Source organism: Neoarius graeffei, chromosome 22 (assembly GCF_027579695.1).
Source record: "Neoarius graeffei isolate fNeoGra1 chromosome 22, fNeoGra1.pri, whole genome shotgun sequence".
Classification (NCBI taxonomy): domain Eukaryota; kingdom Metazoa; phylum Chordata; class Actinopteri; order Siluriformes; family Ariidae; genus Neoarius; species Neoarius graeffei.
The window spans coordinates 2,959,309-3,031,397 of record NC_083590.1 but is presented as its reverse complement, the minus strand read 5'-3'; the positions used below and the strand labels follow the sequence as shown (position 1 = coordinate 3,031,397).

The 72,089-nt window shown below is 42.6% G+C and overlaps 1 protein-coding gene across 1 annotated transcript; it reads right to left on the bottom strand.

Annotated features, from left to right (window-relative positions):
• Positions 1–20,324: 20,324 nt before the first annotated feature.
• On the bottom strand, positions 20,325–42,881 carry LOC132870534 (structural maintenance of chromosomes protein 2-like). Its single transcript, XM_060904208.1, has 6 exons — positions 42,820–42,881; positions 32,377–32,427; positions 31,381–31,989; positions 24,541–25,290; positions 22,978–23,610; positions 20,325–22,676 (listed from the first exon to the last, which is right to left on the bottom strand). Exons 1-6 carry the CDS (start codon positions 42,857–42,859, stop codon positions 20,788–20,790), a joined length of 3,972 nt encoding a protein of 1,323 aa, XP_060760191.1. The 5' UTR covers positions 42,860–42,881; the 3' UTR covers positions 20,325–20,787.
• Positions 42,882–72,089: the final 29,208 nt, after the last annotated feature.

Here is a 72,089-nt window from a genome sequence, read left to right as displayed (position 1 = left end):
TTGCCAAGAGCGACTGTATGAGGGAGGGAAAAGCTTTGGGTGGACAGTCAGGGATTGGGTTATGAATATGGGATTAAGTGGCTTTAATATCTGCCCTACAGTATCATATTCTACAGTTCCCCCTTGGACCTTTGAGGAAGCTAAAGTAGACCTGGGGCTACTTGAAGAAAGGCAGGAGTGTGAGGTGGACAAGTGGAGAGTTGATGGGTACAGTCATGAACATTACAGCAAGAGTATGTTCATATATACAGATGCCTCAAAGGGTCCTGATAAAAGGGTGGGAGTGGCGTATGTGGTACCCGAGCTGGGGTTGGCCATTAAAAAGAGAATAACTGATGACCTGGCTGTGTATACAACAGAGCTGGTAGCCATATGGTTTGCCCTGCTCTGGATAGAGGGTAATGGGGATAGGCACAGGCAAGTGGCATCTGACTCTAGCTCTGCTCTTGTGAGTATTCAGAACTCACATTCCACATCCAGGAACGACATTCTTCTTGACATTTTACAGTTGACAAGTGTGTTAATGAAGGCAGGTTTTAAACTTTCCTTTTTATGGGTTCCAGCTCATGTAGGGGTGGAGGGGAACGAGTTGGCTGACAAATATGCCAAAAGAGCGGCAAGTAGGAACAATATAGATACTAATATACAGTATAGTAAGGCTGAAGTCAAAAGCATCATTAAGGCCAGAGTACATGGGAGATGGCAGCACCTTTGAGAGAATGGGTCTTCTGGGAGGCATCTTTTTAACATTCAGCCTGAAATACATAGAGCTATTGGTTCACTTAATGCAAGACAGGAGGAAGTGGTATTGGCCAGGCTGAGAATTGAGCACTCCCATCTTGACAGTACTCTCTATTATGAGTAGGCATGCTGATGGTAACTGCGAGTATTGTGCATCACAAAGCCCAGAGACTGGAGAGCATGTTCTTATTCATTGTCAAAAATACTATCAAGAGAGACAGAATTTTATTGCTCAAGTCGAGGCCAATAATACACCCTTTAATGTCAGAAATATCTTATAAAGAAGTAATGGGAAAATTTTATCTTATTTGTCTACTTTTTTGAAAAACACAGGATTATCAAAGGCGGCACGGTGTGTAGTGGTTAGCGCTGTCGCCTCACAGCAAGAAGGTCCTGGGTTCGAGCCCCGGGGCCGGCGAGGGCCTTTCTGTGCGGAGTTTGCATGTTCTCCCCGTGTCCGTGTGGGTTTTCTCCGGGTGATCCGGTTTCCCCCACAGTCCAAAGGCATGCAGGTTAGGTTAACTGGTGACTCTAAATTGACCGTAGGTGTGAATGTGAGTGTGAATGGTTGTCTGTGTCTATGTGTCAGCCCTGTGATGACCTGGCGACTTGTCCAGGGTGTACCCCGCCTTTCACCCGTAGTCAGCTGGGATAGGCTCCAGCTTGCCTGCGACCCTGTAGAAGGATAAAGCGGCTAGAGATAATGAGATGAGATGAGATATTTTAATTTCGGATCCGAAATACCTGCCTGTGTCCGAGTTTATGAGCTGTATCTGTTAGCTAATGCTAATGCTAATAACCGCCTTGGGCTTGTCTAGCCTCTCCAGCACAGCGTGCGCCGGGCAGTGTTTCATCTGTCATAGCAACGGCGCATGCGCGCTCTCTCTAAGTGCCTCGCGCCTGGACGCACTGAGGTAAAATAAATGCTAATCGGCTAACAAGCTAAACCGGCCTCATGCGGTGCTAAATAATGTGTAAAGAGTTTATTACCACAGGGTTTTACACAGGTTTGGGATTTAAAAACAGGCTCCATCCCAAAACACGAGCTATGTATAATACTGTATTAAAATAATAATACTGCGCCACTGCAGTGTTTTCTCACAGAGGGTTTGATGAATCCCTGCTGGAGTAAATCATCTGAAACCATTAAAAAGTCTCTCCTAATGAGTTAATGTGCTCCTGGTGGTTTAATCGAATGTTGTTCCTTATTATTGTATTCTGATGTCAGTAATCCACCCCTGATGGCTCGAATGGTTTCTGGTGGCGTTGATAGTAATGGGAACCTTCAGGGATCAAAGGAAATCCTAATGGAACCATTAAACCTGTTCCCATTAAACCTGTTCCCATTAAAGCAGAACTGAAGTCAGTTTTAAACTTGCTTTATTTCTTAATTAACGTGTTTTCATTTTTAGTAATCTTATATCGTGACTCGGCAATTAATTGCAATTAAATATTATACTTATCGGCCTATTCAGTTTTTAGCTATGTTGAATTTAAGAAGAAGCCTTTATTAGTCACATGCACACTTCAAGCACAGTGAGATTCATCCTCTGCATTTAACCCATCTGAAGCAGCGAACACGCGCACGCACCCAGAGCAGTGGGCAGCCACACCACAGCGCCCGAGTACACTATACTATAAGTACTATACTATAAGTACTATACTATAAGTATATAGTGTACTTATATAGAGAATAAGCATGTGACTCCCGAATGGCTCCATATTGGACATATATAATGTACTACATAGGTGGTAGAAGTCAATATTTCATAAATTTCTAGGGCAGTTATATCACAAATATGGATGTGACACCAAAACAGGTCAGTACTAAATATACAGTGTACTTCAAAGGGTGCATTTAAATAAAAAATAGAATGATAAACCCAAAATGACCCCCTATTGGATATATATTGCACTATCTAGGGAGTGGAAGTCATTATTTCATAAACTACGTAGTGTACTTATATAGCGAATAAGCATGTGACTCCCAAATGGCTCTGTATTGGATGCTCCGTGCACTTTATAGGGTGTAGAAGTTATTGCATACACCTTCACTTATATCGGGAATATAGAGCTGAACCCCAAAGAGCTCCCCAGTGGATATACAGTATCGGGAACAAAATAGGGAACGGACATCATAATCCAATCCATATTCCAATCCATTTCATACCCTGTGAACGTGCACTTGTATAGAAAGTAAGGAGCTGAACACAAATGGTAGCTTGTTGGACATATAGTGCACTACACAGCAGTGTTTCCCACAGAAATTTTGGAGACTATGGGGGTAGCCCATGGGGGGGGGGGGGGGCATGACGTGCGTGGCGCACATGTCCAGCTGAATTGCAGGGGTGCGCGGGTGGTTGTTGGGAGCGTGGCGCGCGTGTCCAGTTGAATTGCAGGGGTGCGCGGGGGTTGTTTAGCCTACTAATACTACTAAACTAAGACTAACAAAGAACAAATTTGTTGATATTGGTTATGCACCTTGTATTTGATTTTAGCATGTTGCTACAGAGGGCAGTCCTACAAGAAGAACATATTACAGATAGCAACCAAACCAAACATCCTACAATACTTCACACCCTGAACTCCTACAAAAAGTCCTACAAAACAAGGACTTCTAGCTCTGCTGTATGTCAAAAGTGACCCTGACAAATGCCTGCCCTATTTACAAAGACCACACCCTGCACTTGTGCATTTGATTTTTCTTGGCTTTGAGAAAAAGAGTTCGAGTGCCCTTTCATAATTTATGTCTTCTGGTTGTGGCCCGTTAATGGAAATCCTCAAGCAGGCGGCCAGGTGCTGTCCTTGCAGTCTGTTCCGAAGGTCTGTTTTGACCTAAAATGGCAAACAACTTGTTACTACAATGAGTCATGTGATTGTAGAGCTCACTCTGAAATATTTAATTAAGTGAAAGTGAGATTGAACTGAGGTGGGATTTGAGCATAAAAACAATGGGTAAATGTAAATTGAAATTCACATCACTGGTTTGCCTGCAGATGTCCTTACCCTGTTCATTGTGGAAAAAGTCTCTTTCACAATTCACGCTCGACACCGGCACAACAAGGGCAATCGCTGCCGAGTGGCTGAGTAATGGGTTTATCTGCCCCCATTCATCGCACTCACTTGCGAGGAGTGTTCTACCAATTTGACATCCTGACAAAGACAGCAAGCAGTTGATGCTAGGCCGACCTCAGTCACTACCTCTTCATCCTGAGGTGAATTTTGATCCCTCTTTTTGAAATAATTCAAAATGCTCATGATCTGAATTAACAAAACAAATTTAGCATCAGTTTAATAAGGATCGGAGATTTTCTGTTCCAGCTGTAGCATCTACAATAAGGCTGACATCGTCACCTGACATTCACCGCGTTGCATTAAGGCCTACGTTAGTGGAGAAACGCTCTTCATCAGTAAATTTGAAAACGAGCAAATTCGAGTCAAGAAGTTAATTTAATTAAGTAGGTAACTAACATTACATTCCCTTAATTATGTGGCCTAATAGCTTCACCTTTAGACGGTAGCCTATTAGAAAAGGCTAAAAATAATTTAATGTCTTCCATCTGACCAGTAACAAATCGCGTTAAGGCTACTAGCACTAATTCTCAAAAGTGGCATCGAAGTTTGCTCTCTGTTAGAATAGACTACATTTCCCTTTTAACATGTACATGCAGACCAAGATTAGTTTATCACTGCTGTCACTTCACGTCTCCATCACTTGGATAGACTGCACACATACAATGTCAAGCGGGAAGCACTTCGCCGGTGAATTTGGAAACGACCTGATCCTGGTAGGATGATAAAGTTAATTTGACGAATTAGATAACTACATAGAGCTCACTAATATTGCCTCAAAATAGCCTACTGTTGCCTTACAGAAAAGGTAGGTTTGCCAGTACGAAATGGACAAAGTAATTTTACTGAAACAATACACTTAACATCATCCATCAATCAGTCCCCCCAGGATTTCGCGGGCCTGTTTTGTGATTGTTGCGGGCTAAAATGTCTGACATTGCGGGGGGTTCCAAAAAATTGCGATGAAAGTTGCGGTGTTTTTTAGGTTTTTGTTGCGATTACATTGCAGGAGGAAGTGAAGGTTACGAGAAATTGTTGCAATTTTCTCTTTTTGTGATTAAAATTGAGCACCCACGTGCAATGAACCGGTGCTACAGGTGCTCTAGCCCCTGCCCCTTTTCTGTTTGCTGTCCAAAGTGCCCTTTTCATAGGGACTGTTTTGTTGTTTTTTTTTTTTTTTTTTAATATTTGTAAAAGATAAGTTAGCTCCAACATCAATATTCTCTACAATTTGACAATAATATATGAAATTATAGATTTATAAAATAACGTTTTTCTATGTAAATGCGGGCATCAATCCGTGACGCCATGCATTCAGTGCGCCTCCGTGCAGAAAGCGCATGCAGGCGGGTGGCAGTGGGAGACAGTGCGAGGAACGGCATGGTGAGGTCACACTGAAAGTCTCCTTTCATTTCTTATCTGGACATGCTGCAATATTGTGCAGCTTAGAACACAACAGTAAATGCGTAGGGTTGTTTATCATTTAATGAAGCCGCCTAGGCTATATTTAAACCGTTTGCTCCATCCATTTCATTAAAGGGATAGTTCGGGATTTTTGACATGAATCTGTATGGCATCCCCATCAACAGTGTCGTGCAAACACACTGACTTACCCCTGACAGCATCCTGTGAGTCCAGTTCTTGTCCGGTTTTGGTCCAGACGAAAGTAGTCCGGCAAGTTTGTTGGGGTCACGAAAGTAAAACGTTTTTCGTCTCAAAACAGTATGTGTTCAAAAGAGTGATATATTTGCATCACAAAACCATTGTCAAATAAAAAGTCAGACCTCAAAATCGCTTGGCACTATTTTCTCTCCCTTCTTATCACTGCGCGCTGCCGCCAGGTGACAGCCACGGCTGTTTCATTCATTGTTTACTAGTGATGGGAATTTCGGCTCTTTTGGCTCTTCTTACTATAAGGAGCCGGCTCTTTTGGAAGATTTTTTATAATTATTTCTCATGACTTGTACATGGCGGCACGGTGGTGTAGTGGTTAGCGCTGTCGCCTCACAGCAAGAAGGTCCTGGGTTCGAGCCCCGGGGCCGGCGAGGGCCTTTCTGTGTGGAGTTTGCATGTTCTCCCCGTGTCCGCGTGGGTTTCCTCCGGGTGCTCCGGTTTCCCCCACAGTCCAAAGACATGCAGGTTAGGTTAACTGGTGACTCTAAATTGACCGTAGGTGTGAATGTGAGTGTGAATGGTTGTCTGTGTCTATGTGTCAGCCCTGTGATGACCTGGCGACTTGTCCAGGGTGTACCCCGCCTTTCGCCCATAGTCAGCTGGGATAGGCTCCAGCTTGCCTGCGACCCTGTAGAAGGATAAAGCGGCTAGAGATAATGAGATGAGATGAGACTTGTACATTCACATCGAGTACACATATCAATGCAAATTAACACGAAGGGATTTACTAGACCAATTTATATCTGGAACTATTTTCAGCCACAGCACAGGCAAAGCACCGCTGCAAGCGCAAAGACACCCCGCAGCGCCTGAAAATGGGTGCGCACCGCCTGAAAACCCGTTTTCAGGCGCTGCACGGTGTCTTTGCGCCTTCCTTTTCCTACCTATTCCTTTAATTGCTGCAATTAATTAGTTAATTCTGATTCTATTTCTCCTCTCAGTTATAATCTGTCCTGCTTTTGAAAAGATCCTCTCTGGGGGGACAGATGCTGCCACTATACACATGCTCCGTGCCATCACGTGTGTAAGCCATGGATAGAGTGCAGCCTTGGTCTCCCACCAGCTTAGTGGGTCTGCGTTTTGCTGTCACCTGGCGGCAGCGCGCAGTGATAAGAAGGGAGAGAAAATAGTGCCAAGCGATTTCGAGGTCTGACTTTTTATTTGACAATGGTTTTGTGATGCAAATATATCACTCTTTTGAACACATACTGTTTTGAGACGAAAAACGTTTTACTTTCGTGACCCCAACAAACTTGCCGGACTACTTTCGTCTGGACCAAAACTGGACAAGAACTGGACTCACAGGATGCTGTCAGGGGTAAGTCAGTGTGTTTGCACGACACTATTGATGGGGATGCCATACAGATTCATGTCAAAAATCCCGAACTATCCCTTTAACGTGGCAGATTCGGAAACTTTAGTTTGAACGACGGCATTAATAACATATTCTAGCAGCTTCGAAAACTTACTACATGGGAAGTGTTGCGTGCTTTGCAACACCTCACTGAACAAAACAACTGGCAAACACGGAAAAGTCCAGAAGAAGCACTAGCATCTGTCAGGAAGCTTTGTGAGTTTTATGAGATTGAGGAAGAGGAGAAATTACTGACGGAACTTAAAGTCTTTCACTCCTCCTACTCTTGCCTCCCCAGTGTGGCATCCATGCTTTCTGTGCTCCAGGAGAACAATGCCGACTTGGTTTTTCCAGAGCTGGCTGGGCTGCTGAAAATATATGGAACACTTCCTGTGTCAACTGCAACGGTAGAGCGTTCCTTTTCAAAGTTACAGCTAGTGAAGACAAAACTCCGCAGCCTTTGTCATGAAGAAAGGCTGTCAGCCCTCCTTCTGCTGGCAATTGAGAAAGATATCCATATTGAATACAGTGTTGTCATAGACATTTTCAAGAACATGGCAAACCGAAGACTGCTGCTTTGAAGAATACTGCAGCATTTAGATGGATCTCACACACACACACACACACACACACACACACACACACAGAATGTTCAGTTGCAATTGAAATTTAGTTTTGAATAAAGTTAACTTGTGTGAAAAATTTGTTCCAAGTGCCCTTTTTTGAATGTTGAGCCCCTGCCCCTCCAAAGGTCTTTGCACGGCCCTGAAATTGAGTGATATGTTAAATTTTAAGTTATTACTGAAAAACTATTGATAAAAAAAAAACCAGACACTGAGAAATGGTCCTATAAACAACTTTACCAATATAAAAGATTACCAGGACTACAAAAATGCAGAAAAATAGGCTTTACTTATCCAAATGCACCTGTTGGTTCAAAAGTTAAAGTGCAGAGAACCTCACAGCACAACATGAAGTTACCTTAAAATATAATATAAATGCCTCAGCTTTCATGTAAGAAAAAAAACTATTAATACTAGTACTGTGTGCAGGCAGTCTCTCCTGAAGACTAAATTAAACAATAATTATAAACTAATAAAATAAATGGCTCAGGCTTCATAGAAGAAAAAAAAAACAATTTGAACAGAATCTCACAGTATGATGCTGAAACTGCCTAAACCAGAGACTCAGATTGTTTTGCAGGTCAAGGGGCCCGCAGGGCCCCTCCTGGGAAAAAACAGGGGCCCATTTCTACAATGGGGGGCCCAGTGATTATCCTTCAGTTGAAGCGAACCTAGTGAGCGAAGCAAGCCCAATGAACAGCTGGGGCAGCCCAGGGGCTGTTTTTTTCTTCTCAATTCTGTTTTTTTTTTTGGTATTAAGAGCCATATGAAGCAATGTAGATGACAAAAATCAATGCTTCAACCAAATATATTGAGATATTGTTTAATCAGTGGCAATATTTTGGAATTCAACCACAGGCCACTATATATCACATCTATATTATCTCCTCCTTGTAAATTATAGCACAAGAATGGGTTTGTTTTTTGCATGCTGTGACGGTCTAATTCTGCTTGTCTCTAATCATCTCTACTTCTAATTTCAGAGAATCAGATGGGATGCTGAATCTTCAATCTTGGGTTCAAATTCAGGCTATGAAGTTTGAAAATTAATAATGTCTGATACTAATGACACAACAGTTGTAAATCTAGTACGACTAATTACCTTGGGTATCAGGGGTATCAGTTTTGTTTAGGTGAATGTACTCTCTTTCTGCCGAAGAATGACAAAATAGATGTATTTTTCTTTTTTTTCTTATCCATGTTTTTTTGTTTCTTTCGAATATTCGTACATAGACCATAAGATGCCACCTAGCGAAAGACTTGGATCAGGTTTTACTCGCTTGGGACGCTACAAACGGGGCGGCATAAATACATGAACGGGTCCGACGTATATTCAATATGGCGGCGGTCAAAACAAATTCATCTGATGCTGAAATCTGTTGAATATCCAGATAATTATGTTGGAAGTTGCATATTTGTGCAAGATTTTCAATATTGAGACCATGAAGTCAAGTAATACCAGTGTAGGAAATTCATGGAAAATATCAGCCAGACCACAGGGCAGGCAACTCTGAAAAGTTGCCTGCCCTGCTCAAAAGTTGCCTGCCCCAATTTCAACTATAATCCACCATAATTTCACATAATTTTCGAAAAATTGTAAAAGAGTCAATGCATGTAATGTTGTAGTTCAAAATGCAGCAGCAAGAGTCCTTACTAGAACTAGAAAATATGACCACATCACACCTGTCTTATCCACACTGCATTGGCTCCCAATCAAATTTCGTATTGATTATAAAATACTACTATTGACCTTTAAAGCACTAAATGGTCTCGCACCACAGTACCTGAGTGAACTTCTGCTCCTTTATGACCCGCCACGCCTACTTAGATCAAAAGGTGCAGGCTATCTGCTGGTACCTCGTATAGTGAAGGCTACATCAGGGGGCAGAGCCTTTTCTTACAAAGCCCCACTGTTATGGAACAGCCTTCCAAGTAATGTTCGGGAATCAGACACAGTCTCAGCATTTAAGTCTAGGCTGAAAACATATCTGTTTAGTCAAGCCTTTTGTTAATGGTGTTTATGAGGTAAAGGAGTAGATCTGGAGGGTCCTCAGACATAGAGTGTTTTGGTAAACTGGGATGTATGGATGCTGTCAGTCCCCACTCGCTTGCTCACTCGAGTTTGTTGATGGTGTAGTGGCTGCTGCTTTATGTCCCGGGGCTCCCTCATGCCTGTGTTACCTTCTGGCTCTCTCCTTTTAGTTATGCTGTCATAGTTAGTTGCCGGAGTCCCTGCTTGTACTCGGTGCAATATGTATACTGTTCCTACTTATTCAGATGACATTGGGCATACCTAACCACCTGTGTTTTCTTTCCCTCCCCCCCCACCCCAAATCTGTCCCTCTGAGTTACATGGAGTCAACAGGAAATCTTTTGGTGGAGAGGGTGGAGACCTCGACTGGCTATCGTAGCCTGCAGGGAATCGGCCGTCAGACTTCTGTCGTATGTCCCAGACCTGGTGAAATGTAACTGAATTGTCTTGGCCAGCCCTAAGGGTCCCATCTGCATCTCATCATTGCTGAGGAGTGTGCTCCCATCACCCAATCAAGCATCCAGCCAGAGCAGGTCATGATATATTTTACCATATTAACATGCCATTGTTGTGTGTTATGCCTGATGTAAAGACTCTCGTCTCTGCGAGCCTACCACACAGATTTAATACTTGTCATTTTTAGGGCATACCTAACAACGTGTTTTCTTTCTCTCTCTCTCCCCCCCCAATCTGTCCCTCTGAGTTACATGTTGATCCTGGGATTGAGATGCTGGCCTCATCTGCCCCTCGGACCTGCTTGATCCATCCTGGTGCCCTGTGTCTGGTGGGAGTTTTATCGCACCGCTCCTGTGAAGAACGGCCCCATGAGGACAGTTGAGGGTTATGCCTGTTAAAACTGTTAATATTATAGTCAGGCTGTCTGTTGTTGCCCAAATGAGGATGGGTTCCCTTTTGAGTCTGGTTCCTCTCGAGGTTTCTTCCTCATGTCGTCTGAGGGAGTTTTTCCTTGCCACCATCGCCACAGGCTTCATCATTGGGGATAGATTAGGGATAAAATTAGCTCATGTTTTAAGTCATTCAAATTCTGTAAAGCTGCTTTGCGACAATGTTTATTGTTAAAAGCGCTATACAAATAAATTTGATTTGATTTGATTTGTATCATGCATGTAATTTCATATATTCAATTTAGTTTTATGATTTATTACTGGTGTTTATGTATATAAATATAGAGTGGTGCTTGAAAGTTTGTGAACCCTTTAGAATTTTCTATATTTCTGCAAAAATAAGATCTAAAACATCATCAGACTTTCACACAAGTCCTAAAAGTAGATAAAGAGAACCCAGTTAAACAAAAGAGACAAAAATATTATACTTGGTCATTTGTTTATTGAGGAAAATGATCCAATATTACAGATCTGTGACTGGCAAAAGTATGTGAACCTTTGCTTTCAGTATCTGTTGTGACCCCCTTGTGCAGCAATAACTGCAACTCAACGTTTGTGGTAACTGTTGATCAGTCCTGCACACTGGCTTGGAGGAATTTTAGCCCATTCCTCCATACAGAACAGCTTCAACTCTGGGATGTTGGTGGGTTTCCTCACATGAACTGCTCGCTTCAGGTCCTTCCACAACATTTCGATCAGATTAAGGTCAGGACTTTGACTTGGCCATTCCAAATCATTCATGTTATTTTTCTTTAACCATTCTTTGGTAGAACGACTTGTGTGCTTAGGGTTGTTGTCTTGCTGCATGACCCACCTTCTCTTGAGATTCAGTTCATGGACAGATGTCCTGACATTTTCCTTTAGAATTTGCTGGTATAATTCAGAATTAATTGTTCCATCACTGATAGCAAGCTGTCCTGGGCCAGATGCAGCAAAACAAACCCAAACCATGATACTACCACCACCATGTTTCACAGATGTGATAGGGTTCTTATGCTGGAATGCAGTGTTTTCCTTTCTCCAAACATAACGCTTCTCATTTAAACCAAAAAGTTCTATTTTGGTCTCATATGTCCACAAAACATTCCTCCAATAGCCTTCTGGCTTGTCCACATGATCTTTAGCAAACTGAAGATGAGCAGCAATGTTCTTTTTGGAGAGCAGTGGCTTTTTCCTTGCAGCCCTGCCATGCACACCATTATTGTTCAGTGTTCTCTAATAGTGGGCTCATGAACATTAACATTAGCCAATGTGAGAGAGGCCTTCAGTTGCTTAGAAGTTACCCTGGGGTCCTTTGTGACCTTGCCAACTATTCCACGCCTTGCTCTTGGAGTGATCTTGAATTTCCTCCATTTGTACACAATCTGTCTGACTGTGGATTGGTGGAATCCAAACTCTTTAGAGATGGTTTTGTAACCTTTTCTAGCCTGCTGAGCATCAACAACGCTTTTTCTGAGGTCCTCAGAAATCTCCTTTGTTTGTGCCATGACACACTTCCACAAACATGTGTTGTGAAGATCAGACTTTGATAGATCCCTGTTCTTTAAATAAAACAGGGTGCCCACTCACACCTGATTGTCATCCCATTGATTGAAAACACCTGACTCTGATTTCACCTTCAAATTAACTGCTAATCCTAGAGGTTCACATACTTTTGCCACTCACAGATATATAATATTGGATCATTTTCCTCAATAAATAAATGACCAAGTATAATATTTTTGTCTCATTTGTTTATCTGGATTCTCTTTATCTACTTTTAGGACTTGTGTGAAAATCTGATGATGTTTTAGGTCATATGTATGCAGAAATACAGAAAATTCAAAAGGTTTCACAAACTTTCAAGCACCACTGTATATGTGACCTATGTTGCTTGAGATCAGCCAGACCATCATGCATCAGATTGATAGAACCAGTGACAAAAGCTCCATTGGCATATTTCCTAAGTCTGTCTGGGGGTTTTCGTTTAGACAAGGGCCCATATGCAGCTCTACACACCTTACAGTAGATAGTTTGTTTGTTGTCATCGGATACCAGCCAGTCAAACTCTTGCTTCCAACTGTCCACAACAGTTCTCCTTCTCTTATCTTTATCATATTTTTGTTGTGCTTTCTTTCTCTCTTTAGTTTGTTTTTGTTTTTGAGAGGTCTTTGGTTCAGGTGGTTTTATCTCAAGATAGTCATACAACATTTTCAGATATTTGGAACAATTAACAATCAATTTTATGTGATATTTTGACAAAACTCATGTGATAGGACGCTGGTTTTCAAAGTCGCAGACATAGATGTGACTTGGGGAGACTTGGGGTGGATTTCACTGAGCTGTGTGTATCGAGCTCTCTGATTGGCTGAACCTCTGAAGCAACAGCCAATCAGAGCGCTCGTTTCATTTCTAAGTGAAAACAATATGGCCACGCCCGCGTCGGTAAACAAACCAACAGAATCTAGTAAAAATGTCTTGAAAAGTCCTTCAATATGATGAAATATCGAGAGAACGATGAACCCCCTCAAAGAGGGACCGCCCATGGGGCGGCAACTTATAAATTCATTCCGCCCTTGCTGCAAAATGACCGCGATGGGCGGTGGGGCGGGCACCCATTTCCTACACTGGTAATACGCCACGAAACATTCCAAATAGGGTATAAAATGCTCACGTCCATATTGGCCCCTGCCCCTCTCAACAATGCGTTCATTATTCAAAATAGTGTGTCTTAGACACGGGCGCGCCAACAATCTGAGTCTCTGCTAAACAATGGAAAATAAAATACCATTTTGGCAAAAATGTTGGCATCCATTAATTTCTTGTATTAAGTAAAAAAAAATGTAAAGTGCACACAGTCCTTCACTGTAAACATAACACACTTTCAGTAAAATAATTTAAGCCTATATAAACACTGACTCGCACATGCAGTGTTGCCAGATACTGCTGACGTTTTCCAGCCCAAAATATGTTCAAAACCCGCCAAAATGCACTTAAAACCACCCAATCTGGCAACACTGCACACATGCTGCTTCTCTTGAATGTAAACACGGAAGTAAGGCGAAAGGTAGTTTGTCGACGTCACCTCAAGACGACGCCAATGATTGGTCAAATTTGCGGGAAAGTTGCGGTGATTGGATATAATTGCAACACCGCCCTGAATTCGCAGGGATTGGTTGAATTTGCGAATCGCAACATAGAGAAATCCTGGTGGGTCTGATCAATGCGCTCTCCATACGCCTATAAAGCACAATAGCGTAGCCTAAATGTCACCTTCTCAATCGTGTCAAAGGCTACATAAAGTTGTATAAACTTACTTTAACACATAGATGCAGGCAGGATGTAGCTTATCAGAGTTGTCTCCTCACACTGTCTCAGCTAGGCAACGCACGCAATGTCAGGCTGGGTGCGTCAGTGTCGCCGTGCATGCGGGTGCAGACTGAGACTATGGCGGCCCAAATTAGACTATGGCGGGCCACCATAGTCTCGTCAATGTATGGGAAAAACTGCACAGGGTGTAAAACACATTATATGTATAAAGCTACCTAGGAAAGAGGGATCAGATCCCTGAATAGCTGTTCGCATAGGTGTAGATCCAATTATTTTGGCCCAATCCCAATCCTTTCCCTGTACTGGTAGCCATGTTGGATGTTACATTGTGTTCAGTTTGCAAAACATTCTGGGAATTTTCTTCTCCCATTCCGTTTGGAGTCTGGATCCAGATATGCCCCATTTGGAGAGTGAGATGCCTACTACCCTTCGATCCTCAAAAGAAATGGGGCACCCTAGCCAAGGCGGTAGCACACAAAATGGAGGGGTCAGGCCAGGTGGTAGGATTAAGGGGGGAATTGGGATTAGGCCTTGATATATTGTGTTGTGCACTTATATACATAAGTAATGAGCTGAACCTCAAAACATTTCCTATTGGACACATAGTGCACTACACATGGTGTACAGTAGAAGTCATTATGTCATACCCTTTGTCGAGTAGTGAACCAAATCACTAATGACCCTGTACTGAATATACAGTTTCGAGCACGACATCTACACACTTCTTCTTTGATATAGTGTATAGTGTAATGATCTGGAGAATAGGAAGCTGAACTGATGGGCACATACATCGTGCACTATATAAGATCAATATCTCATTCCCTATATAGTGCACTTGTATTCAAATCCCCTCGACAGCACAACTCCACTTAGTGTTCACAGAACAAGATGAGAATGGGATCTGTTTATTAAAAAAATAACAATAACCCTGAACATAATGGAGTTAGACGAACAGCAATCACCCCACATATAACAACAACAATAATACATGATATTAACTTTGTGCATAAACACTAGTAATGCTTGAGAAGACACACAAAGGAACATTTAATCAGTTGATGAGCTTACATAAGCAAACTGTACAAGGAATAGCTAGTGTTGCCAGACAAAATGAACCTCGCCCGGTAGCACTTATGATGAATATGAAGGAAGATATCGCAAAAAAAGAAAAACAAAATTGACCTTTTTGGTGACCTTGACCTTGATTTTGACCTTGTGTGTGAACATACTTGGCCAATAAACTAGGTTCTGATTCTCATTCTCATTCGTACACTGTACTGCTCTCAGCCAATCAGAACACACCGTACTGCTCCCAGCCAATCAGAACACACCGTACTGCTCTCAGCCAATCAGAACACATCTGAATGAATATGAAGGACGATATCACGAAAAAAAAGATTTTGACTTTTTTGGTGACCTTGACCAGATGACCCTCAAAATGTTGGAGGTTCTGTTTGAGACCAATGCCCATCTATCCTGAAAGTTTCATAAAGATTGGTCCAGCTGTTTTCCTACAATATCATTAACAAAACAAAGAAACCTCACCAAAAGCAATACCTCGCCCCCTGGTGGACTCTGTCCCAGGTGAGGTGGTAATAATAATCTCATCTCATTATCTGTAGCCGCTTTATCCTTCTACCGGGTCACAGGCAAGCTGGAGCCTATCCCAGCTGACTATGGGTGAAAGGCGGGGTACACCCTGGACAAGTCGCCAGGTCATCACAGGGCTGACACATAGACACAGACAACCATTCACACTCACATTCACACCTACGGTCAATTTAGAGTCACCAGTTAACCTAACCTGCATGTCTTTGGACTGTGGGGGAAACCGGAGCACCCGGAGGAAACCCACGCAGACATGGGGAGAACATGCAAACTCCACACAGAAAGGCCCTCGCTGGCCACGGGGCTCGAACCCAGAACCTTCTTGCTGTGAGGCGACAGCGCTAACCACTACACCACCGTGCCGCCGTAATAATAATAATAATAATAATAATAATAATAATAGGCGGCACGGTGGTGTAGTGGTTAGCGCTGTCGCCTCACAGCAAGAAGGTCCTGGGTTCGAGCCCCGTGGCCGGCGGGGGCCTTTCTGTGCGGAGTTTGCATGTTCTCCCCGTGTCCGCGTGGGTTTCCTCCAGGTGCTCCGGTTTCCCCCACAGTCCAAAGACATGCAGGTTAGGTTAACTGGTGACTCTAAATTGACCGTAGGTGTGAATGTGAGTGTGAATGGTTGTCTGTGTCTATGTGTCAGCCCTGTGATGACCTGGCGACTTGTCCAGGGTGTACCCCGCCTTTCGCCCGTAGTCAGCTGGGATAGGCTCCAGCTTGCCTGCGACCCTGTAGAAGGATAAAGCGGCTACAGATGATGAGATGAGATGAATAATAATAATAAAGTGACTGACAAGCAGTAAAGAGGAAAGCAGAGTGAAAGACAAAAGAAAACAGATGAGTCTTTAAAGACATGCTGGCTGTGTGAAGAAAATTACTGAACACTAAAGCTATGATGGAGAGACAAATGCGGAAAGTGAAGTAGAAGTTGTAGGAGGATGGAGAAGGTCAGAAAAATAGAAGGGAGAAAAATTACTGAGGGCTTTAAGTTGAAGTTAATTTTTTAATTTATTTTTTTTTATAGGGAACCAAAGTTTTGGAATACAGTTATAACGAGATTGTGGCAGTGAGGGCGTGGCCGAGCGTCAGCTGTTAACAGCAAGGAGTCAGGCTGAACCAACAGGGGACATGTAATAAACATGTAACACCTGCATCTAATTACTGGCTGTTTATTAATGTGTCTCTGTGTGTCTTTCAGATGGCCAGTAATGAAATCATTCATAACATTTTAAATGTGATGACATTATCAAATTTGGAGATTTGAATATGAATAATTTTAAAATGTATAAAATTAATATTTATAATACACTGTGTGCACAATTATTAGGCAAGTGAGTACTCTGACCCTACCATTATTTCTATGCATGTTTTCCAACCGCAAGCTAGATACACTTGAATGCTAATTGGATTTAAGCATTCTCAGGTGGTATTTATTTGTGTAATGAGGGAGGGTGTGACCTAAAGTAATTAATACCCTATATTAAGGTGTGCATAATTATTAGGCAGCTTCTTTATCTCAGGCAAAATGGGCCAAAAAAGAGATTTAACAGACACTGAAAAGACAAAAATTGTAAAATGCCTATCAGAGGGATGCAGCACTCTTGAAATAGCTAAGCTATAGAAATGTGAGCACAAAACAATCAAACGTTTTGTTGCAAATAGTCAACAGGGTCGCAAAAAATGTGTGGAGAAGAAAAGACACAAATTAACCGCAAAAGACTTGAGAAGGATTAAACATGAAGCTACCAGGAACCCATTATCCTCCAGTGCCACAATATTCTAGAACTGCAACCGACCTGGAGTGTCCAGAAGGACAAGGTGTTCGGTGCTCAGAGACATGGCCAAGGTAAGTAAGGCTGAAACACGACCACCACTAAACAAGACTCACAAGTTGAAATGTCAAGATTGGGCCAAGAAATATCTGAAGACAGATTTTCCAAAGGTTTTATGGACGGATGAAATGAGAGTGACTCTGGATAGACCAGATGGATGGGCCCATAGCTGGATAACTAATGGACACAGGGCACTTTGACTCAGACACCAGCAAGGTGGTGGAGGGGTAATGGCATGGGCTGCTATTATTAAGGATGAGCTAGTTTGACCATTTCAGGTTGAAGATGGACTTAACATCAACTTCCAAACCTACTGCCAGTTTCTAAAAGATACATTCTTCAAGCAGTGGTATGGGAAGAAGTCTGCATCATTCAAGAAGGCCATGATTGTTATGCAGAACAATGCACCATCACATGCACCCAAGTACTCCACTGCTTGGCGAGCCCACAAAGGCCTTAAAGATGACAAAGTAATGACATGGCCCCCTTCCTCACCTGACTTAAACCCTATTGAGTACTTGTGGCCCCTTCTTAAGCATGAGATTTACAGCGAGGGAAGACAATACACCACTCTGAATAGCATTTGGGAGGCTGTGGTTGCTCCTGCACAAAAAGTTGATCGTCAACCAATTAAAAAACTAACAGACTGGATGGAAGGCTCATGGCAGTTATTGAAAAGAAGGGTGGCTATATTGGTCACTAAATATTTTTGAAATGCTAGAAGTGTTTATTTGTTAATTCTGAGTTGTTTATTTGTTACACTGAAAATTAAAATAAACAAGTGAGATGGGAAACTTTAAGCTTTTCATTTAGTTGCATAATAATTCTGCACACTAAATGTTGCCTAATAATTGTGCACACTTATATATTCCCCTGAGAAGGCCTAAACTCCCCTTTCCTTTGTTAATCATTCTGGTTTTAGGTTTATTAACAATTTGGATTGACTGAGAGCACTGTATTTGTTCAATGATAAAATTAATCATCAGGAATACAACTTGCCTAATAATTGTGCACACAGTGTAATAGTAAGCATAGCAATGAAAAATGCTTATTTCAAAGATTACAGCACTTTGTTTACATACATAATTTGCAATTATTTTATCTGTGACAAACAAGAACAAGAACCGAGCTGAAAGTATTGTGCGAGTCGCTATTTAAGATATTTCAGTATAGAGGGGACCATGAAGATTGGTCCAGCTGTTTTCCTGTAGTATCATTAACAAAAAACAAAAACAAAGAAACATACAAACAAACAAACAAACATACATACAAACAAACAAACAAACAAACAAACCCCACTGAAAACAATGCCTCGCCCCCTGGTGGACTCCGCCCCGGGGAGGTAATAAAACTCTTCCACTGCATTTAAAGGCAGTTTGTTGTTCTATGGACATGGAGCACACTGCAGAGCAACTACACTTCTGTAAATGTTGTATAATAACCAAATAATATTTGTTTATGCATTCAGCTGGTTGCTTTTAAATACAAACATTTCTGCAAATTGCAGTTAAATATCCGTTTTCTCCACTGATATACACGATCAGTGGTAACAATCTGTGTTTCTCTCTGTGCTGTGAATTTCTTGTTAGTGATGTTGGTATCTGTGAATTGGTCTGTTACAGCAGTGAAGAGTGCGTGAACTCCATATTAATGCACACAACAAACACAACTACAACCCCGATTCCAAAAAAGTTGGGACAAAGTACAAATTGTAAATAAAAACGGAATGCAATGATGTGGAAGTTTCAAAATTCCATATTTTATTCAGAATAGAACATAGATGACATATCAAATGTTTAAACTGAGAAAATGTATCATTTAAAGAGAAAAATTAGGTGATTTTAAATTTCATGACAACAACACATCTCAAAAAAGTTGGGACAAGGCCATGTTTACCACTGTGAGACATCCCCTTTTCTCTTTACAACAGTCTGTAAACGTCTGGGGACTGAGGAGACAAGTTGCTCAAGTTTAGGGATGGGAATGTTAACCCATTCTTGTCTAATGTAGGATTCTAGTTGCTCAACTGTCTTAGGTCTTTTTTGTCGTATCTTCCGTTTTATGATGCGCCAAATGTTTTCTATGGGTGAAAGATCTGGACTGCAGGCTGGCCAGTTCAGTACCCGGACCCTTCTTCTACGCAGCCATGATGCTGTAATTGATGCAGTATGTGGTTTGGCATTGTCATGTTGGAAAATGCAAGGTCTTCCCTGAAAGAGACGTCGTCTGGATGGGAGCATATGTTGCTCTAGAACCTGGATATACCTTTCAGCATTGATGGCGTCTTTCCAGATGTGTAAGCTGCCCATGCCACACGCACTAATGCAACCCCATACCATCAGAGATGCAGGCTTCTGAACTGAGCGCTGATAACAACTTGGGTCGTCCTTCTCCTCTTTAGTCCGAATGACACGGCGTCCCTGATTTCCATAAAGAACTTCACATTTTGATTCGTCTGACCACAGAACAGTTTTCCACTTTGCCACAGTCCATTTTAAATGAGCCTTGGCCCAGAGAAGACGTCTGCGCTTCTGGATCATGTTTAGATACAGCTTCTTCTTTGAACTATAGAGTTTTAGCTGGCAACGGCGGATGGCACGGTGAATTGTGTTCACAGATAATGTTCTCTGGAAATATTCCTGAGCCCATTTTGTGATTTCCAATACAGAAGCATGCCTGTATGTGATGCAGTGCCGTCTAAGGGCCCGAAGATCACGGGCACCCAGTATGGTTTCCCGGCCTTGACCCTTACGCACAAAGATTCTTCCAGATTCTCTGAATCTTTTGATGATATTATGCACTGTAGATGATGATATGTTCAAACTCTTTGCAATTTTACACTGTCGAACTCCTTTCTGATATTGCTCCACTATTTGTCGGCGCAGAATTAGGGGGATTGGTGATCCTCTTCCCATCTTTACTTCTGAGAGCTGCTGCCACTCCAAGATGCTCTTTTTATACCCAGTCATGTTAATGACCTATTGCCAATTGACCTAATGAGTTGCAATTTGGTCCTCCAGCTGTTCCTTTTTTGTACCTTTAACTTTTCCAGCCTCTTATTGCCCCTGTCCCAACTTTTTTGAGATGTGTTGCTGTCATGAAATTTCAAATGAGCCAATATTTGGCATGAAATTTCAAAATGTCTCACTTTCGACATTTGATATGTTGTCTATGTTCTATTGTGAATACAATATCAGTTTTTGAGATTTGTAAATTATTGCATTCTGTTTTTATTTACAATTTGTACTTTGTCCCAACTTTTTTGGAATCGGGGTCGTATATTACAGTATATTCAGGGACTTTTGTCCATGTCGTGCACCTCTGATTGATTAATGGTCCATTTGGAGGTAAAATAAAGGAATATGGAGTGTAACTGTGTCGTTGTGCTTCAGATTTAAACCCCAGTAGATCAGTAACCGCAGAAACAAAAATAAGATATTTATATTAAAAAATACAGAATCTAATTTTATGTTATAAAAAAAACACAATGTAATTAAAATAGAGGCAAACCGACCTGAAACAAAGCATAATGCTGTTGATATAAATCACATGTTAATCTACTGATAAACTGATATTAACTAAAAAATGTGGATTAAAAAACATCAAGTCTGAATGAATTTCAAACAAGCTTTCATTCATCTTTCTTTTTTTCTTTCTTACTGGAACAAGCATTAACAATTCGATCCACAACTCTGCCTGGTGTTGTTCTTTCTGACTCGACGTGTGCACGGCCCGCTTCAAACCCTTCATGCTTTGCCTCTTTAACTTTTTCATCAAGTTGAGTTTTAAATTCTTCCTCTGCCTGTTTCCTGGCTGCTGCTTCTGTCTGTGCTTTCTGGGTCTCCAGTTCTTTCTTGTGTTGCTCTGTAATGAAGGCAAGATTTCTCTCCTCCTCTTCCTTGTGTTTTCTTTCTTCTTCTTCTTTCTCCTTTCTGAAATCTTCCTGTTGTTTCTGTAGTTTTTCCTCCATTTCCTTTTTGAGTTCTTCCGCCTTTTCCTTTCTTTCTCTCTCATCTTTTTCTCTTTGTGCCTTTAGCTGTTCCTCCATATTTCTGATCTTTTCATTGAAATCATTTTCTATTCTTTTCTTTTCTTGTTCTTCTTTCTCTTTTCTTTCCTTCTCTCTTAAATCTCTCTCCTCCTTTTCTTTCTGTCTTTCCCACTCATATTGCTTCTGCTTCCTAATCTGCTCTAAACTCCACTTATCCTTAGCAGCAATTCTTTCCTCCCAGACCTTCTGCTCTTTGTTTCTCTTCTCCTCCTCCTCTCTCATCCTCTGCTCCCACTCTCGTTGCTGAGATAACTGAAGATCCCGTAGTTCCTTCTTTTTACTTTCCTCTGCATCCTTTATCTTTTCTTCTAAATCCTTTCTTCTCCTGTCTTCTTCTGCTGCCTTCTGTTCATACTCCTGTAGTAGTTTCTTTAATTCATTTGCTTTTTGAATTTTCATCTCTTCTATTTCTTTTTGAAACTTCTCATTCTCCGCTCTCTGTTTCTCCTTCCACTCTTGTTCTCTCTTCCTCCTTTCCTCCTCCTCCTGATCTCTCCGTTTCTGATCTTCCTGCCTTTGACTCTCCCACTGTTTCCTGTTCTCCTCTCTCTCTCTGTTTATTTGTTGCATCCATTCCTTCATCTTCATGTCATCGTCTTCTTTTCTCTTCTGAAAGTCCTCTCTTACCTGTTGTTCCCTTTTTTCCATATCTCTTTTTATTTGCTCTTCTCTCTGTTTAAATTCTACCTCTTTTTTTCTCTCCTCTGCCTTTTGTCTTTCTTTTTGTTCCTGCATCTCTCTCTTCATGTCCTCCATTTCAGCTTCATGTTTAGTCTTCAGTTCTTCTTTCTCTCTCTCTATCTGCTCCTCTCTCTCTTTCAGTATTCTCTCCTTTTCTTCTTCTAGAGCTTCCTCGACCTCCTGGAACATCTGATTAGTGTAGCAGCCTCCTCCATTCACCTTCACCATTGAGTCGATTTTATCCAGGAGCTCTGACACCTGAGTGTTGCTGGATTTATCACGGTTGTTGAACACCTGATATCGTTTACCACAGGCTGACAGAAGTTTGTTTAATTCTCGCCCAGCAGTTTTCATATACTGCTCAAATGGCTGTTCATTAAGTTGATCACCCCAGGTGAAGAGTATGATGGTGTATGTGTTCGATTTTATACCAAAAGTGTCCTCGATGAATTTCACTGCCTCTCTCTCCTCCGGTGTGAAGCGTCCGATTCTCAGCACCAGCAGGAACACGTGAGGACCAGGTGCTGCCATCGATATGCACTTAACAATCTCTCTCTTGGTTTCTTCATTATTGATATTTGTATCAAACAGTCCTGGAGTGTCGATCACAGTAATCCGTCTCCCACCGAGCTCTACTGTCTCTTTCTGACACGCAGTGGTAACTGACTGAAATGACATCATTTCTTTAAATACGTTTTTCCCCAGAATGGTGTTTCCTGATGCGCTCTTCCCAACTCCTGTCTTCCCCAACAGCACAATTCTGAGAGCGTCAGGGCTTTTTGATAAATCTGTACAAATGAAAAAAAAAATAATAATCTTTAAAAGAGACAGACATGAATAAAGCTGCTCGAGTTATTATAAAATAATGTCATGGGTTTTGTCCTTATTTTATCTCATCTGAACTGTCAAAAAGTAAAATTACATCTGCAAATTTAATTCCTTTTGACATGCTAATGATGATGCTGTACAACAAAATGTTTATTTATAAACAGTTTCTGATAAATGCAAGTAACAGCTGTCCTTTTCCTTCTGAGAAAAGCAAACAGACTGATAAATACTCAGATTATTTTAAATTGATAATCACTTTACCTTCTGTTTGAGTCCTCCTCTTGAGTTCAGTCACTTGTTGTTGCAGATTTTCAATTTCTCTTTTGTACCGCAGCTGTGTTTCAACCTGGGCATCATTGTACATGGCCATCGTGTACGGACGATTGTTGTTGTTTTTAAGAAGATCTTCAACACAGATAAACAGATCATCTGCTTTTGTTTTGCTGCTGTAGAATCTATATTGTCCTCCATGTGTCTTTATCACAGACTGAAGAGTCTGATCTATCTGTTCCTTCTGCGACTGCTGGTTGATGAGGAATATGACATGGTCATTAATTCTGGAGCTGAAGACCCTCTGAATCATCTTTATTTCTGCTTTATCTTCATCACTGAGACCTCCAGGAACCATGATAAAGAAAGCATGGACTCCAGGATCACAGACAGAGACACAGTGTCGAGTCAGACGCATCACTTCCTGTTCTGAGAGCCGAGTGTTGGAGAGAGCGGGCATCTCCACCAGCTTTATCAGGTATCCAGACACTTTTCCCTTCCTTACCACACACTTGGAGCTGGACTCTGACTGGAACAGTGAGAACTTTTTACCCAATAATATTTTAGACACGGAGGCCGTTAATGCTTCCATTCCCAGGAGCACTAGGTTCAAATGTTTTAATTCTACAATTAAAACAAACAAACAAACAAACAAACAAATTAATTGTGTTGACAATTACAATATTACAACAGCATCAGGAACTGTTCATTTAGCGACAGAATGATGGACCTGTCAGTGCACGCTCAAAGGTAAACCTGTAGATGGCAGTAATGCAACACTGTGGATGCCAGCTGTCGTAAAACCCAAAAGAAGAAGAAGAAGGTAAACCTGCGCATGCGCACACGGACTTCCTCTGTCTGCTTGACTGCGCCAAGCGAGCGATTTCATGCACATTATTTGCTTTAATCCCCTCAAACTAAATAACTTCCCAGACACAGAATGGCCTGATATTTTGTGAGATATTACAGAAATAAACAGATATCACAATCACCACATTTCAGACAGAACTAAATTTCACAGATTTTATGAAATCGAAAGGCCGTCTCGCTTTAAAAGTGCTACACAAATAAACTTCACTTGACTTGAATGCTAGAAAGAGAGCAAGCAGAATTCTACAGTCTTAACCTGAGTGCAGAATGTGCTTTAGTTTATAATGAGCTTATAATTTCATTACTCATTTCCTGAGGTGAAAGATGTGTTTTAAAAAACACAGATTAAAAAGAGCCTTTGATCAGTGATTGGTCAATGGGAACCATGTCGATCAGTGATTGACCAATGAGTGTACTGTTGATCAGCAATTGGTCATTGGGAATACTGGAAATGAGCAATCACTAATCACTAACATGTGCTCAAAAAGTCACTAGATTTATCACTAGGCCTGATCACCAGGGTCCTCAATTCCTCCACACTGGAGTGTGAGCAGTCAGTAATTTGTAAGTTGACTGGATCATAAGCTAAAAGTTTCCTGTTACCATGTTACCTTTTATGAATTTACTGGAAAATACTGGAATACTGAAAAAAGGATAATTTGTAATTGTGTGGTGGGTACTTACTACGGTGTTCCTTCTTTATCAAACTGGATTCAACTTGTTTATGTTTACCAAATGCGGGTTGTGTGCGTGCACGACCAAACAGTCCTCGCTTTTTTGGTTTAGTATGCTCTCCCAGTGTTACTGTTTCTTGATTTTCCAGTTGACCTCTGAATTGCTCAGATGGTTTTTGGCCTACTGTAGAGTCAGCTTCTTCATATACCTCACAGATAAGGTTTCCTTTATTCACCTTGACCATCTCTTCCATCTTCTTCACAAGATCATCCTGGCTGCATTCACTGAAATTTAAATGTCTGTAATTACATTCAGCAATGATCTCCTGTATGACAGTTTCCTGATCTTGATCTACACTGGTGCCGATTTCTATGTTCTTTGTCGTTAGCACCATGGTGTAATTATGAGCCTCCTCAGACAGATATGAAAGAATGCGATCCACTCTTCTTTTGTCTGCTTCAGTGAAATATTCTGGCTGTACAATTAGCATGATCACATGAGGTCCAGGAGCCGACAGAGACACACACTCTTTAATACACTGTGTGAGCTGATGACTCGAGAGGGTTTGTTGAAAAAGATGAGGTGCATTGACGATGGTGATGGATCTTCCCTTCACATGTCCCCTAACTCTCCCACATTGAAGTGATACTGAATGTCGAGACCCTTCAGTCTCAAACGCAGTTGTGCCCAGGATGCAGTTTCCCACACTGCCGGTGTTGGAGAGACTTTTTCCCAACAGAATAATTCTCAGATCAGACACTGCAAAAGAAGAAACACATTTAAAGCTACAGTGCATCTACTGGGTGTAATCCAATACCATTATCTTTATTTGTATCTGTTTCATGCTAAAAATGTTCATATTTGGATTTAAACTGAAAGTGGGTGTAGTCTAAACCAGAAGGTTTTTATGAGAACCCCATTACTCTGCCCTGGAAACACTGAAAATCGGGGGGGGACAAAGCAGAACTTCTGGAAGAAGAATCCATTTTAGTCACAAATTATAACAACTTTTTAAAATATATTTATTTAATTTATTACAGTTAGGTCCATATATATTTGGACACTGACACAAATTTTGTTTTTTTTTACCTGTTTACTGAAACATATTCAAGTTATAGTTATATAATGGACATGGACATAAAGTCCAGACTTTCAGCTTTCATTTGAGGGTATCTCATCTCATCTCATTATCTCTAGCCGCTTTATCCTTCTACAGGGTCGCAGGCAAGCTGGAGCCTATCCCAGCTGACTACGGGCGAAAGGCGGGGTTCACCCTGGACAAGTCGCCAGGTCATCACAGGGCTGACACATAGACACAGACAACCATTCACACTCACATTCACACCTACACTCAATTTAGAGTCACCAGTTAACCTAACCTGCATGTCTTTGGACTGTGGGGGAAACCGGAGCACCCGGAGGAAACCCACGCGGACACGGGGAGAACATGCAAACTCCACACAGAAAGGCCCTCGCCGGCCCCGGGGCTCGAACCCAGGACCTTCTTGCTGTGAGGCGACAGCGCTAACCACTACACCACCGTACCGCCCTCATTTGAGGGTATCCACATTAAAATTGGATGAAGGGTTTAGGAGTTTCAGCTCCTTAACATGTAACACCCTGTTTTTAAAGGGACCAAAAGTAATTGGACAATTGACTCAAAGGCTATTTCATGGGCAGGTGCGGGCAATTCCTTCGTTATGTCATTCTCAATTAAGCAGATAAAAGGCCTGGAGTTGATTTAAGGTGTGGTGCTTGCATTTGGATGATTTTGCTGTGAAGAAAACATGTGGTCAGAGGAGCTCTCCATGCAGGTGAAACAAGCCATCCATAAGCTGCGAAAACAGAAAAAACCCATCTGAGAAATTGCTACAATATTAGGAGTGGCAAAATCTATAGTTTGGTACATCCTGAGAAAGAAAGAAAGCACTGGTGAACTCATCAATGCAAAAAGACCTGGATGCCCACAGAAGACAACAGTGGTGGATGATCACAGAATAATTTCCGTGGTGAAGAGAAACCCCTTCACAACAGCCAACCAAGTGAACAACACTCTCCAGGAGGTAGGCATATCAATATCCAAATCTACCATAAAGAGAAGACTGCATGAAAGTAAATACAGAGGGTTCACTGCACGGTGCAAGCCACTCATAAGCCTCAAGAATAAAAAGGCTAGATTGGACTTTGCTAAAAAACATCTAAAAAAGCCAGCACAGTTCTGGAAGAACATTCTTTGGACAGATGAAACCAAGATCAACCTCTACCAGAATGATGGAAAGAAAAAAGTATGGCGAAGGCGTGGTACAGCTCATGATCCAAAGCATACCACATCATCTGTAAAACACGGCGGAGGCAGTGTGATGGCTTGGGCATGCATGGCTGCCAGTGGCACAGGGTCACTAGTGTTTATTGATGATGTGACACAGGACAGAAGCAACTGGATGAATTCTGAGGTATTCAGAGACATACTGTGTGCTCAAATCCAGCCAAATGCAGCCAAACTGATTGGTTGGCGTTTCATAATACAGATGGACAATGACCCAAAACATAAAGCCAAAGCAACCCAGGAGTTTATTAAAGCAAAGAAGTGGAATATTCTTGAATGGCCAAGTCAGTCACCTGATCTCAACCCAATTGAGCAGCATTTCACTTGTTAAAGACTAAACTTCAGACAGAAAGGCCCACAAACAAACAGCAACTGAAAACCGCTGCAGTAAAGGCCTGGCAGAGCATTAAAAAGGAGGAAACGCAGCGTCTGGTGATGTCCATGAGTTCAAGACTTCAGGCAGTCATTGCCAACAAAGGGTTTTCAACCAAGTATTAGAAATGAACATTTTATTTACAATTATTTAATTTGTCCAATTACTTTTGAGCCCCTGAAATGAAGGGATTGTGTTTAAAAAATGCTTTAGTTCCTCACATTTTTATGCAATCATTTTGTTCAACCCACTGAATTAAAGCTGAAAGTCTGAACTTCAACTGCATCTGAATTGTTTTGTTCACAATTCATTGTGGTAATGTACAGAACCCAAATTAGAAAAATGTTGTCTCTGTCCAAATATTTATGGACCTAACTGTATATAACTTTTAACTGTTTAACTTTTCAACCAGTTATTAATAATAATAATAATAATAATAATAATAATAATAATAATAATAATAATAAACTATTAATACATATTGTAACTGTTTCAAAATGACAAGGACTTTCCCAAATGAAGAAACTTACAGTTGACAATAATAGCCATCTAATAATATGTTATCAGATTTACATAAGGCGTTTGTTTGTTTGTTTGTTTGTTTGTTAGATTCCATAAATGCCAGAAATTTCTAGCCCTGTGATGACCTGGCGACTTGTCCAGGGTGTACCCCGCCTTTCACCCGTAGTCAGCTGGGATAGGCTCCAGCTTGCCTGCGACCCTGTAGAACAGGATAAAGTGGCTACAGATAATGAGATGAGATTTTTATCAGACACTTCTATAAATCTGGAGCAGACCCATTGCAACAAGGTAGGCAGACTTGGCAATTGCCTAGGGCCCCAGCCCTCGAAGGGCCCCCGCTGCCGAATGACTGGTTATATATTCAATAGCAATGACAACTTTTTGAGCGCGGCAGCGCGGCGCCTAATGACACTTGTTGAAATACCCTAGTTCCAAGGGGGGCCCCCTAATGCACAACAGCGCCTCCCTACATGCTTTGGCCGAAAAGTGCAATGACAGTCTGTTGTCAACCCCTCAATGCCCATCTCCGTCCAGTCAAGTGGTTGCAGAGCTCCGCGGCAAAAAAACCACAAAATCAAATATGAAGTGAAATTACCACTCAGGGAGCCAGAAGAGAAAGAAGAAAAGGGAAGAGGAAGACAGAAAAAAACAAGACAAATAAGTGGTAAGTGAGAATGTACACACTCATTAATACCAAGCGGGTCGACAAGCAAATTTGGTAGCTAGCTTACGTTAATGGTAGTTATCTCATGGTAGTTATCTCAGCTCTGAAGCTTATTAAGAACTATATGAGGTCCGCCATGGGCCAAGAGAGGTTCTCCAGACTGGCACTGATGTCAATTGAATGTGATGTCCGCAAGTCTTTGGACATGGAGGGTATTGTGGCTGCCTTTGCTGAAGCCAAAGCCCGCAAGCAGCAGTTTCAGACATTTTGCCCATGATTCTAGTTGTGTATTCTTAAATGTTTATGTGTTTTTCTATACCTTTTGCACTTTTCTGTGTGTGCTGGTTCTTATTAAGATTCTTATTCATGTTTGTAATCATTTAATCACCATTTGAAGTTATTTCTACTTGTGTATATACTGTAAATATTTAGTGTTGTGTTATTTGCACATTTTATATTACTTTGTCTTATTTTCATATTTTATATATATATATATATATATATATATATATATATATATATATATATTGTATATATATATATATATATATATATATATATATATATATATATATATTGTATATATATATATATATATATATATATATATATATATATATATATATATATATAAGGATAAAGCGGCTAGAGATAATGAGATGAGATATGTGTGTGTGTGTGTGTGTGTGTGTGTGTGTGTGTGTATTTTGTCTATTCTTGTGTTTAATTGGGTTTGATAATTATTTATAATAATGTAAAGAGTTCATTTATTAAGTAAAAATCGTAAGAATGATTACAATATGTGTGATGTTTATTTATTAAGTCTTCAGTGGGTAGGCAGCCATAAGGCCTTTCGTCGAGGGGGGGGATAATTATGGGCCCCAGATCCCCCTTTGCCTAGGGCCCCGAAATAGCTTGAAACGGGCCTGATCTGGAGGCACTCTGAGTGTTTCTGGAGTCCTTTAGGCAGTATTTTGTTGTCATGACTGTAGCTTCCAGAAAGATTTTTTAAGAATAACAGAGAACAATCATTTAAAAACAAGGAAAAAGATTTACAATGAGAAGACAAATTAATATGAATTAAATGATTATTTGCAGAGAGCCCAGTAGAGCTATGCTGGTGTCCAGAGGTAGAGAGAGAGAGAGAGAGAGAGAGAGAGAGAGAGAGAGAGAATGAGCATGTGTAACCCAGAGCATAAATTAAAAAAAATAAAGACACAGAAAAGTGTGAGCAAATCTGAAAATAAAATGCACCTTGTGTTCCTCATTTCCCAAGAGCCACAGGAGTGTTAGAATAATGTTAAAGATTTTTTATTCTGTTAACAGCGTTGCCAGATTCTGCCTATAATTTCTGTGTGTTGCAGATATACAGTATACTCCTAATCACAAGCGCACTCCACTTTTAACTTGTTTCTGTTGTTGGTTTATTGTTTTTTTAATTAAAAATAAATATGTCTACTGTCCCTCTGTCCAAACATTCTGGACTAGATTCAATCTTTTTGTGAGGTTTTTGACTTGAAGTTAAGGTGGAGTTTAGGTGGAGTTCTTCCTGAAACCTGGCAACCTCCCCACGAACATCAGTGACAGATGGCCTTTAAAACTGCACATTTAAATGAAATTTTTTATTTAAATTATATTTTTTCATCCTGCAGGATCTCGATGCATTTTTAAGCCAAAATATACTCCATCTGAATGTCCACATCTGTATTCATATCCATTTAGGCTACATTATCTGTTCACTCCAAATAAAGTCTTTGTTTACTTCCCTAGTATTTAGTGTCACCATAATGTATGAGAGTACAGAGATCTGAACAGAAGATACTCGAACTCCACTGTGATTGTGAGGTGTGCACTTATTTAACACAAATCATCTCTCCTTGGAAACAGTGGCATGTAATATAGCTGAAAATTATTATTATTATTATTATCTCATTATCTCATCTCATTATCTCTAGCCGCTTTATCCTTCTACAGGGTCGCAGGCAAGCTGGAGCCTATCCCAGCTAACTATGGGTGAAAGGCGGGGTTCACCCTGGACAAGTCGCCAGGTCATCACAGGGCTGACACATAGACACAGACAACCATTCACACTCACATTCACACCTACGCTCAATTTAGAGTCACCAGTTAACCTAACCTGCATGTCTTTGGACTGTGGGGGAAACCGGAGCACCCGGAGGAAACCCACGCGGACACGGGGAGAACATGCAAACTCCGCACAGAAAGGCCCTCGCCGGCCCCGGGGCTCGAACCCAGGACCTTCTTGCTGTGAGGCGACAGCGCTAACCACTACACCACCGTGCTGCCTATTATTATTATTATTATTATTATTATTATTTATTTATTGATTGATAAATATTTTATATAAAGGTGGCTGAGACTCCTTTACACAAGACATTAGTATCAGTATCAGGAGTTACTCTCGTATAGACTGAAACAGGTGACGGATCATCAGGTCTTTTTGCAGACCTGATCATTTTTTTATTAAAATGCTTTTTTACGGTGTTAGCGTTCTATCAGAACTACAAAGTTCCCTTTGGACTTACATTTACTGACACTGTAATACACTACATGTTCTTTACTACATTCTCACAAAGCCTTGAGCTTAATTCCAATTTTCTTCCCCCCACTGCTGAGGGAAAACTCTGAAGTGGAAAGAAATTGTAGATTTATTCAACTTGAATGTTAATTTCTTCCACTGATGTCCTTCTTTGTGAAAGTTTTAAATCAGAGTTTTACTGCCTATTCCAACCATCTTCCACATTCTGCTGTACGTATTTAATTGTATCACGATAAAATGCTTTCTTTAATTAATTTAGAAGTTGACCCAATCAATAAAGAACATTTTTGAGGAAGCTGCAAGAGATAGCATGCACTAAAGTGTGGGAAACTAGCTTTAACTGTAGATTTTACTCGAGCTTTAACATCTCATGGTCATGACTGAAAACCATAAATTACACGTACCTTTACTCTCCTCCAGTTGTTCCTTTACTGTTTTTTCACTTAAATGTTCCTGATGTCTTCTCAGTGTTCCTGAGTGTTTCTTCTCTTGTAGCACACTTCCCCCGGTCTCCTTCACCACTGCATCTATTTTCCACAAAAGCTGAAGGACCTGATGTTTATTGAATTTAGATACATTCTGAATTCTGTGGTGTCTAAATTCGCATTCACTGATGAATCCATGGTCTTCACCTGTAGTTATCATTATGGAGCGTTTCCGAGACAGCGGGCTGTAAGTTTCCAATATGCTTCTGACTCTGTCGTGTTGCTCACGTGTGAATTTTTCTGACTGAAGCACTAACAGAAACACATGAGGTCCAGGATGAGCGAGAGAAATGCACTCCTTTACTCTCTGAGCCAGTTCCTCCTGAGAGAGATCTGGATTATAGAGATGAGGCGTGTTGATGATGATGACGGTTCTTCCCTCCACGTGACCACTGGCTCTCTCACTGTGCAGCTTTACTGAAGGAAAATGAAGTTCGGTCTCAAATGCAGATCTGCCCAGGATGAAGTTTCCCACTCTGTTGGTCAGGAGAACGTTTTCCCCCAGCAGCACAATTCTCACTTCAGACACTGAAACATTATTAGGAAACAAAATATGAATGATCACGATATCAGGCAGGTGGTTTAATGCCATGTCTGATTTGTGTGTGTGTGTGTGTGTGTGTGTGTGTGTGTGTGTGTGTGTGTGAGAGAGAGAGAGAGAGAGAGAGAGAGAGAGAGAGAGAGAGAGAGACCCTTAAGACAACACAACGTTAAGCTAATTGATTAGGGTTTAAGCTGATTTCAGGGACAACACTGAATTTGGTATTTTGACAATCCAACAACTAAGGCACATTTCTGAACAACATTGTTCAAATATAGTTCTGTAAAACATAACATTTATTCATTCATAGAATTATAAATCATCAGACAAATGATAGTATTGTTTCTGGATATTGTGAAGTCAGTGATACTCACTTGTGGGGGGAAGTATCGGCAGGCTTCTACATCTCTTAGGGCTTAAAAACCCTGTGAGGGAGAAAAAAATTCTTTCAAGTTGGGTTCAACACACACCATTACATCAATTTCCACCATATGGAATTTTCCATTATTTTGGATTTTATCAAAAATGATTAAGTTTCCACAGGTTACAAATTTTGTCCGATCTTTATGAAATTTGGCACAGACTATCTTCAGACCAAGAATCGCAAACATCATTTGTTGGCTTTTTGATTCGCCAAAGTGTTCACCCATTATAGCCAATCAAAATCAGCAGTAAAACTATCAAACAGGAAGTGAGCTCATATCCCAGCAATGCTTTGATGTATCAAACCCAAACTGTGTACATGAACTTGGGACCCCATTTTGAAGGAGCAGAAAAATTGTGTCATTTGACTACCAGGAGACGCTGCAATAAATAAAAATGCATTTTGCTTAATTTGCCTTTAAAATATTCCTTGTGTCTGGTAATACTGTAAGGAATCCCAAGGGGAAGATACAGCAATTTGTCGTCAGCCTAACTGATGCAGCGCCATATTGGATTGTATCTAAAGGTTTAAAAAACATTTACAGGCCACAAATTTTGTTCAATTTTCACCAAATGTGGCACAGATCATCTTCAGACAAAGGTTCAGTTTTTATTTTCAAAACCATTCGTCCATTACAGCTTAACAATTTCAGCAGCAAAGCCACCAAACAGGACGTGAGCTAATATCTCAGCCAAGGTTTGGTCAATTGACCTTGCATGTGATTGCATACAGCCTTGACAACATATGTTTCCATGGCAACTATTGCCTGCTGACATGCTTGGTCCCCTCATCACTGCTTTCAGCTATATTCTATTCTAGATCTAAAAGTGCTGTTATTAAAGCATTTAACTGGCAAAAATCACTTGCAGTGGATATAAAAAGTATACACACCCCATTAAAATGATTGGTTTTTCTCATGTAAAAAAAAAAAAAAAAAGAGACCACGATAAATAATTTCAAAACTTTTCCCACCTTAAATGTGACCTATAACCTGGACAATTGAAAAACAAATCTGTTGGGGGGAAAACATAAAAAGTAAAAAACGCACAGTAAGTTGGTTGCATAAGTGTGCACACCCTTAAACTAATATTTTGTTGAAGCACCTTTTGATTTAATTACAGCATTCAGTCTTTTTTTTTTTAAACATTTTTTATTGAGGGTTACATTAAATATCCATAGATAACATACACATGGCCCTCATAAAATAACTGGCAAAGATGTAAATTAACACTATCAAAAAGGTAAATAAAATTAAATTAAATTATCTATTTTAAAAACAATTCTAAGAGTGACACAATTCTAAAAAAAATGATGTCATACTCAGTCTTCGGCTGAACTCGATGGGCGATTTACACAACTTCATGTCACGTGGTAGACTGTTCCACAATTTCGCCGCACTAAACCTAAATGATTTCTGACCAAATGATTGTCTGCATTTTGGGAGAATTACATTACAGCTACTGTTCCTGGTGTACTTTTAATGAATCTGGTTATAAACTTTGAACTTTTCGCTGATATAACCAGGCGCCTGACCGTTCAAGGCTTTGAACACCAACTTCACTTTAGCGCGTGCGACTTTTTCTTTGAAAGGGACAATATTCAGCTCATCAAATAGGGCCTTCGATGGTGCATCCCATTGAGCATCCAGAATAATCCGCGCAGCTCGCTTTTGAAGATGTAGCATGGTGTCACTGATACTCGCTGAAGAATCTCCCCACACTACCGCACCATAGTCCATGACAGGCTGGATCACGGCATTATAATAACTAATTCTTGCTCTTTTATTTAGAAATTTTCTTGTCCGCTTTAACAAACCCAGTCTCTTGGATATCTTTGCAGCCATTTTCTCGGAATGGACCGCCCAGGAAAGTGTGTCATCGAGATGGATTCCGAGTAACTTGCTGGTTTTAACGCTGTTGATAAGATTCCCAGAGATTGTTACAGCAAGGGACTCGCCTTCCGTCTCCAGCTTACTGTGCTTAGGTCTACTGCACACCAGCATGGTTTTAGTTTTCTCAGCATTCAGTGCCATTTTGTTGTTTCTTGCCCACTTATCGATAAGCGAAAGATCTTCCTCTAGCAACGCTTCCACTGTGTGGATATCACGTCCTGATGCAAGTTGTGTAGTATCATCTGCATAAATATACATGTTGGTCTTCTTCACGTGTAGAGGTAAATCATTTATAAAGACAATAAACAACAGCGGACCCAATATCGACCCTTGTGGGACCCCAGATGTTACAGGAAGAGAGCTGGATACCTTTCCTTGGACACTTACTTTCTGCAAGCGCCCTTCCAGGTATGACCGGAACCATTCTAAAGATTCATCAGAGAACTGGTATACCTTAAGCTTCTTTAACAAGATGCTGTGATCGACCAGGTCGAAGGCTTTTCTGTAATCAATGAACGCAAGTCCTGTCAACAGGCCATTATCCATGTTCATTAGCAAGTTATCCACAAGTTCAATAAGTGTGGTTTCGCAGGAGTGAGACAGTCTGAAACCAGACTGGTGTTTGAATAGTAGCTCATATTGAATGAGGAAATCATACATTGCAAGGTGAACATGGCGCTCCAATACCTTAGATACAACAGGTAAGATGCTTATGGGTCTATAGTTTCCAACACTGAGATGGTCACCAGTCTTGAAAACAGGGGTTACTTTAGCAAGCTTCCAAGACGCTGGAAAGATTTTCTTGGAGATGGATAGATTAATGACTTTGGTGAGGGGTTTTGCTATGGCTGGTGCAGCTACCCGTAGTAGATGTGCAGATAAACCATCCAGACCAGTTGCTTTAGTAGACTGTAGTCCTCTGAGATATTTATAGACGAAGGCCTCTTGTATTTCAGGGATATTGAATCTAGATGTTGAAGGTACTTTGGCCTGCACAAACTCTATAAGTGGCTTTAGGTTTAGTTCGTCATCACTGGATGATCTATACTTGACTGCCACTGACACAAAGAACTCATTGAAAGCATTAGCAATTTCTAGGGGATCGTGGATGACAGCATCGTCCTTATTGATCGATAAGACTGAAGCTTTGTCTTGCGATCCCATGGCATTCTTGAGGTGCTTCCAGAATTCCTTTGCACTTTGGCTCTTCTCAAGTGAATCTTGGAAATACTTACTCTTCGCATTACGAATGGCCCTAAAAGTACCGTTGCGCTGGTCCCTGTACTTCCTCCAATCTTCCGGCGTGTCTGATTTACGAGCCTTCTTTAATAGGAAATCTCGATGCTGTATCTGTTCGTATATATTGGGTGCCATCCATTCTGGCTGCCTTTGTCTCCTAACCCGTTTTCGGATGAGAGGGACGTGTATGTCGGCAGCATCTAGAAAGGTACGGGTGAAAAACTGGATAACGTCCTCTGGGTCATCATACATGTCAAGTACGTTCCAAGGGGCGTTTTGAAGGTCACTTAGGAATGCCTGTTCGTCAAGGTTTTTCCATTTCCTGTAATGTATAATGTTCTCCACTTGAAAAGAGGACTGTTTCTTGTACTTCCGTACAATGCTGACGGGGAGGTGATCCGACAAGCCACAGTTAAATACCTTCGTGGTGAGGATGTGCTGCGGGCGGTTAGAATAGACATGATCCAAGCAGGTTTTACTAGCGGGGTGAGTTATTTCCTTTATAAGCTGGGTCAGACCAAGACCGGATAGGTGTTTTACCAGCCGGTGATCACTTTGTTCTTTATCAAGCATATCGATGTTGATGTCACCCAGAAGAAGGATTTCTTTGTCGGTAATGTAGAGACGCTCTATTGCACTCTTGAACTTCCGATCATATTCAGCTGATTCATCAGGGCGATATGCGCCAACTATGAATAAGGGACAATTTGACTTGAACGGTGTGACTTTGACACAAAGAAGCTCAAGCTCATCCAATTCAAATACTTTTTGTCGGCTGTAGGTGACTTCACTTGAGATGTACATCAATACTCCACCACCGCTCTTGCCCACCCTGTCTTTACACTCGATCTTGTAGCCTGGGATGTGAATCTTGGAGTCTAGTTTTCCATCATGCAACCAGCTCTCGGTGATGATGAGCACATCTAGTTGGAGTTTACTGGTAGTAAGGAGAGCACATATTTCCTCAAACTTTTCATTGCTTAGGCTCCGTACATTCCAGTGACATACTCTCAGACCTTTTTCAGCCAGCGAAATATTAAACGGGATTTGCGTATCGGCTGGGCCAGGATTCAGCTGAACATCATTACACAGTTGGATCATCAGAAGTGTCATAAATGATCGTCTCAGGAGAACCAACCCTGCGCGCACAAGAATGTTTGATGACAGACACAAAGAACGGGTGTGCTTAAAATGCCGACCGAACGAAGGTACTTGAGCCTGAATCTTGATTACGTTTTCTGTAGAAAACAATATTGCTGGAGAGTTTAGACTTGGTCTACTGATGCTTTGGAATGAAAGCCACATGAAGAGAAAAATACACACTTTCCTGTTGAACGTCATTGTTCGCACAGTTTTATCTTCCAATGCGCGTGCGAATGTCCTCCTTACTGTAGTGCATGCAATCTGTGCAAGCATCGGACTCTGTACACACTTCCGGTTCCCTGTTCAGCACACACTTCCAGGTCTGTTTTTAGGTCGGAGTCTATCAGCCTGCCGCATGTAGACTTGGCGATATTTGCCCACTCTTCCTTGCAAAAGCGCTCCAAGTCTGTCAGATTGCGAGGGCATCCCTTGTGCACAGCCCACTTCAGGTCACCCCACAGATTTTCAATTGGGTTTAGGTCTGGGCTCTGGCTGGGCCATTCCAAAACTTTAAATTTTCTTCTGGTGAAGCCATTCTTTTGTTGATTTTGATGTATGCTTGGGGTCATTGTCATGCTGAAAGATGAAATTCCTCTTCATCTTCAGTTTTCTAGCAGACACCTGAAGGTTTTGGGTCAAAATTGACTGGTATTTAGAACTGTTCATAATTCCCTCTACCTTGACTAAAGCCCCTGTTCCAGCTGAAAAAAAACAACCCCAAAACATGATGCTGCCACCATCATGCTTCACCGTGGGTATGGTGTTCTTTTGGTGATGTGCAGTGCCAAACATACAGTGGTGCTTGAAAGTTTGTGAACCCTTTAGAATTTTCTACATTTCTGCATAAATATGACCTAAAACATCAACAGATTTTCACACAAGTCCTAAAAGTAGATAAAGAGAGCCCAGTTAAACAAATGAGACAAAAAAATATTATAGTTGGTCATTTATTTATTGAGGAAAATTATCCAATATTACATATCTGTGAGTGGCAAAAGTATGTGAACCTCTAGGATTAGCAGTTAATTTGAAGGTGAAATTAGAGTCAGGTGTTTTCAATCAATGGGATGACAATCAGGTGTGAGTGGGCACCCTGTTTTATTTAAAGAAAAGGGATCTGTCAATGTCTGATCTTCACAACACGTTTGTGGAAGTGTATCATGGCACGAACAAAGAAGATTTCCGAGGACCTCAGAAAAAGCGTTGTTGATACTCATCAGGCTGGAAAAGGTTACAAAACTATCTCGAAAGAGTTTGGACTCCACCAATCCACAGTCAGACAGATTGTGTACAAATGGAGGAAATTCAAGACCATTGTTACCCTCCCCAGGAGTGGTCGACCAACAAAGATCACTCCAAGAGCAAGGCGTGTAATAGTCGGCGAGGTCACAAAGGAGCCCAGGGTAACTTCTAAGCAACTGAAGGCCTCTCTCACATTGGCTAATGTTAATGTTCATGAGTCCACCATCAGGAAAACACTGAACAACAATGGTGTGCATGGCAGGGTTGCAAGGAGAAAGCCACTGCTCTCCAAAAAGAACATTGCTGCTCGTCTGCAGTTTGCTAAAGATCACGTGGACAAGCCAGAAAGGTGTTGGAAAAATGTTTTGTGGATGGATAAGACCAAAATAGAACTTTTTGGTTTAAATGATAAGCGTTATGTTTGGAGAAAGGAAAACACTGCATTCCAGCATAAGAACCTTATCCCATCTGTGAAACATGGTGGTGGTAGTATCGTGGTTTGGGCCTGTTTTGCTGCATCTGGGCCAGGACGGCTTGCCATCATTGATGGAACAATGAATTCTGAATTATACCAGTGAATTCTAAAGGAAAATGTCAGGACATCTGTCCATGAACTGAATCTCAAGAGAAGGTGGGTCATGCAGCAAGACAACAACCCTAAGCACACAAGTTGTCCTACCAAAGAATGGTTAAAGAAGAATAAAGTGAATGTTTTGGAATGGCCAAGTCAAAGTCCTGACCTTAATCCAAAGGAAATGTTGTGGAAGGACCTGAAGCGAGCAGTTCACGTGAGGAAACCCACCAACATCCCAGAGTTGAAGCTGTTCTGTACAGAGGAATGGGCTAAAATTCCTCCAAGCCGGTGTGCAGGACTGATCAACAGTTACTGGAAACGTTTAGTTGCAGTTATTGCTGCACAAGGGGGTCACACCAGATACTGAAAGCAAAGGTTCACCTCATAGTCCAGACATATGGAGAATACGGGAGATTGTTTGTCACATGTAGTACACAACCAGTACTTGCCAGAAATTCCTGCAGCTCCTTCAGTGTTGCTGTAGGCCTCTTGGCAGCCTCCCTGACCAATTTTCGTCTTGTCTTTTCACCAATTTTGGAGGGATGTCCAGTTCTCGGTAACGTCACTGTTGTCCCATTTTCTCCACTTCTTGATGACTGTCTTCACTGTGCTCCATGGTATAGCTAATGGCATGGAAATGTTTTTGTACCCGTCTCCTGACTGATACCTTTCAACAATGAGATCCCTTTGATGCTTTGTAAGCTCTCTGTGAACCCTGGCTTTTGCTGGAAGATGGAACTGAGTAAATGTCTGAACTTTATTTGGGGTTAATCAGAGTCATTTTAATTGATGGCAGGTGTGAACCCAAAAAGACTGAATGCTGTAATTAAATCAAAAGGTGCTTCAACAAAGTATTAGTTTAAGGGTGTGCACACTTATGCAACCAGCTTATTGTACATTTTTTTTATTTTTATGTTTTTCCCCCGAACAGATTTGTTTGATTTTCAATTGACTTGTACAGGTTATAGGTCACATAAAAGGTGGGAAACATTTTGAAATTATTTATTTATTAATAATTGTAGTTTCATTTTTTTACATCAGAAAAACCGATCATTTTAACAGGGTGTGTATACTTTTTATATCCACTGTATCATTAAAATGGTGATCAATAGAATGAGATGAGAGCCAGTCCAGTCAGTCAGCAGGAGTGATGTTAACGTTTCCTCCAACAAAAATAAATTTTGTTAAATATTTTGCTTTAAAAACTTTATGACATCAGTGATATTTGCTCACAGTAACTTCTTTTGATCCCTGTTGCTATACCCATAAACATTCAGCAAAATTAAAAATATATGACTTCTACATCACTCAATGCTGCAATCCAATGTCCTTCTCAATGTTCCAATCTCAGTTCCCATTCTCAGTGGAGTCAAGCAAAACTCCTTGTCACCAACGAAGGCAACTAAGCCCCCAGCAACTACAGAGGATCATGCTGACTCATCTGCCCCCAATACAGTTCAGGAAAATGATCAGAGGGTGGATCTATCACCACACACATCCCCATCACTTTCCAAGGCTAGCAACATGATATCTGAGCTAACGGGTAAGCTGGCAGAACTATCAGAAAGACAATCAGATAAACAACCATCACCACAACCTCCTGAGACTGGCAATAGGCACTCACCAACAACAACAGTGGATGTAACCCCAAGCCCCTCTGTATCTCCTTCACCCCCCAGACTGCGTTTTCCTGAGAAAATGGAGAGACTATTGTCTTTAAGCCGAGTGTCTTTGGCAAGCCCAAGAGGACACTCAAATCAAGTACCGTACACAGAGCTGTCTCATGGTCAGGCCTTGTGTACCCCAATATCTTTAATGATATATCCTACTGCTACAGCACCCAAGAAACGGAGGGAACCACCTCCCCCTGTGATTACAGATAAGACTCAAGGACCATGTGCACAGCTACAGTTCACCGGCAGCAGTGACAGACCTTCATGTTGGAACGAACTGATATAATCTGGGTCCAGATGGTAGTTTTGAAAATAAGCTGGGACCCACGACGTACTTTTCTATTCCTGTGCTAACAAGAAGGAGAGGTGTTCTTATTCATCCTATCAATGGGGTAAACTCGTCAAATCTCCTTCCAGTTCCAAAACAACCACAGAACGCTTCTGTGGAAATTATCCCCGCATTCACTGTAAAACTAGCTCTTCAGAATGTAAGATCACTTAATAAGCCTTTTTTAATTAATGACTTCATCGGTACACACAAACTGGATTTTATGCTTCTTACTGAAACTTGGCTTGAACTATCAAGCAGCTCTATTACTCTTATTGAAGCAACTCCCCCACTCTTTGATTTCATGAGTGTTGGAAGAGCCAATAAACGGGGAGGAGGAATAGCAAATATATACAAGGCATGTTTTCAGTACAAACAGACAACTCTTGGTGATTTTACATCTTTTGAATACCTAAGTGCAATCCTAAAATGTTCTTCTAACATATTAGTGTTGACTATTTACAGACCACCAAGACTTTCTGCACCACTGTTCCTAGAGGAGTTTGGGGAACTGTTGTCAAATATTTGTTTAGAGTTTGACAATCTTATTCCCAGATAGCAAGCTGACATTGAATAGATATTGATTTTCCATCTGAATCATCAGAATGGTCGACATTGAAATCTTGATGCAAAATAGATGTTGAATCACCATTGTTAACCCGACCTAAAATAAAGTTGACAGCAGTGATATTGAAACAACATTGATTCATAGTCGTCCTTATTATGATTGATGTATAATTGACATTTGGTTTACCGGGTGATAACAGTCATGTTGAAAAGTCATTGATTTTGTGTTGACCGGGAAATCATGTATGGTCGAAAAGCCATCGATATATAGTTGACCGGGAAAGATGATTGAAAAGTCATCGATCATTGTTGAACGGGACAGGGGACAGTGTGAGACAAAGACCGGCAGCGGCGCACAGGCACCCGTTCTCGGATCCGGGATCAATTATAGGTAAGCAGCACTTTCAGCATTTAATCCTTACACATAGTTCGATGTATAGTTCACGCGATACATAGACTGCCACAGCGTGCTGTCACGGCCGATTTCCTCCGATCAACTCCGATCAGCAACGCAAGCTGTCAAGTAGGCTAGCCTGCTAGCAAGCTTGATAAACTGCAAGTTCTAGTTAGCTCAATGACTTCACTGGTGTCATAGCCCATGTTTACATTAGACCGTATCAGCGGATCATCAGATTAACGTTTTTAAAACGATTAGTGTGCACACAGCAACACCAATACACGATTTGCGTGCACACAGCAACGCCAATACACGGATACGCTCGGCTCCGCAGGCATCCTGCGCTCCAAATCACTCCGCCCTGAACAGCGAGTGCCCTCTGGAGGGTGCGCACTCCGGCCCTGCGCAGCTCACAGAGCGCGCGAGTGAAGTGCACAAGCCACGATTCGGGACTGAGCCGCTGTGTGTCCCAGCGCAGATCACTTACTACAGCCTATTATTAGCAGCAGTAGTACAATGTGTAACTGAAAACTATGTTTTGTGTGTGTTTCAGATGCCCTCACTCAACAGCCTGGCATGAATGATCTGGTCTTCACCCAGGCTGTGCAGAAATGGCTACGATATGCGCCAGACAGAACTGGAGGTGTCGCTCGCGCCGAAAGACATGAAAATTAAATGAACTTAAAATAAAAATCTTGTTTTCTTAAAAAAAGGCATGTGTTTCATATTTACTATTTTAGGCAATTCAAATGGAGATCCTGGCTGTAGATAAAGCAGGATATATGAGCCAGATATTTCTGGTAGGCTATCAATTGAAATAACATTGAAAGCGCATTGATTTTTAGTTATGTCGAAATTTCAATGTTGTTTCAATATCGACGCGAATTGAAATACAATTGAAGTTACGTGTGTCCATAGTTAATAAATCAACATCGTTTCAATGTTAGCGGAGGGTGCAAACTGATGTTAAATCAACATCGAAATCTGACGTTGATTCAATGGTTTAACGTCGACAATGCAATGTTGATTCTACATCGTTTCAATGTCAGCTTGCTATCTGGGTTATTTCTGGGGATTTTAACTTCCATGTTGATAATCCAGATAACAGGTATGCAAATGAATTTCTTACACTGATTGATGCCTTCAACCTAACACAACATGTACAAGGGCCAACACACTCCCATGGCCACACCCTCGACCTTGTCATCACTAAGGGTCTTAATGTATCTACTAGTGTCATGGACCTGGGTATATCTGATCATTTCTGTGTTTTCTTTGATGTTTCCATTTCCCCTCACTTTCAAAACAAGTCTGTGACTGTAAAAAAGAGGGTAATTACCAATGGCACAGTTTTGAGCAGGCACTCTCAGAACTCCCATGTCAATCTTCAGATTGTGCAGATGATCTAATGGAAATTTTTAATTCAAGAATGAATCATATTATGGATGCTATTGCTCCTTTAAAAACCAAAAGAGTCATAGACAAAGGAAAAGCACCCTGGAAACTAAATCCAACAGTTAAAATGTTAAAGAGGGAATGTAGAAAGTCTGAAAGAAAATGACGTAAATCTAAACTCCAGATTCATTATCAAATCTACAAAGGGATGTTATGTAAATACAACTTAGAAATTTCTAAAGCAAGACAGTCTTTTTTTGCTGACATTATTAATAGGAATATCAACAATGCCCGTGTGCTATTTTCTACAGTTGAAAAGCTAACAAACCCATCAAAACAAATGCCTTCTGAATTTCTCTCAGTTAATACAGGGAGTGCAGAATTATTAGGCAAGTTGTATTTTTGAGGATTAGTTTTATTATTGAAAAACAACTATGTTCTTGATGAACCCAAAAGACTCATAAATATCAAAGCTGAGTATTTTTGGAAGTTGGAGTAGGGCTTTCTTAGTTTTAGCTATCTTAGGAGGATATCTGTGTGTGCAGGTGACTATAACTGTGCATAATTATTAGGCAACTTAACAAAAAACAAACATATACCCATTTCACTCATTTATTTTCACCAGGGAAACCAATATAACAACTCAACATTCACTAATATACATTGCTGGCATTCAAAAACAAAACAAAAAAAAATCAGTGACTAATATAGCCGCCTTTCTTTACAAGGACACTCAAAAGCCTGCCATCCATGGATTCGGTCAGTGTTTTGATCTGTTTGTGATCAACATTGCGTGCAGCAGCAACCACAGCCTCCCAGACACTGTTCAGAGATGTGTACTGTTTCCCCTCCTTGTAGATCTCACATTTGATGAGGGACCACAGGTTTTCTATGGGGTTCAGATCAGGTGAACAAGGAGGCCACGTCATTAATCTTTCTTCCTTTAGACCCTTTCTGGCCAGCCATGCTGTGGAGTACTTGGATGTGTGTGATGGAGCATTGTCCTGCATGAAAATCATGTTTTTCTTGAAGGATGCTGACTTCTTCCTGTACCACTGCTTGAAGAAGGTGTCTTCCAAAAACTGACAATAGGACTGGGAGTTGAGCTTGACGCCATCCTCAACCCGAAAAGGTCCCACAAGCTCATCTTTGATGATACCAGCCCATACCAGTACCCCACCTCCACCTTGCTGGCGTCTGAGTCGGACTGGAGCTCTCTGCCCTTTGCTGATCCAGCCACGAGCCCATCCATCTGGCCCATCAAGACTCACTCTCATTTCATCTGTCCATAAGACCTTAGAAAAATCAATCTTGTGATACTTCTTGGCCCAGTCTTGACGTTTCATCTTGTGTGTCTTGTTCAGTGGTGGTCGTTTTTCAGCCTTTGTTACCTTGGCCGTGTCCCTGAGTATTGCACACCTTGTGCTTTTTGACACTCCAGTGATGTTGCAGCTCTGAAATATGGCAAAACTGGTGGTGAGTGGCATCTTGGCAGCTTCACGCTTGACTTTCCTCAGTTCACAGGCAGTTAGTTTGCGCCTTTTTTTTTCAACGCGCTTCTTGCGACCCTGTTGACTATTTTGAATGAAGCGCTTGATTGTTCGATGGTCACACTTCAAAAGGTGGGCAATTTTAAGAGTGCTCCATCCCTTTGCAATATATGTCACTATTTTTGACTTTTCTGAGTCCGTCAAATCCCTCTTCTGACCCATTTTGCCAAAGGAAAGGAAGTTGCCTAATAATTTTGCACACCTGATATAGGGTGTTGATGTCATTAGACCACACCCCTTTTCATTACAGAGATGCACATCACCTGGTATGCTTAATTGGTAGGAGGCTTTCAAGCCTATGCAGCTTGGAGTAGGCTAACATGCATAGAGAGGGTAATGTGGTCAACATACTCATTTGCGTAATAATTCTGCACTCCCTGTACATGCAACGACTTTGCATCTTTTTTCAAAGGAAAGATTGATAAAATACGTATGAGTATAGCCACACAGGTGCAAACACTTCAAAATCTGGAACCATTGGATAACGAGAGAGGGGGTCGTAATACAATGTCAACATTTAGTTTAATTGATGTTGAGACTCTGAGAAAAACAGTACAAAGTCTCAGCTCCTCCACATCTGAACTGGACATTTTACCTACAGTCTTTTTCAAATCTGTTCTTCACCTAATATCAGACGAGGTACTTCAGATTATCAACACCTCCTTACGAACTGGCATGTTTCCCTCATCTCTGAAAAAAGCGGTTGTAAAACCCATACTGAAAAAGAATAACCTGGATGTCTCAGTACTCAACAACTACAGGCCCATATCCAATTTGCCATTCGTTGGTAAAATAATTGAAAAAATTGTTTTTAATCAATTAACTGCCTTCCTGACATTAAACGGATGTTTTGATAAGTTTCAGTCAGGTTTTCGTGCCAATCATAGCACTGAAACAGCTCTTACTAAAGTCATGAATGACCTACGTCTTAATTCTGATGCTGGTAAAACATCAGTCTTGGTGCTTTTAGACTTAAGTGCTGCATTTGACACGGTAGATCATTCCATACTGTTACATCGACTGGAGCATTGGGTTGGATTTACTGGTATAGTAATCAACTGGTTAAAATCTTACCTACAACAAAGATTTTTTTATGTGGCCATTGGAGGCCACAGTTCATCACCCGTGTCCTTGAACTGTGGGGTTCCCCAGGGCTCAATCCTGGGACCATTACTATTCAACCTTTATCTGCTCCCACTTGGACAAATTATTAAGAATAACTCAATAAACTTCCATAGCTATGCAGATGACACTCAGCTCTTGAGTCTCTTCATAGATGCATTGACCAAATTAACAAATGCATGTCTCACAATTTTCTTCAGCTGAACGCAGATAAAACTGAAGCAATTATATTTGGCAAAAAGGAGGAAAGGCTTAGGATTGCCACTGTTCTTGAAACTAAGGGGCTTAAAGCAAAGGATACTGTCAAAAACCTTGGTGTCCTTATTGACAGCGAACTTAACTTCAACAGTCATATGAAAATGGTAAAAAAAAAGTCTGCATTCTAGCACCTAAAAAACATTTCTAAACTCAGGGGTCTCATGTCAAAACATGATCTAGAAAAACTTATTCATGCTTTCATCTCCAGTAGGGTTGATTACTGCAATAGCCTTTTCACAGGTCTTCCAAAAAAGACCATCAAAGAGCTTCAACTAATCCAAAATGCAGCAGCAAGGGTTCTTACAAGAACAAAAAGGGTCGTCCATATCACTCCAATCCTAAGGTCTCTGCACTGGCTCCCAGTGAGCTATAGAATTGACTTTAAAGCACTACTTCTTCTATTTAAAACATTAAATGGGATGGGACCCAGCTACCTACTGGATATGTTTCAATTATATGCACCAACTAGGTCTCTAAGATCACAAGAGAAAAACTTGCTAGTAATACCAGCTGTCAAAACGAAGTGTGGTGAAGCAGCCTTTAGTTGCTATGCTGCTAAGCTTTGGAACCAACTTCCAGATGATATCAAAAATGCTCCTACTGTTGTTAGTTTTAAATCCAGGCTCAAGACAAAGCTGTTTTCAGATGCTTTCACTTGATTAATTTTTACCTAAAGTGTAATTAATTTCCTTTAACATAATTTCTTTTAATTTTGATTTTAATGATTTTACTTTATTTTAATTTCTTTTTAATCTTGGATTTTAATGATTTTACTTTTACTTGAATTCTTTGTTACTGTTCTTATGCTTTTATTTTTTGTGAAGCACATTGAATTGCCTGTGTGTATGAAATGCGCTATACAAATAAACTTGCCTTGCCTTTTACATCACTCTTATAGATGACAGCTTTATCTGGAGCCCTACTGAATTGTTTAAGCCATGACTGAACAGTACCATCTAAAATGCTGGGTTGTTTTTTCAACCCAAACGCTGGGTTAAGGCTGATGGGTCATATTGTTGGGTTATTATCCTCTGCCACAAAGTGCACAGAAGGATATACAGTGGGGAAATAATTATTTTATCCCCTGCTGATTTTGTAAGTTTGCCTGGTTACAAAGAAATAAGGGTCTATGATTTTTATGGCACTTTTATTTTAACAAATAGAGACAGAATATCAAGAAAAAATTCCAGAAAAAAATACACATATAAAAGGTTATAAATTCATTTGCATTTGATCGAGTGAAATAAGTATTTGGTCCCTCAGCAAAACATGACTTAGTACTTGGTGGAGAAACCCTTGCTGGCAAGCACAGAAATGTCTTGTAGTTGGTCACCAGGTTTGCACACATCTCAGGAGGGATTTTGGTCCACTTCTCTTTACAGATCCTCTCCAAATTCTGAAGCTTTTGAGGCTGTCGCTCGGCAACTCGAAGTTTCAGCTCCCTCCACAAATTTTCTATAGGATTAAAGGTCTGGAGACTGGCTAGGCCACTCCGTGACCTTAATGCGCTTCTTCTTGAGCCACTCCTTTGTTGCTTTGGCTGTATGTTTTGGGTCGCTGTCATCCTGAAAGACCCATCCACGACCCATCTTCAATGCTCTGACTGAGGGAAGGAGGTTCTCTTCCAAGATTTTATGGTACATGGCCCCGTCCATCAGCCCCTCCATGCAGTGAAGTCGTCCTGTACCCGTAGCAGAGAAACAGCCCCAAAGTATAATGTTTCCACCTCCGTGCGTGACAGTGGGGATGGTGTTCTTGGGATTGTGTTCAGCATTTCTCTCCCTCCAAACATAATGAGTTGAGTTGATGCCAGAGAGTTCAATTTTGGTCTCATCTGACCACATCACCTTCTCCCGAGCCTTCTCTGAATCATTTAGGTGCTCACTGGCAAACTTCAGATGGGGCTGTACATGTGCCTTCTTGAGCAGAGGGACCTTGCGGGCACTGCAGGATTTCAATCCATTATGGCGTAGCATGTTACCAATGGTTTTCTTGGTAACTATGGTCCCAGCTGCCTTGAGATCATTAACAAGCTCCTCCCATGTAGTTCTGGGCTGATCCCTCACCCTTCTCATGATCATCCTTACCCCATGAGATGAGATCTTGCATGGAGCACCAGGCCGAGGGCGATTGATGGTCATTTTATATTTCTTCCATTTTCTAATAATTGCACCAAGAGTTGTCTCCTTCTCACCAAGGTTCTTGCTGATGGTCTTGTAGCCCATTCCAGCCTTGTGCAGGTCTACAATCTTGTTCCTGATGTCCTTTGAAAGTTCTTTGGTCTTGCCCATGTTGGTGGAGAGGTTGGAAGAGGTTCATTCTGTTGACAGGTGTCTTATAACCATAACGAGTAGAACTTAGGAGTACTTTCTTAAAGTGACAGACTAATCTGTGTGGCTCATGGGCACAGACAGTAACTGGTTTGTGGTAGCCAGAATTCTTGCTGGTTTGTCGGGGATCAAATATTTATTGCGTTCAATCAAATACAAATGAATTTATAACCTTTATATGTGGACTTTTTTGATGATATTCTGTCTCATCTCATCTCATTATCTCTAGCCGCTTTATCCTGTTCTACAGGGTCGCAGGCGAGCTGGAGCCTATCCCAGCTGACTACGGGTGAAAGGCGGGGTACACCCTGAACAAGTCGCCAGGTCATCACAGGGCTGACACATAGACACAGACAACCATTCACACTCACATTCACACCTACGGTCAATTTAGAGTCACCAGTTAACCTAACCTGCATGTCTTTGGACTGTGGGGGAAACCGGAGCACCCGGAGGAAACCCACGCGGACACGGGGAGAACATGCAGACTCCGCACAGAAAGGCCCTCGCCGGCCACGGGGCTCGAACCCAGACCTTGTTGCTGTGAGGCAACAGCGCTAACCACTACACCACCGTGCCGCCTATTCTGTCTCTACTTGTGAAAATAAAAGTACCATAAAATTATAGACTGCTCATTTCTTTGTAACCAGGCAAACTTACAAAATTAGCAGGGGATCAAATAATTATTTTCCCCACTCTAGGAATGGAGTCCATCCGTCTGTTTCAATCTGGACGAGTTTTCTCAGAAACTACATGAGCTGCATCAATGAAACTTGACATGCTTATATTACTGGTCATGATTTAAGTTGTGTTTGAAAATCATTTACAAGAAATTATTATTTTCAGAGTAATGGCCCTTGATTTTCATTACTGGACTTTGTACAATGGACCTAATCTGGATAAGTTTTCTCAGAAACTACATAAAGCTACATCAATGAAACTCTGTGTGCTCATACTACTGAAAAAAGCTGGGTAGCATTTTATGAAGGTGTCATAGCACTTATGAAATAAATCAATATTAAAGAAATGGGCTTATAATGTTCTAAGTATTAAGAGGTTCAAAATTAAAAATATGACTTCTACATCGGGGCAGCACAGTGGTGTAGTGGTTAGCGCTGTCGCCTCACAGCAAGAAGGTTCTGGGTTCGAGCCCCGTGGCCAGCGAGGGTCTTTCTGTGTGGAGTTTGCATGTTCTCCCCGTGTCCGCGTGGGTTTCCTCCGGGTGCTCCGGTTTCCCCCACAGTCCAAAGACATGCAGGTTAGGTTAACTGGTGACTCTAAATTGACCGTAGGTGTGAATGTGAGTGTGAATGGTTGTCTGTGTCTATGTGTCAGCCCTGTGATGACCTGGCAACTTGTCCAGGGTGAACCCTGCCTTTCGCCCGTAGTCAGCTGGGATAGGCTCCAGCTTGCCTGCGACCCTGTAGAACAGGATAAAGCGGCTACAGATAATGAGATGACTGGACAGTACCCTCGAAAATGCTGGGTTGTTCATAAAATCCTTGTGGCTGGGGATAGTGATGACCATGTCTTCTTGTTTTAACTCATTCTGGGTTGTTTTCTATAACCCAGCAGCTGGGTAAATTTAACTCGCTTATTATATTATTTGAGCTACATAAGTTGAAAAAAAAACAGTTATTCTTCCAACCGTCCTACCCCGACATTGGGGTAGGTTTTGTTTTGGGTGTGGTTAGTCTTTTCTTTATTTAAAGTACTTATTTGCAATATTTTTCTTTTCATTTACACACTCACTATACTACTGACCTCCTTGGGTTTTTTTTGTTTGTTTTAATACTAGTTAAATAAATTTAGTTTATATGTTAATTTTGATTATTGTTGTGGTCTCCCTGATTTTTGTCTTGAATTTGAGCCGGTTCATGACTATCTACAGTGCTGAGCGTAAATGAGTGCACCCCCTTTGAAAAGTAACATTTTAAACAATATCTCAATGAACACAAACAATTTCCAAAATGTTGAAAAGACAAAGTTTAATATAACATCTGTTTAACTTATAACGGGAAAGTAAGGTTAATAATATAACTTAGATTACACATTTTTCAGTTTTACTCAAATTAGTTTGGTGCAAAAATGAGTACACCCCACAACAAAAACTACTACATCTAGTACTTTGTATGGCCTCCATGATTTTTAATGACAGCACCAAGTCTTCTAGGCATGGAATGAACAAGTTGGCGACATTTTGCAACATCAATCTTTTTCCAGTCTTCAACAATGACCTCTTTTAGTGACTGGATGCTGGATGGAGAGTGATGCTCAACTGGTCTCTTCAGAATTCCCCAAAGAAAATAATTTCTTTACACCACAAAGGTGAAGGCTACAAGAAGATCAGCAAAGCTTTACTTATCAGTCAGAATACTGTAGCAAAAGTGGTACAAAAATTTAAGAAAGCTGGAACTGCAACCATCTCACAGAGACGTCCAGGTCGTCCACGGAAGTTAACACCTCGACAGGAGCGTCTTCTGATGAGAAGGGCTGAAGACAATTGGCATGCAAGTTCACTGCAGTTATCTAAAGAAGTAGAAAGCCAAACTGGGGTGACTATTTCCCGTGACACAATACGGTGTGCACTGCAGAGGAATGGCATGCATGGATGCCGTCCACGAAAGAAGCCTCTCCTAAAGCCCAGGCACAAAAAAAAAAAAAGCCTGCCTAGAGTTTGCCAGGGCCCATGCTGACAAAGATGAAGACTACTGGGACTCTATACTCTGGAGTGATGAGACCAAGATAAATGTTTTTGGAACTGATGGCTTCAAAATAGGGCTGTGCGATATGGGAAAAAATGAATATCCCGATACATTTTCTCCATTTCACGATATACGATATATATCTTGATATATTTAAATCTCCTCTAAAGGACCCCATGAAATCTAACTTTTACTCTTTACTGTTTTCACTACAATCCCTGCAGATTAAATAACATTCTTGGTTAACTTTACAGGTGGTTTTCAACAACACATTTTACATTTTCATGTTAGTGATTAATTACAATTGAGTTGAAATAAGACTATTTTTATTCAACAAAGATGTGGCACAAACTGCAAAAACAATCTTGAAAATTGCAACAAAGGGGCAACACAATACAGAGCTGCTCAGAGCTCAAACCAATAAAGTGCAGCTCAACACTGAGAAAGACATTGAGCCTAAATAAGAAAAGTGCTCTTTCATTAAATTATTTTAAAAAAATAGATCTCCAAGCTATTAACCTGACTACTGAGAACCACTGGAACATTCACAATAGACAGAGAGATTGAGGGAAAGAAGAGAGAGATCTGCAAAACATCATTTTTCTCTTTGCACACTTTTGAACTGAATGTTTCTGGCTCTGCCTCTCAGATGTGTATAATTCCGGTATTGCCTTCTCTGTAAAATGTCTGCGACCAGGCAACTCATGTTTGGGATCGAGTGTGTTTAGTAATTTTTGGAAGCCTGGTTTTTCCACTATACTAACTGGGATCATGTCTTCGGCAATGAAGTGAGTGATTGCATCCGTTATAGCTCTCCATCTCTGACTCGGTTTCTCATATGGGGGGCTTTGGAGAACGAGGCCGCTATGGTCATTTGTTTAGCTTGTGGGGGGTTTTAGCTTGTGGGCAAGTAGTTGGGAGTTTAAGAGACTCTGCATACTGTACCGGGTGAGTTTCAGGTGATGGAACATATTTGTAGTGCTGCTGCCTTTCGTGATGACAGGTTTTGTTTTTTTTGCACACTTTACAAACTGGCATTTGCTGTTCCATGTCCTCCTCGCGATATCCAAAAAATGCCAGTTGACTGACCCCTTACTAGTTCTTTTAGGAAGTAATTTGTCGCTGAAATTGCCAGAGCTTACACGGTAGCCTATGCAACACCAGCGATTGCACGAACTGAGTCAGCACTGTAAACCGGAACCAGGAAATCTTCCCGCCGGCAGTGTTGCCAGATACTGCTAACGTTTTCCAGCTCAAAATATGTTCAAAACCCGCCAAAATGCACTTAAAACCACTCAGTCTGGCAACACAACCGAAACTAGAAAATCTTCCCGGAAGTTCCTTTCAGCACCAAGATGTCGCCCAGGATTGGTTGGAGAGTGTGTGACGTTATTGTTTTCTTTACCCTTAGGCAGCCTCTCACGTTACTGCCTGAGGGACAGGGAGAAAACCACCGGAAAAGGTTTTAAACAAACACGAAACAAACGCAAGTCGGAAGATGACCATAAAATACTCGGTAGTTACTATATAATAATTTTATGTATCACACACAGAATTTTCGCGATATATCGAGTATATTCGATATATCGCACAGCCCTACTTCAAAACTGTATGGCATCGCAAAGGTGAGGAATACAAAGACAAATGCATGGTGCCTACAGTGAAACATGGTGTTGGCAGTGTCCTTATGTGGGGCTGCATGAGTGCTGCTGGTGTCGGGGAGCTGCATTTCATTGATAGCATCATGAATTCACAGATGTATTGCTCTATACCAGAGGTACTCAACTCGAAACTGAAAAGGTCCACTCACCAAATTTCCAATGTTTCCATGGTCCGAAACAGTCGCAGTGTAACAGTCGCAGTGTATCCAAAATTCGAACTCCCAACCAAAAAGGTAATAAATCCACAAGGAACATTTGAACTATGCACAAAGGATGGGTTCTGTCCAAGTCAGTGTGAAAAGTTACACTTCTTCTGTGCCACCAGTTCTTTAAACTTGGGCACAAAAGGTGTGAGAGCCAGGCGTAGGTACTGGTGCAAATGTTCATTGGTGAGTTTGCCTCTGTATTTGTTCTTCACCATTGTCATTGTTGAAAAGGCTGACTCGCAGGAGTAAGTTGAAGGAAACATATGGCCCTTTTCCACTACCCTTTTTCAGCTCACTTCAGCCCGACACGGCTCACGTTTCGACTACCTCAGAGCAGCACGACTCAGCTCGCTTCAGCCCTGCTTAGCACCCAAAACTCGCACGGTTTTGGAGTGGGGCTGAAGCGAGCCAAACCGAGCTGAGTGAGGCTAGGGGCGTGAGGAGACACTCCCCTGTGCACTGATTGGTGAGGAGGAGTGTCCTTACATGCCCACACACGCCCCGCGAGCACGCTGGGATCTGTAAACACCGTAAACCCGGAAGAAGAATAATTACGAATTACCCCTCCTTGAACTGCCACCTTATTGTGGTGGAGGGGTTTGTGTGCTTGAATGATCCTAGGAGCTATGTTGTCGGAGGCATTATGCCCCTGTCAGGGTTTCCCAAGGCAGACAGGTCCTAGGTGACAGGCCAGACTAAGAGCAGTTCACCAAAACCCCTATGGAGAAAAATCCGAGGACCGTGACGTCGCCCGGGATGACGCAGCCGGGGCCCCACCCTGGAGCCAGGCCCGGGGTTGGGGCTCGTATGCGAGCGCTTGGTGGCCGGGCCTTTGCCCATGGGGCCCGGCCGGGCTCAGCCCGAAGAGGTGACGTGGGCCCGACCTCCTGTGGGTTCACCACCCACAGAGGTAGCAGTAGGGGACTGGTGCAATGTGGATTGGGTGGCAGTCGAAGGCAGGGGCCTCGACGACCTGATCCCCGGACACAGCGGCTGGCTGTTGGGACATGGAATGTCACTTTGCTGGGGGGGAAAGAGCCTGAGCTTGTGTGGGAGGTTGAGAGGTACCGGCTAGAGATAGTCGGGCTCACCTCCACGCACAGCTTGGGCTCTGGAACCCAGCTCCTCGAGAGGGGCTGGACTCTCCACTTCTCTGGAGTCGCCCGTGGTGAGCGGCGGCGGGCTGGTGTGGGCTTGCTTATAGCTCCCCAGCTCAGCCGCCATGTGTTGGAGTTTACCCCAGTGAACGAGAGGGTCGCCTCGCTGCGCCTTCGGATTGGGGAGAGGGCTCTTGCTGTTGTTTGTGCCTATGGCCCAAATAGCAGTATAGAGTATCCGGCCTTCTTGGAGTCCCTGGGAGAGGTACTGAGGAGTGCTCAGACTGGGGACTCCATTGTGTTACTGGGGGACTTCAATGCTCACGTGGGAGATGACAGTGACACCTGGAGGGGCGTGGTTGGGAGGAACGGCCTCCCCGATCTGAACCCGAGTGGTGTTTTGTTATTGGACTTCTGTGCTAGTCACGGTTTGTCCATAACGAACACCATGTTCGAGCATAGGGGTGTCCATAAGTGCACGTGGCACCAGGACACCTTAGGTCGGAGGTCAATGATAGACTTTGTAGTCATTTCATCTGATCTCCGGCCCTATGTCTTGGACACTCGGGTGAAGAGAGGGGCTGAGCTGTCAACTGATCACCACCTGGTGGTGAGTTGGATCCGCTGGCGGAGGAGGAAGCTGGACAGACCTGGCAGGCCCAAACGTATGGTGAGGGTCTGCTGGGAACGTCTGGCCGAGCACTCTGTCGGGGAGGTCTTTAACTCCCACCTCCGGGAAAGCTTTTCCCAGCTTCCGAGGGAGGTGGGGGACATTGAGTCTGAGTGGACCATGTTCTCTACCTCCATTGTGGACGCAGCTGTTCGGAGCTGTGGCCGCAAGGTCTCCGGTGCCTGTCGTGGCGGCAATCCCCGAACCCGGTGGTGGACACCAGAAGTAAGGGATGCCGTCAAGCTGAAGAAGGAGTCCTATCGGGCCATGTTAACCTCCAGGACTCCCGAGGCAGCTGACGGGTATCGGCAGGCCAGGCATGCTGCAGCTCGGGCAGTTGCGGAGGCAAAAACTCGGAACTGGGAGGAGTTCGGGGAGGCCATGGAGAAGGACTATCGGTCAGCCTCGAAGAAATTCTGGCAAACTGTCCGGCGCCTCAGGAGGGGGAAGCAGTACTCTGCCAACACTGTTTACAGTGCGGGTGGGGAGCTGTTGACCTCGACTGGGGACATTGTCGGGCGGTGGAAGGAATACTTTGAGGATCTCCTCAATCCCACCGTCATGATGACTCAGAGGTGGACTCGTCCATTACCCAAGCCGAAGTCACTGAGGTGGTTTGCAAGCTCCTCGGTGGCAAGGCACCGGGGGTGGATGAGATCCGCCCTGAGTATCTCAAGTCTCTGGATGTTGTGGGGCTGTCTTGGTTGACACGCCTCTGCAACATCGCGTGGCGGTCAGGGACAGTGCCTCTTGAGTGGCAGACTGGGGTGGTGGTCCCTCTTTTTAAGAAAGGGGACCGGAGAGTGTGCCCCAATTATAGGGGAATCACACTTCTCAGCCTCCCAGGGAAGGTTTACTCCAGGGTACTGGAGAGGAGAATTCGACCAATAGTCGAACCTCGGATCCAGGAGGAACAATGCGGTTTTCGTCCTGGTCGCGGAACACTGGACCAGCTCTATACCCTTCATAGGGTGCTCGAGGGTTCATGGGAGTTTGCCCAACCAGTCCACATGTGCTTTGTGGATCTGGAGAAGGCATTCGACCGTGTCCCCCGTAGTATTCTGTGGGGGGTGCTTCGGGAGTATGGGGTTCGGGGCTCTTTGCTAAGGGCTGTCCGGTCCCTGTACGAACGGAGCAGGAGTCTGGTTCGCATTGCCGTCAGTAAGTCAGACCTGTTCCCAGTGCATGTTGGACTCCGGCAGGGCTGCCCTTTGTCACCGGTTCTGTTCATAATTTTTATGGACAGAATTTCTAGGCGCAGCCAGGGGCCAGAAGGAATCCTGTTTGGGAACCACAGGATTTCATCTCTGCTTTTTGCGGATGATGTTGTCCTGTTGGCTTCTTCAAACCAGGACCTTCAGCATGCACTGGGGCGGTTTGCAGTCGAGTGTGAAGCGGCTGGGATGAGAATCAGCACCTCCAAGTCCGAGGCCATGGTTCTCGACCGGAAAAGGGTGGCTTGCCCTCTCCAGGTTGGTGGAGAAGTTCTGCCTCAAGTGGAGGAGTTTAAGTATCTCGGGATCTTGTTCACGAGTGAGGGAAGGATGGAGCATGAGATCGACAGGCGGATCGGTGCAGCCTCCGCAGTGATGCGGTCGCTTTACCGGTCCGTTGTGGTGAAGAAGGAGCTGAGCCAAAAGACGAAGCTCTCAATTTACCGGTCGATCTACGTTCCGACTCTCACCTATGGTCATGAGCTTTGGGTAATGACCGAAAGGACAAGATCGCGGATACAAGCGGCCGAAATGAGTTTCCTTCGCAGGGTGGCTGGGCGCTCCCTTAGAGATAGGGTGAGAAGCACAGTCACTTGGGAGGAGCTCGGAGTAGAGCCGCTGCTGCTCCACATCGAGAGGAATCAGCTGAGGTGGCTCGGGCATCTTTTTCGGATGCCTCCTGGACGCCTCCCTGGGGAGGTGTTCCAGGCATGTCCCCCCGGGAGGAGGCCCCGGGGAAGACCCAGGACACGCTGGAGGGACTATGTCTCTCGGCTGGCCTGGGAACGCCTCGGTGTTCTTCCCGAGGAGCTGGCCGAGGTGTCTGGGGAAAGGGAAGTTTGGGCTTCCCTGCTTAGACTGCTGCCTCCGCGACCCGGTCCCGGATAAAGCGGAAGAAGACGAGATGAGACGAGACGAGAATTTCTGAAGCCTTATGCGCCTCGCCTCATCTATACGCTCTTGTCAGTATCTGTTGGCGTTGTCGGTGACAACAAGCCACAGCACCAAGACCAGCAACACTAACGACTCCATGTCCTCCATGTTTATTGTTTACTATCCGGGTCTTGAGACTTCTGCTTAAAAGATCACTGATGTCACTGTTTGCGCCACCTAACGACATCACGTGACATCCACCCACTTTCGCTAACTCCACCCAATGTGTCCACCCACTTCCAGCCAGCACGGTTCAGCGCGGTTGTAGTCGAAATGCAACTCCAACAGCCCCACTCAGCTCGACTCAGCCCAACTCAGCACGGCACGGCTCAGCCCAACTCAGCCGCGTTGGTAGTGGAAAAGCGGCAATAGTAAGAATCTGCAGGGCCATTTTCTGCAAGACACCTGCAGGGGCCATCTTGGTCCAGAAGGTGGCAGGGTCACAGAGACATTCCTGCAGGGCAAGGTTTTCTTGAAGCTCAATCAGCTCTGATTGTAGAGAAGCAGCACTAGCCCATGGGCAGACCTTCAGGGCTTCATTTGAGAATTCTGTCACATTTTTCACCAGGAATGGGTTTTCAATACACAGCAAGACCTGTTTTCCCACGGGGAAATCTCCAAACCGGGTTTCAAAATTTTCAATCAACTTGTCCAGGAATTCCACATAATTGTAGTGATGTGGATCTGAAGCTTGGCTTTTCAGATTTGGGAAGTGAAGCAGGCTCCCCTCCTGTAGGTCACTTTTGAAGATTTCCAGCTTCCTTTGAAAAGCACGGATAGCTGACATGAGGTTACACACTGTGTTATTTTTGCCCTGGAGCTTCAAATTCAAATCATTGAGGTAGGAAGTGATGTCTGTCAGAAATGCAGCAATTTCCATATTTTCATTGTTTTGGAGAAATTCCACATATGGTTTTGCTTTTGGACTGGTCTGATTCAGTAGAAACGTTTCTAACTCCTTCCTCAGTGCCCAAAAACGCTCCAACACCTTCCCCTTACTAAGCCACCTGACATTATTGTGGAGAAGTAACTCATCAAATTCTACATCCACCTCTGTGAGGAATGAGCGTAGCAGGCGATGCTGCAAAGCAGAGGATGCCCTCAAAAAGTTGATGAGCTTCATCACTGTTGACATGATTTCTGAAAACTCCTTTCCCAGGCTGGCACACAAAACCATCTGATGAATAACACAGTGGCATGCGATGAGGTCAGGGTGATGTGCCTTTAAGAGGGAGACTAATCCCCTCTCTCTCCCAGTAATACTTGGGGCTCCATCAGTAGCAATTGAAACAACATGCTTCAGGTCTATGCCTTGCTCTTGCAACATCTGCATCACTGCATCATAAATGTCACTGCCTCTTGTATGACCATGAAGTGTTTTGAGACCTAACACATCTTCGATGAATTCCCCCTTTTCTGCATCAAAAAATCTGACAAACACCATCAGTTGGGCATTATCTGTGTTGTCAGTGGATTCGTCCAAAGCCAATGAAATGCAATTAGCATTCTTCACCGCAGTTTTCATTTGGTCCAATAAATCGTCAGCAAGCATTTCGGTTCGTCTCGCTGCAGTGGAATCAGAGAGGGATATTTGACTTATTTTTTGGGTGATGTCATCTTTTAACAGGGTTCCCTCATATAGAGCGATCGCCATCTCGCTCATGCACTCTTTCACAACTTCGGTGTCAGTGAATGGCTTTTTGTGCTTGCCTAAGACCCATACCACTCGCAGTGTGGCTTCAGTCGTGCACTCTTGCTGGGTTGCTGACCTGACTATCACAGTTCGTGACGCTTGATATGATTCTTGCATTTGATTTATTTTTCTGGTTCTTACCGCGGTGTTTTGTGGATAGTTTTGTTTGAAGTGCCCATGCTTTGTTTCATAATGACGCATCACATTTCCACTTTTGATGAGTGCAACCGTCTCATTGCAGATTAAACACATTGGTTTTGTGCTCCCCGCAGGCAGCACAAATGCATATTTGTCTGTCCACTCCGCCTTAAATTCTCGGTTTTCTGAATCCACCTTTCTGTTCTTTTCCAGTTTGGAGCACGCCATGTTTATTTCTGTTTGAAAACTAACTGATAACTCGTAAATCACTGACCGACAGACAGAAAACAAACTCGCACGCTGACCTCATGTTCGCTGCTTCACTGAGTTGTCATAGTGATGATAAACAATCTTATATTTTGTTTTCTTCATTTGTCGCGAGATTGGCTACGCAGAAATACATCCAGAAATAGTATGGCAATTAATTACGCCTGAAACACTATGAAAATATAATAATAATAATAATAATAATAATAATAATAATTTAATAGTAATATTTATTAAAGACAGCTTTTGTCTCGGTCCGGATGACATTGCGTTTGGGTCCGTACGCGGACCCAGATCCGCCAGTTGAGTAAGTCTGCTCTATACTGAAAGAGAAGATGCTATCATCACTCCGTGCCCTTGGTCATTGTGCAGTTTTCCAACATGACTAAACACACATCTAAGGCCACTGTTGGATTTCTGAAGAAGAACAGGGTGAAAGTGATTCAGTGGCCAAGTATGTCTCCTGATCTGAACCCAATCGAACACCTATGGGGGAGTCTGAAGAGACAAGTTGAGCATCACTCTCCATCCAGCATCCAGTCACTAAAAGAGGTCATTGTTGAAGAATGGAAAAAGATTGATGTTGCAAAATGTCGCCAATTTGTTCATTCCATGCCTAGAAGACTTGGCGCTGTCATTAAAAATCATGGAGGCCATACAAAGTGCTAGATGTAGTAGTTTTTGTTGTGGGGTGTACTCATTTTTGCACCAAACTAATTTGAGTAAAACTGAAAAATGTGTAATCTATATTATTAACCTTACTTTCCAGTTATAAGTTAAACAGATGTTATATTAAACTTTGTCTTTTCAACATTTTGGAAATTGTTTGTGTTAAATGAGATATTGTTTAAAATGTTACTTTTCAAAGGGGGTGCACTCATTTACGCTCAGCACTGTATGTGTATGAGAGGGAGTTAAAATTAACTGCAAAAAGAGACAATTCCGTCCCTCAGTATCAGATCAGTTCCAGTCCAGCGCTCCTCTAATTTGACACATTACCTGCTTTAACTCTGGTTTCTAAATGCTCCTTGAACCTCGGCCTGTTTTTTCATTCTGCTCTCGCTTGTTAGACGCATGATCACAAGGCTCCTCTTGTCACTCTGTCCTCCTGATCAAAGGACATCAGATCAGAGGGGTTTTTCCCAGTACGAGGTGACATCTGCATAATTATTTTTCTTGTTTTAAATCCCGGACACAGGCCTCCGGACTAAGATTCCCGGGCGACTCTTCTGAGTTCAGTGCAAAACAGGAAGCGGTTCAGTAACTTTCTCAGAGGAGTCTGGAGAAAAATACTGACATGGCTGATCTTATAAAATAGTCCTATAAAACCCGTATATGGCTGAAGAGTGAAACGAGTTTTAACAAATGATGAAAACTTTTAACATTTTAAAGTGTGTGATATAGTACTCTGAATAAAAGACGTGTTGCTGCTTACCTTCACTCGACGCCATTTCGTAACAGCGCTGACATGGAAAGTGAAAGCAACTTTAACTGTCCGGGGAAACGTCACACTCAGGGGCGTGGCCATCATTTTAGAAGTGAGGGGGACAAATTGTTCAGAGGTCTATTGAGTGATTTATCATCCTCTCGCATTCAATTGCACCTCAGCAGCTAAAGAACCACATAACCACAAACAGCACAGCACCAGGGAACCGACTTTAGTTCTTTAAAATGATATACTGTCTGTCATGTAAGTGTAGTATTCAGGGACTATAGACCCTTCCCACTGACGTCACCGGAAACCGGAAGTAAACAGACCCTGCGCCATATTGGAAGACCAACAAACTCGTGATCAGGGGGAAATAACGGCAGCGCGCGGAATTTAATCCCACGAGGCACTTGATTCATCATAAACCTACAATGGTAAACTTTTGTGCTGTGTTAGGGTTCCAACAAAGCTGATGGGAAAAGTGAAAAGAAGTCTTTCTACAGAATACCAGCTGTGATTGAGACACAAGGGGAGCAAACCAAGGAGCTTTCTGCCAGGAGACAGAGAGTAAGTGCATTACTGAGTGTCTGTGAGCAAAGGAGAGCCTGAACGTTGCAACCTCCCTATTGGCTGTTTATTGGCTGTTTGTAAAAATGTATCAATTAATGCCCTTCCCACGGGAATCATCGCGGGCTCGAGAGACGAGACCTGACGAGTTAGTTCGTTGGTAGCAGAACAAAATGTCTGGACACAAATCGGGTTTTCAGAAAAGGAAAGAAAATAAACAGAGGGTCGAAAATACAAAAAAGGAGGCAGAAAATGCAAAACGAGTTAAGGTAGGACAAATGGTTACTTTTCTGAGGCAGCCCGCCGTGGCTGCCTGCAGGCTTATTTATTATAGCCCATTTAGTTAAAATAGTTGATATAAAATGTTTATAGTTATAGTTATGTGATGGTTGTCCTCAGTGTTCGAACTATGCCGATATTTTCGGGGGGTCCCTTTTTTTCCCTTGGGGGGGGTGCTTGCACTTGTCTCGGAGCGCGGATCTCCAAACACATGAGAAGCCTATCTTACGCACATATCACGCGGACTCCACACCTCCACACACACATCGCGTCTGAAGTCATAACTCATCAGGGGAAATCGTGTCCGCATTGGCATGTTCAAAAAATAACCTCGCATCAACAATGATACCACACGCAAGAACAAAAAAACCAGTCAGGCTACTCAACAACCAACCTGGCAGCAGCAGTCGTTGTCATATCGGTTTATTTTATCTTTGATGTAAACACAACATTTCGGATATGCAAATGCTTCCCGTTACACACAATTGCTATGTCAATAAACATCATTTTGCCAATATTTTAGAGACCCCCCCAACATTTCCCAAATCATGTTTTTAAGGGATCTCATGTCTGTTTCAGGGGATTTCAGATCCCCCGAGTACCCCCGTAGTTCGAACACTGGTTGTCCTGAATTAGACTGGTGTGTTTTTTTTTGGGGGGGGGTTGCGCAATGTTGCACCCGGGTCCAGATTAGGGCAGAACCGGCCCTGGCTACATTTCAGGTGTAGTTTATGTATGTATGTACATGCATAGATGTGTACTTGGTCTTCCAATATGGCGACTACCGAAATCTCGCGGCGTGGTGACGTCATGCGGGAACCCTCTATAGACTATTTTGTGTATGTTTACATGTGCACTGATTTGGGGTTCACATGTCACGTGGACCGTTATGAAAGTAGTTCCGGGGAGATATAGATATACTGAAGTGTGTGTGTCACAGGAGAGCTGGAAAATAAAATAAAGAGCCTCGACAAGAAGTAGCTAATGCTGCGCTGTCAGTTATTCAGGAAGAAATAACTTCTACATGGTGTCAGAAGTAAAGTGACTCGGACGTGGATCATGGCCAAGTTTAATCCTCCCGAAAAACTGGACTTTACTCGACCGGAGCAGTGGCCGGAGTGGCAGTAATGGTTTCAACGATACCGTATGGCTACGAAGCTTAACCTGGAAGATGGGGATGTACAGGTTAGCACGCTGCTCTATGCGCTTGGCAAGGAGGCTGAGCAAGTTTTCAACACTTTTGTGTTTGCGGAAGACAAAGCTGATGATGACTATGAGACTGTGTTGGAAAAATTAAACACCTACTTCATACCGAAAGTGAACGTTATCCATGAAAGGGCTCGTTTTTACCTCAGAGCGCAAAAGCACTGCGAATCAGCTGAGGAATATATTCGCACCTTCTACGAGCTGGCCGAGACCTGTCAGTTTGGTCCGGCGAAAATAGAGAATATTTGGGATAGACTAGTCATCAGGATTGTGGACAAGGAGTTATCGGAAAAACTACAGTTGACAGCGGACCTGACACTGGAAAAAGCAGTGGAGATTGTGAGACAATCGGAGCAGATAAAGGGGCAAATTAGCCAGCAGGCTAAAGCTAGCTCGGCCGATGCTAGCTACCTCAGCGAAGTGGCTCGAGCGCAAGCATGCGCAGCTCCCTCTCATCAACACAGAGGAAGGGGGAAAAGACACGGCAGTTTCCATAGCGTGGGTCCGGGACACCGCGGCGGAGAGGGGAAACAGATCAAGTGCTTCAGGTGCGGTAAGGATCACCCCAAACATGCAGCCTGTGCAGCCAGAAATGCACAGTGCAGGAACTGCCAGAAGATTGGGCACTTTGCTGTCATGTGTTGCTCTGCTAGAGTGAATGAGGTAACCACAGTGGAGCAGGAGGCTGATCACAGTGGCAGACATTTTCTAGGTGAGATCAAAACAAAGTACACCTACATTGCAGACTCCAATGCACCATGGACTGTAAAACTAACCATCGGAGACACTCCGGTGACCTTCAAAATTGACACCGGTGCTGATATCAGTGTGATTATCAGATGAAACTTACCACAAGCTCAAATACCTGCCCCAGTTAGCAAGTGATGACATGGACTTTGACAGCCCTGGAGGAAAACTCGACGGTCTAGGACAGTTCATGGCTTTAATAAAGTACAAAGGCCAGCAATACAAGTTTGTCATCCACGTGGTCAAAACATCCAGCTGCAGCAACCTTTTGGGCCAAGCGGTCGCAGTGGCCATGGGACTGGTGAAAAGAGTGGATGAAATCCAAGTTACATTTGGTACAGATGTGGGCCTCTTGAAGATAAAGCCTGTAAAAATATGCCTGCGAGACGATGCTGTACCATACAGTGTCAACACTGCGAGGAGAGTATCTGCACCCTTGCTCCCCAAGGTCAAAGCAGAACTGGAGAGAATGGTGAAGTGTGGTGTCATTAAGGAAGTCACAGAACCAACGGAGTGTGCACTCCGATGGTGCCGGTCCCAAAAGAACAGCTGATGTGAGAATCTGTGTTGACCTGAAGAGACTCAATATGGCTGTTAAGAGGGAGAGGTTTGTCTTACCCACTATAGATGACATACTGCCACGACTGGCTGAATCCCGTGTGTTCTCCCTGCTCGACGTGGCAAGTGGCTTCTGGCAAATCCCACTGGAGAGGGAAACAGCCAAATTGACCACATTCATCACGCCCATGGGGAGGTACTTCTTCAAGCGTCTCCCATTTGGAATCTCCAGTGTACCGAGATTTTTCAGAGGGAAATGTCGATGCTATTCAGAGGCCAGGAAGGGGTCGAGGTGTACATGGATGAGATTCTCGTCCATGATAAGGACGAGAAGGAACACGAGAGGAGACTCCAGAACGTCCTGCAGATCCTGGAGAGCGCAGGGTTGAAGCTCAATGACGGAAAGTGCCATCTGCGCCAAAAACAGCTGAACTATCTGGGACACCGCATCGATGGAGATGGCATACGGCCTGACCCCTCAAAAGTAAGCGCCATCACAGAGCTGCAGCTGCCAGGTGACATGCCAGGTCTTCGGAGGTTCCTGGGCATGGTCCATTATCTGGGTAGATACCTGCCCAACCTGTCAGAGGTGATTAAACCCCTCAACGACCTGCTGAAGAGTGACGCTGCATGGACCTGGGACACAGTGCAAGTTGATGCCTTCAACAAGGTTAAACAACTCATCTCCACAGCTCCCACACTTGCATTCTATGATGTAAACAAACCCACAGTAGTGAGCGCAGATGCAAGCAGCTTCGGGCTGGGTGGTGTGCTGCTACAGCGCCATGACAAGGGACTGAAACCAGTAGCTTTCTGCTCCAGGACACTGACCGACGCAGAAAGGCGCTATGTGCAGATCGAAAAGGAGTGTTTGGCAGTCGTTTGGGCCTGTGAGAGATTCTCCACTTACCTGTATGGACTAGACAGCTTCACAGTGCACACAGACCACAAACCACTGGCCCCACTGATCAATAACAAAGACCTTGACACAGTTCCCCTGAGGTGCCAACGCCTGCTCATGCGTCTGATGAGATACAACCCCACTGCAGAGTATGTGCCGGGGAAAACACTGACAGTAGCTGACACACTGTCCAGACAGCCACTACCTGTAATACAGAGTGAGATATCAGAACTGGCCTGTGATGTTTCAGTGTTCGAGGACACAGCTCACACAACATGGCCTGTGTCACCCTCCAAACTGGAGCAGATCAAGCAGGAGACAAGCACAGACCATGACCTGCAGGTGGTGAGCAACCTGGTAACCCAGGGATGGCCTAAACATGAGTAGCGTCCCAGTACAGGCCAAAGCGTACCACCAATGGGGCTACAGCCTGTCAACCTCAAAGGGACTTCTGTTGTACAGAAATCGCATTGTCATCCCACACAGTATGAGAGGTGACATACTCAACCGTTTGCACGATGGGCACCAGGGCATCACCAAATGTTGCAAGAGGGCACGCATGAGTGTGTGGTGGCTTGGGCTGGAAAATGAGATCCAAGAGCTGGAGACAAAATGTCTTGAATGCATGCAAACCAGACCAACACAGACGAAGGAGCCTCTGGTGACAATACTGCTACCTCAAAGGCCATGGCAAAAGATCGGAGCAGACATCTGTGAATATGCAAAGAAAAACTATTTGATTGTCATTGACTATTTCAGTCGCTATCTGGAAATAGCACACCTACCTGACATGACTAGCAGGACCACCTGTGCACGACTGAAGAACATCTTCGCCAGGTGGGGGTGTCCAGATGAGCTACACACAGACAACGGACGACAGTTTTCAAGTAAGGAGTTTCAAAGTTTTTCTGTGGCTTATGACTTTAAACACATCACCTCCAGTCCTTACCATCCTCAGTCCAACGGTGAGGCTGAGAGAGCAGTTCAAACGGCGAAAAGGATTCTCTGGCAGACAGACACATTCCTCGCCCTCATGAGTTACAGAGCCACACCACTACAAGCCACGGGTGCCAGCCCTGCACAGCTGATGTTGGGCCGTCAGATTAAGACGACCGTGCCCACAGTCGACAAAGTCCTCACTCCAAAGTGGCCTGACTTCACAAAGGTGCGTAAAGCTGATGCCAAGGCGAAAGAGAACTACAGACGCACTTACAATAGGCGCCACAGCGTCAGAGCACTCCCACCCCTCAGTCAAGGGAAGAGCGTGGTGGTGAAACTTGACGGAGAGTCAGTATGGAAGACAGCAGGGACAGTCCAACAGCCACACACAACACCGAGGTCCTACCTGATCCAGACAGACCATGGAACACTGCGGAGGAACAGGCGCCATCTGCACCCAACCTTCCCTCCTGTTCAACAGCCAGACGAGACAGAGAGCACACAGGCAAGCGAGCAACCATCATCGCCCCTGTGCCCACCTCTAAATTCACCTGTCAGAGAGACTGTTCCAGCAGAGTCTGGGGAGCATCTCCATGATCAGGCTCAGGTGACTTCCAGAGGAAGAGTCATCCGTCCTCCTGACAGATTCAAAGACTTTGTATTTACTTAACACATAGCTTGCCAACAAATGGAGCAGAATAATCTCCAGCAGCTATGGAGGTTATGGGCAGTCTACCCCATAACCTCAGAGAGAGAAAAAAAAGATGAAGGAAGGAAGTGAATGTTGATGTACACTGTTAATGTTATTTTTGTTACATAGTGTTACAGTATATTCCTGCCTTGGTTACAAGAGGCTGACAAGTGAAGCATAAGTTAATGTGTCGTTAAGTTAATGGGTGTTCCACTAACCAGCACTGTAGATTAATTAGAATTATAGGTTAATTGCTATCTTCTCTTATTTTTTTGACCTGCCTCTGTTATTTACGTACTTGGAGAAAAGACCCTGCAGGTTTTGTTTATTGTTTATGTACATTTATGTCTACAACTCAAAAGAGGGGAGATGTCATGTAAGTGTAGTATTCAGGGACTATTTTGTGTATGTTTACATGTGTACTGATTTGGGGTACACATGTCACGTGGACCGTTATGAAAGTAGTTCCGGGGAGATATAGATATACTGAAGTGTGTGTGTGTCACAGGAGAGCTGGAAAATAAAATAAAGAGCCTCGACAAGAAGTAGCTAATGCTGCGCTCTCAGTTATTCAGGAAGAGATAACTTCTACACTGTCAAAATCTAAAGTCAAACTCTATGAATCTATAAAGTAAAATGTATAAATAGAATTAAGAATAGTAGTAGTGACATAGCTAGTTATATTCTCTTCTCACCTGTGACCCTGCATAATCCTCCCTGTTGGCCTCTGGTCCACTGTCTCCTCTCTCACCCTGCTCTTTCTGTTGTGGCAATAAAGATTAAAAAATATGTGGAAAGCAACATTTTGAAATAGAATTAGGAATACAGTAATAATAATCAGCAAATTCATGTACTTTAAACTTTAACTACCACAAAAATAAATTAAATCTTTACAAAAATAACAGTCAAAGGAACACAAATACATTTATATTCTTATTTTCTACCCAGAAGTGAGTAATCTTAGAGTAGCCAAAATAGTAACGTTACTCAAGTAAGAGTATTGTTACTTTAGAATAATATTACTCAAGTAAAAGTCAAACGTATTTTGCAACAAAACAACTCTTAAGAGTACAATTTATCCAAAAAGTTACTCAAGTAAATGTAACGGAGTAAATGTAACTAGTTACTACCGCCTCTAAGTTAGCTAGCTAGCTTAACTAACTAAACTGACATCTATTTGTCATCTTTTAGCTCAACATTATCTCCATTCAACAGCATTACTCAACTTACACGGTTTGTTTGGAAAAAACTGTGTAAAGTCTTTAGCCTCTTGGCTGGTTTGCTGAACATACAGAAGCGCTGCCCAGATCTGAATCACACCAAAGATACTCATACAATATTTTCTAAAGCGTCTCTGATCACCACAGCGGGGTTTGTTTGCCGCCTCAGCGCCGCCTGCTCATGGTGCGTTTAGAGGCTGCTCGGAAAAACGCGTTTCCACATGTTAAAAATGAATTGAGTGGCTGTAATGGCTGTAAAAAGTGCGGGGGACAGAGGGCACAAATACGGGAAGTGCAGGGGGCATGTACCCCACATACCCTGCATCCGCTACGCCCATGGCCACACTTCTTGTTGATTAAATCATCTTATGAATTTCGTGAGTAAAACCTGGCTACTCATTACTCTCTGAATGATTGTGTACTTATTTTTTCCCCACCTGTTTTCTGAATGCTGGTGAAAAGTTGAAGCCCTTATAAATAAAAATCTAGAAGTGAAGAAGTGCGTACTTTCTTTCCCATTATACATATGTGCATCTCAAAATGTGTCAAAATATCTAAAAAAAAAAAAATGTCCAGAAGATGATCATCACCACCCTCCACAAAGAGGGAAAGCCACAGAAGGTCATTGCTGAAAAGGCTGGCTGGCAAAGGTGCACAAGCAATAGGGATGAGCGCAGCCTTGAGAGGATCATCAAGAAAAGCTGATTCAGGAACTTGGGAGAGCTTCATAAGGGGTGGACTGAGGCTCAGGTCAGTGCACCAAGAGCCACCACACACAGACATCTTCAGGAAAGGGGCTACAACTGTTACATTCCTAAATCAAGTCCCTCCCGAAGCAGAGATAACATCGGAAGCATCTTACCTGGGAGAGGGAGAGAAAGAACTGCACTGTTGGTCAGTGGTCCAAAGTCCTCTTTTCAGATGATGCTGAATTTTGTATTTCACTTGAAACATTTTGCATTTCATTTGAAGCATCACACTGGACTTCCATACTTGCCAACTTTCAAAATTCTCATGGAGGAGAAAAGTACATGAACGACATTTTCAATTGGATGAGGGTCTGATGCGCGGTTGAAACGATAAAAACAGTGGATCCCAATTAATTGCAACCCATTTGAAATTTACACAATTAAAGAGTTTTTGAATTGTTGATATTGTTCTATCAGTTACTATAGGTTATGGGATTCATGTATCGGGCATGAGAGAGCTCAGAATGAAAAATCTGAAATAATACTCGTCTTGAATTTTAATATAATAACAATGAAAGGGAAGTCTTAAATCAGATTCTGAGCTGAAAAATCTCCTGCCTGAATATTGTATCCATACAGAGACCCACAGAAAATAACACAAGTGATGCTTTAGAAGAATGTTTATCATTTCTTAAAATAGTCACAGTGACTGAAAGTATTATTGGATTGCATCAAATGTGTTTTCCTTCTGTAAGTTCATGTAAAAATACAGAGAACTATAATATCATATATAAATTAAATAAAATTTTATTAAGATTTAACCAAAATAGTAACAACTCAAATAAATACTGCACTGTCTTAGTACGACTAAAATGCATCTCTCTCACTAAACACTTTCCAACAGAATGTTTAAAAAGCACTAGAAATCCCATCAAAATCCTATCGGAATGCAGCAAAGTAATTTGCTCATTTGAAAACTTTGAAAGTTTTCAAACAAAATGTAAAAATGGCTCTATAAATATTACCATACTATCAAAATATACTCCACAAAGAAATTCACTCGAATGCAAAATTTTAATCTGACCAAAATACACTCACGAATAATCTTTCACTTAAAACCTCAAAACTCAATCAAAATCAATCACTTTCCAGATAATTCACTTGTAAACTTTCACTTAAAACTTTCAAACATAAATTCAAAATAGCACTAAGACACTCCCACACTATTCAAATACACTCACCAAACACATTCTCTGTCCTGCAAAATTTCACTAAACACTTTAGAAGTTGTACAGTTTGTTTCTGAAATGGTATGGAAGACTAGTTTAATTTCACACTCAAATGTCCATTATATTCTGATTTAAGGTATCTTTACCTTAAAGTGTGTAACTGGCTGGTCGAACATTTGCTTATCCATGGAAATTCATTCTCCCATGCAACCTGGGATTTGCATTCATATTTTTGTCGTGGGGTGGCACGATGGTGTAGCGGTTAGCGCTGTTGCCTCACAGCAAGAAGGTCCGGGTTCGAGCCCCGTGGCCGGCGAGGACCTTTCTGTGTGGAGTTTGCATGTTCTCCCCGTGTCCACGTGGGTTTCCTCCGGGTGCTCCGGTTTCCCCCACAGTCCAAAGACATGCAGGTTAGGTTAACTGGTGACTCTAAATTGACCGTAGGTGTGAATGGTTGTCTGTGTCTATGTGTCAGCCTTGTGATGACCTGGCGACTTGTCCAGGGTGTACCCCACCTTTCGCCCGTAGTCAACTGGGATAGGCTCCAGCTTGCCTGCGACCCTGTAGAACAGGATAAAGTGGCTACAGATAATGAGATGAGATTTTTGTCATGTAGTATTGGGTTTAGCGGCCATGATGAATGACTGCTTGTAAAAAATGTCAGACAGCCTGGGTGAATCCTACATTACGGAAGTGACTGTTCCTTCACTGGTTAAAAATCAGTTGATGTCAGCAGTGTTTCTCATACGATTCTGATTGGACATAATCGGGAGTATTTTTAACTTGGCAGTAGGGATTTCCCAAAACCAGGAGATTATCCAGTTTTTAACAAATACGATCGGGAGGCCGGAGACGGAGGCTAAAATCGGGAGCCTCCCGACGAAATCGGGAGGGTTGGCAAGTATGGACTTCAAGCACCTTGGATTCTGTGCCTCTCCGTTCTTCCTCCAGATTACAGGACCTTGAGTTCCAAATTAAATGCAAAATTTACTTTCATGTGAAAAGAGGACTTTGGACCACTGCGCAACAGTCCAGTTCTTTCTCTCCTTAGCCCAGGTAAGACGCTTCTGATGTTGTCTCTGGGTCGGCAGTGGCCTGATATTAGGAATATGACAGTTGTCATACAGTACTGGAGTTGACTTTGAACTGGAAGCATGAATCTGAACACTTTCTGAAAACAGAATTCAAAATGGCAGGGGACAAAAACAAAGTTACTCAACTTATTCAATCAACGTACACTACCGTTCAAAAGTTTGGGGTCACCCAGACAATTTTGTGTTTTCCATGAAAAGTCACACTTTTATTTACCACCATAAGTTGTAAAATGAATAGAAAATATAGTCAAGACATTTTTCTGGCCATTTTGAGCATTTAATCGACCCCACAAATGTGATGCTCCAGAAACTCAATCTGCTCAAAGAAGGTCAGTTTTATAGCTTCTCTAAAGAGCTAAACTGTTTTCAGCTGTGCTAACATGATTGTACAAGGGTTTTCTAATCATCCATTAGCCTTCTGAGGCAATGAGCAAACACATTGTACCATTAGAACACTGGAGTGAGAGTTGCTGGAAATGGGCCTCTATACACCTATGGAGATATTGCACCAAAAACCAGACATTTGCAGCTAGAATAGTCATTTACCACATTAGCAATGTATAGAGTGGATTTCTGATTAGTTTAAAGTGATCTTCATTGAAAAGAACAGTGCTTTTCTTTCAAAAATAAGGACATTTCAAAGTGACCCCAAACTTTTGAACGGTAGTGTACTTCCAAAATGCCCAATGACAGAAATGGACAAAATGTTCAGTATTGCCATGGTTAAAGGAGCATTTGGTAAGACTGGTCTCTCCCCCCCCCCCCCAGATTTCATTTCTGGCAGTTAAGTGCATGGGTTCAAGAACACGCTCCATCGCAGATGCACCAAACATGTGATATTTCAGGCCAACTCCCCCAACACATACATGCAATCAGTTCTGACCCGCACTCATATTTTTCCTTTCTTTTTGCTCATCCCTTTTTCCTCCATTGGCTTCCATTGATTTTTGGCCCCATTGAAAATGAATGGTGTTTCAGAAGGAAAAACTTTCACTCTCCATCAATTTTTTTTAACCAAGTGACCAAACTTCAAGAAACTTCACTTGATGCCTCAGGCCAAGTCCCCACACAGATCCATCCCCTCATCTGAGACCTGCACTAGTCTTTTCCTTGGTTTTCACGCATCTCTTTTTATCTCCATAGGCTTCCATTGATTTTTGGCCCCATTCAAATGAATGGAGTTTTGCTCAGTAACACTTCACCACACATCCACCAAACTTCATACGCCACCTCAGGCCAAATCACCATCACACACATGATATCGGTTCTGACCCACACTCGCCTTTCTCTCGCCTTTCATCCGTCCAGTTTTTCTCCATTTTGCCGCTAATCAATGGAAGCTTGACTGAGTCGTTCCTCCCTTCCCCCAGAGGTGATGATGCATTTGGCAAGGATCTGCTCATCTGAGACTTTGACAGCAAATCAACTTCAACTCAATGGCCACTTTATTAGGAATACTTACACGCACACATGATAGCAATTAGCATATAAGCATTCACGTGATACCATGCTAGCTGTTAGCATGCTACCCATTACGATATGATGCCTGCTGTTAGCTCGTGAGTTGTTAGCATGTTCACCATTAGCATGTTATCATGAGAGCTGTTAACATGTTAGGATTAGCATGGTAGCATGCAGAGTTTGCATGTTTGCTGTTAGCGAGTTTGCCTGAGCATGTTAGCATGCTAACTGTTAGCATGTCACCCTCAGCGTGTTAGCATGCTAAAAGTTAGCATACTAGCCATTAGCATGTTAGGCTGTTAGCATGATAGCTGAAGGATATTAGCCTTAAAGTGTTAGAATTTTAACAAATAGCATGTT

Bases quoted from the DNA above. Each gene is read 5' to 3' on its own strand.
- LOC132870534 (XM_060904208.1), bottom strand. From the start codon at position 42,859: ATGGGAGTTCTGAGAGTGCCTGCTCAAAACTGTGCCATTG. The intron at 31,990-32,376 runs GTGAGTATCACT...ATAATGTTTCAG, and splicing joins GCCGATACTTCCCCCCACAA to TGTCTGAAGTGAGAATTGTG. The intron at 22,677-22,977 runs GTAAAGTGATTA...TCATTTGTACAG, and splicing joins GAGGAGGACTCAAACAGAAG to ATTTATCAAAAAGCCCTGAC.